General features: G+C 50.5%; 2 protein-coding genes across 2 annotated transcripts; both read right to left on the bottom strand.

The window, feature by feature from the left end:
* Positions 1-3,276: 3,276 nt before the first annotated feature.
* On the bottom strand, positions 3,277-26,564 carry LOC119433220 (protein 5NUC-like). Its single transcript, XM_049659048.1, has 9 exons — positions 26,199-26,564; positions 25,269-25,676; positions 19,699-19,909; positions 17,157-17,345; positions 16,873-17,073; positions 12,289-12,549; positions 11,904-12,065; positions 4,213-4,410; positions 3,277-3,718 (listed from the first exon to the last, which is right to left on the bottom strand). The coding sequence occupies exons 1-9, from the start codon at positions 26,562-26,564 to the stop codon at positions 3,540-3,542; spliced, it is 2,175 nt and encodes a 724-aa protein (XP_049515005.1). The 3' UTR covers positions 3,277-3,539.
* A 30,598-nt stretch (positions 26,565-57,162) lies between these two features.
* LOC119433597 (proteoglycan 4-like) lies at positions 57,163-58,278 on the bottom strand. The gene has a single exon (XM_037700851.1). The coding sequence runs from the start codon at positions 58,276-58,278 to the stop codon at positions 57,163-57,165; it is 1,116 nt and encodes a 371-aa protein (XP_037556779.1).
* Between the last annotated feature and the right edge of the window lie 3,464 nt (positions 58,279-61,742).

Genomic DNA, 61,742 nt, shown 5'->3' with positions numbered 1-61,742 from the left:
TAGTATATATACGGTCTAACTGATTAAGCGTTTTGCGTTAGTGTCCTCCCCTTAAAGTGCGGCGATTCTCGACACTCTATATACAGTGACTCCGCGCCGCGCAGAACGCGGAACGTCTCTCGATGCTGTGTACACTTCCCGGTTTACTCACCGGATCTCATGATGCTCGCGCTCAAGCAAGGCACTGCTGCAACGCTTGCTCCCTGCGGGGCTCAGGATGACAGATCTCGAGCGGCCGCGTCGTCGTGGTCTCTCGTGAAGCGGCCGCGCCTCGATCGCGGCTCGTGAATCAAGGAGGCGTGGCGGTTCACAGGTTGAGAAACGCGCGCGCGCATCTCGCGACGTCGCCGAGGCGTGATTGTGTGCCCTCTTTCGGCGAGACGGAACGGGATGCGGGCGCGTCACCCCAAGAAGAGGAAATCACATTTAGCTGGTCTGCCGCATGTGTCGGCACGGACATTGCGTCAGAGTTTTGTTCGATGGCACACGACCGATTGACTCGCTGCTTTACGCAAACGAGATAGATTGATGTAGATGGATCTATATCTCATATTGCGAGAGAGAGAGAGAGAGGACAGGGAAAAGAATGCGCACGAGTACTTCGGATACTAATATATGCAGTGCAGCCGCATCGACGCACATCATGTGCATTCCTTTCCATCCACCTATGAAATTTTTATGGAATTTTTATGGAATTTTTTAATATGGCCTGTTGCAGACAACATAATTCTAGTCCTTGAGCTGGATGAAGCAGAGAGACGGAAATTACTTGCACGAGAAATCGAAGCACATATTGAACTAATTCACAAAATCTACTAATTATATTTTGAATTAATTACTTCATGGCACATACTGAAATTTACGAATTGTAGCCAGTGAGCTTGCAAGACGTATCCACTTGGAATGAACTTCCAGAATGACGCCAGTTTGGAGATATGCTCCATCAAACTTGCCCTAAAAATGCACTGTTGTTCCACTTACTTTTTTAACAAAACGCTTCCTTTATGCATTGAATCTGAAAGGTAGCTGGAGCGCCTATGTATTTCGTCCCACACTTCGAGAAATAACATCTTGAAGCTGGTGTAATCCTGGAAATTCATTTCAAGTGGCTGCGTCTTACGAACTCACGGGCTACAATTAGTAAATTGAAATATGTGCCATGAAGTAATTAATTCAAAATATACTTAGGGGACTTTTGTTTCGTACTTGAATATGTGTTTGGACTTCTCGTCTTAGTAATGTCCGCCTCTTCGAATAATTCAGCTCAAGAAGAAGATTTATGCTATCTGCCACAGGCGATAGATAAAAATTCCATAGAACCGAAATATGGCCACCCCGTATGTAAATACAGGGGTGTTCTGCATTTAGCCGCAGCTGGCAATCGAACGTGCGACCTCCTGCTCAGCAGCACAATGCCATAGCTAGTACCCAAAAGTTACCACGAACCAAATAACCCCTCAAGATGCCCTGGTCAGCCCTAACTTACATTAGTCGTGACTTACTCGAGCACTTCAGCGTCTCCGGCTGGTCACGATGGAATGCATCATAAGAAAAGAAGTTACGCAAGAATGACAGACAAATAACTCTCGCTATAACTGGCACAAGCCTGTATACATGTATATAAGAAAAAGAAAAGTACAAACACAGCACCTTGTCGAGGTCTCGAAGCCGAGACATCGGCCTTGGCTCACTTAGGCAAGCATGAAAGATCGCGCCTTGCGCTTGCACGCGCACTCTCCGGCACCAGTGTACACGGGGGACTCACGCAATGTCTTTTTGCTGCCTGAGAACTCTTCGTAACTTTGCGCCTCGCGTGACGTTGAGCTTGGAGAAAAAAAAATACAACAACTGTACAAGCTATGCTGATCGTTTGTGTTTCGTCACCATATATTTTAACAATGTGATGACAGTTACTCACTGTGTGCAGCTGGTGTGATGAATGAACGACAAAGCTTAGAAAGAACCATTTTGGAAACTAGGTCCTCCTCTCAATCCTCCATAACTGAAGACTCATCAGGTTAACTCTGATTCCTTTTGAATGCAATGTAACTCTTGTTTACTGATAAGCGATGAACTAATCCCGAGCAGATGTCCAAATCTCATGACGCCACACGAGGAGATAAAGAGAATTGCACAACCATGTTCCATTCTCCGCTTCGCTCTCACTAATGGAATATTCGACTGGTCCTTTCAGAGCACCCTTACAGCGCCCTGGTGGTCATGTAAAACAACAGTGAAACTGTATTGCGCGGAGAAAGAACGAACTTATAGACTTCTCACAGACTTGTTAACAGTATAGTTCCTAATGTTGCGACAAAGCTTAATTGCTTTGTTAAACGATAGTTCGCAGGAATGTTCGCAATAGACCAGTCTAATGTGCTGCAATTCTGACGTTCATGTTATTACACAACTGTTTTATCAATCCCTCTTAACGTAACATTTATCTTTATGTCCCTCTAACTTAAATCAGGGGTATAAAAGGACCTAGACTGGCACCCTAGCGTGCTTCAGAAGTAACGACTGAACCACTGTGTATAGTGATGGAGCTTCGCATGTGAACCTTCCCTAGTGAGCCATATACTTCACCAAATAGGTACCGAGGCATCATTTAAGTTTGTTATTCTCTCTCCTCAGAAGGAGCGATAATAGTGCGAAAGGAGGTCACGCCGTCTTACGCTCGCATTATATCGTGACTCCGAACCTGTGGTCAAGTCATAACACATTTTGTGTTCTTCCAAGACGTGATGCAAAAGAGAAACTTCCGGTCCTGGGCGCCAAAGTAGCGCCTCCTGAACAGCGGTGATGGCTGTGGCTTCGCCAAGCAATTTGGAAACGTTCCTGCGTTTTCGCGTTAAGTATTAACAAATTATAATAATAAAGAGTGAACGCCATGCGTGTAGGCGACAGCTCAGTGGTCAGCGCGTCAGATTGCCAGCTGCCTCTGATTACTTATAGGCCAGATTTTCAAGCCGACTTCTTGTGGAAAGACCTTTTATTCTGTCGTTTGACTAACTGTTAATTCGTGTTGGCCGTTCACGAACTTCCATCCCATGACTTTCTTTCAATTTTGAGTAACTTTCTGCTTGGCTTTCATATGGCCTCTGTTGAGCTATGAAGTCTTTGAATACTGCCCAGAATTGGGGGAATTAACATACATGTTTAGCAAAACGCGGGAGGCGGGCCGACAGGCTACGAGCTTACATAGAAAAGCGACGGCCGTTGAGCATCGTCACTCGAAGGCAAGGAAGCAATACGTGTGAGAATCCATAAGCAGTTTATTTTTTCATTTGATAACTTATTCTCGCATAAATGTAGTCCACAGTGCCATTACATCAGTGGATGATGAACACAAGCCGGCAACAAATACAAGAAATATTTGCTTGAAATGAAAATAGGATTTCTGAAAGCAGCATTTTCACAGTAAGCTTTAAATACAATAGTAACTTACGCTGATGTTTATCTGGGTTTTCTTTACTTGAGCCTAGCCATTTAACTGAAGTTTCAAAAAGCTGACGCTGCATTCTGGGACAAATGCAAGTTTACTGCATTCTACAATCACCCTGTGTGCAAATTTGGTTCTCACGCACTGATTGTGTGTAGTTAAGTACTGCTTTTGCATCGGTTTCATTCCAGGTTATCTTAATGCGGCCTTCGTTTGGTGTCTTCATTGGTGACATTTTGACGATGTACTGTTCCAAGGCTTCGTATTCGATGGGGCCTGTCCAGCAACGAAATGAACAGAAATAGCCATCGTGAACTCAACAACAACAACAACAACAACAACAACAACAACAACAACAACAACAACAACAACAACAACAACAACAACAACAACAACAACAACAACAACAACAACAACAACAACAACAACAACAACAACAACAACAACAACAACAACAACAACAACAACAACAACAACAACAACAACAACAACAACAACAACAACAACAACAACAACAACAGCCGACCGACCGACCGACCAATCAATCAATCAATCAATCAATCAATCAATCCAACAGACAGACAGACAGACAGACAGACAGACAGACAGACAGACAGACAGACAGACAGACAGACAGACAGACAGACAGACAGACAGACAGACAGACAGACAGACAGACAGACAGACAGACAGACAGACAGACAGACAGACAGACAGACAGACCGACCGACCGACATGGATGTTCCTGTCTATTACGAAGCTGCACTTACCAACATCGCTGAGAATTGCAGAATCGCTAAATTTGAAGCCATCGCCACCTTTCGCAACGTAGTCTGCAGCAACAATCTTGTAGGTCGCTTCACAATCGATTGGCTGGTACTTTGGTACACTGCAGTTAGCGCAAATAATGCTGACAGAAGTGACACGTTCACCGCTGTTTTTCCTCAAGTCATACTCAACTCGGAAGCCTGCAGAATAGAGGCAGAATACTTTATATTCATGATCACGAGAAAGAAATCTACAGAAGAATAAAATTGGGTTGGAGTGCATACGGCAGGCATTGCCAAATCCTGACTGGGAGCTTACCACTGTCGTTGAAAAGAAAAGTGTAGAATCATTGCATTCTGCCGGTGCTAACATATGGGGCAGAAACTTGGAGGTTAACAAAGAAGCTCGAGAACAAGTTAAGGACCGCACAAAGAGCGATGGAACGAAAAATCTTAGGACTAACGTTAAGAGACAGAGAGAGAGCGGTGTGGATCAGAGAACAAACGGGGATAGCCGATATTCTAGTTGACATTAAGCGGAAGAAATGGAGCTGGGCATGCCATGTAATGTGTAGGATGGATAACCGGTGGACCATTAAGGTTACAGAATGGATACCAAGAGAAGGGAAGCGCAGTCGAGGTAGGCAGAAAACCAGATGGGATGATGAAGTTAGGAAATTTGCAGGCGCAAGTTGGAATACGCTAGCGCAAGACAGGGGTAACTGGAGATCGCAGGAAGAGGCCTTCGTCCTGCAGTGGACATAAAATATAGGCTGATGATGATGATGATGATGATGATGATGATGATGACTTTATTTTTATTTATTTATTTATTTATTCAATACCGTAGGCCTATTCAGGCCTATACAGAAGAGGGCATACAAGGTACAGAGGGTTCCATGTTAATGGAGAACCAAAAATAAAAAAAAAAGGCATAGAACTGCCACCTGTAGGTAGTGGGTCGAGGGCAAGAGTGGGTCGAGCCCAAGAGAACAAAGAAGACCGCGCGCCCCTTCCCTGCTAGAGCCAGCCCTGACGGTCGCGTCTTCCGAGAGCCAGCTGCTCTACGGTTATTAAACCTTCAGGACTACTTCTCGAGGCTCGTCACAAACTGGTGGAGGTGAGGGGTAAGTGTCCTCACGGATGTTGCAGACCCCTCCAAGGATCCGCGCTACGAATCCAGTGCCTGTCGACACTCCCGTGCATCGGGCCAGCCGCAGGATCAGGGGAGTGTCCCCAGAAGTTGTCGTCGCTGCAGTTCCCACCACATCAACCGGTATGACCAGCGCTTCCCTTCAAACCGCCCCAACCGGTACGGGAAGCACGATGTCGAACCGGTACGGGAAGCACGATGCCGAACCGGTACACACTTGAGCGCCCACGGATTCCGAAGACGTTTCATGGCACAGTGTTCGAAGACGTCGAAGCCTGGATGGTCGAATTCGAGCGCGTGGCCTCCGTGAACACTCAGACACGTCTACTTCTACCTGGAGGATGGCGCGCGTACGTGGTTTCAGAACCGCGAGGAGCAACTGACGCGTGGCGCGAGTTTTGTCGGCAGCTCTTGGAGACCTACACCAGTGCTGATCGCCACGAACGAGCGGAACGAGCGATTCAGGCCCGCGTACAGTTGCCAAACGAAACTGTGACCATGTACGTCGAAGACATGACGCGCCTCTTCCGACGAGCGGATCCAAGGATGACGGAGGAGAAGAAGTTATGTCATCTGATGCACGGGGTCAAGGAGCAACTCTTCGCTGGCCTCGTACGGAGCCCTCCTAAGACGGTCGCGGAGTTCTTGTCCGAGGCCGTGACTGTCGAGCATGCGAGTGACACAGCAGGTAACTCTCCGGGCGGGCAAGTGCCCGACCGCGTTTATTGAACGCTTATATAGCCGAGGATGCAGTGCTGCCATCTAGTAGTACTGGCGTACACTACATCCTCCCTTCTGTTAAATAAGAACCACAAAACAGGAACTCTTGGTCCCGCACAAAACGTTCATAGGTCGAGCCTTCTCGGCCTGCGTATCTTTCTGCCGAACCTAGAGAAGCGTGGCGTTGAAGGAGAACCGCAGGGTGCATCTGCAGATGAGGTGCTTTCCCGAGGCGATGCGGTTTCCTGGTCTTGGGCTGCTTGATCAGCCCCAGGCGTTGTTGTGGACATGGCGGTCTGCTCCGCTGCGGGAGTTCCAGGCGTACTGGTAGTCCCTTCCACAGGGCCTCCCGCCGTTGGTACTAGGTGCATCCGGTTGCGCTGGAGTACACCAGTGCTCCCGGAGTCTCCACCACGTAGGAGCGAGGGCGTTGTGCTGGCCCCATGACGATCGCGGGGGAGTTGACGTCCCGTACCCAGACCTGCTCGCCTGCCTGAAGAGGCCGCAGTTCATGAGCCGCATGCCTTCTGTTGAAGTCAAATGCTTGGCGCCTGCGGTTATCTTGATCACGCCGAGTGAATGGGACCGACGGCGGCCAGGTAGGCTCCAGCTGATGCGACGCCTTCGGTACCCGGGTCTGTAGGCGTCTGCCTATGAGCAGCTGAGCAGGGCTCACTCCGTTTACCCCAGGAGTGTCGCGGTATGCCAGGAGCGCAAGGTATGGATCATCTGCCTTCCGCAGCAGGTCCTTAACCGTCCTCACCATCCGTTCCACCTCCCCGTTGGACTGTGGAAAATGGGGGCTGCTAGTGACGTGGCGAAAACCATAGAAATCGGCGAAGGCGGAGAACTCTCTTGCAGCAAACTGAGGACCATTATCGCTGCGCACCAGTCTTGGGATCCCGTGGCGCGCGAAGACGCTCTTGATGACGTTGATCACCGCAGGTGCTGACGTCGAGCGCAGGCTGATGACCTCCGGGAAGCGTGACCGGTAATCCACCTGAAAAATGTAGTCCTGGCCGTTCAAATGAAACAGATCGACGCCCACCTCTTCCCAGGGCCGAGTTGGAGTGGCTGACGGCAGCATAGGTTCCGAGCGCTGCACCCTGGTTTCGGCGCACGTGGGGCAGTTTGACACCAGTGTCTCAAGTCCTCGGAAGAGGCTGGGATCGAGAAGCAAGTCGACCGAGGGCTGCGGAGTCCCCGAGACTTGGTCGACAAACGTGCAGACGCCCAAGGCCAAGATTGCCGAGAAGCCCAGCAGCGGGACCGTCTTGGTTGCCAGGACGTAGAGTAGCTGCTTGGTGAACTTGCCGTGCCATGACAAGGTAGCAACGTAAGTGCCTAAGACCGGTAGAACGTTGTTGCCAGGGCCTTTCAATTCGCTTTTGGGGTCTTGAAGCTTCGAGGGGACGCCAGGGAACGTACTGGGTACGATAGAAACTTCGGCGCCAGAGTCCACCTTGAAGGAAAGTGGACACCCATCGACGAGTACTTCGACGAACTTCACGTTCGGACGCTCTCCCGCCACTGCATGTAGCTCGATGGAGCTGGCAGAAGGCTTCGGTGTGCGCTTCCTGCTGCCGCGTTTTTTCTTAAGGCACACGTTCTCAAAGTGGCCACTTTTGCGGCAAAAATTGCAGGACGCTCTGCGAGCCGGACAGTCGGCGCGAGGATGCGATGTGCGTCCGCAGAATGGGCACAGCTGCTGCACTGTCCTATCAGGAGACGCTGACGCTGGCTTTTCCTTGTGAACGCGAGCGACGTTGCTGCGAACGCGAGCGGCGTCGATGGCGAGCGTCGATGAATCAGCCGAGTCACGAGCCTTGCGTTCGTTATCGTCGTCTTCGTGCTGGCGAACGTGCGTGAGCGCTTCATGAAACGTCACTCTCGGGTTCCGACAAAGCTGGTCCGAGAGCTTGCGGTCAAGCAAGCCCACGAGGAAACGGTCTCGGACAAGACGCTCTTCGATGTCGGGCGAGGAATAGTTGCAACGCTTGACCATCGTCCGAAGCGCAGTGTAGAATGCGTCGGCCGACTCACCCGGCTGCTGCGTATGGCGGTGAAAGCGAGCAGACTCGTACAGCTCATTCGGCGGGTGGACGAAGTGGTCGTTGAACGCCTTCTTTACGGCGACAACGTCCTTCAGGTCCGCGTCTCCCAGCGTGGTGGACGCGAGAACCACCCTGGCTTGTGGGCCCATGCAGTAGAGCATAGAGCGCACCTGGACCTCCGTCGGAGCGGCGTAAAGTCCAGTGGCGAACGAGTAGTCCTCGTACTGCAGCAGCCATGTGGGCCAGGAGCTGGGGTTGTCAAAGTCAAACGACGGTGGTGGACGCAGCTGGGCCATGCCATGTAGAGACGCAGCGGCCGACGAAGCAGTGAGCGTTCCGGTAGAGCCTGTACCGGTAGCCATGGCGAAGGAAAGTTGACTTCCTCGACGGAGAGTGGCGGGGCCAGAGCGTGTGTGTCGAAGCCGCAAGTACGGGATCAGCCGAGACGCGATGGTCCCGATCCCACTTCTGACACCATGTCGAGCGGGCGAGTGACACAGCAGGTAACTCTCCGGGCGGGAAAGTGCCCGACCGCGTTTATTGAACGCATATATAGCCGAGGATGCAGTGCTGCCATCTAGTAGTACTGGCGTACACAGCAGTGACCATGGAAAAGATGCTTCTGCATCACTCGAACCTATATGAGCGACAAGCGAACAGCATGTCTGTTGCTGACATTTTCACGGCCATAGGAAGCAACGGTGACTCTCTGCGAGAACTCATCCGCTTTGTAGTGCGTGAAGAGTTGCAAAAGGCGGCCGTAACACCGCAACCTACGGTAAGCTTCATAGCAAGCATTATCAAGGACGAACTGCACCAGGCGCACCGTGACACCTTGCCTCCTGCTAACGCTGCGGCAGTACCTCCTGAATACCCCCGTGCGACCTACGTGGAAGTCCTGAAGCGCCCTGCTTCCTCTCCGCCGCTGTTCGTTCGTGCTCCTCCAACGATGTCAGTTCAGTCGGCGCAGCCGATACCGTACTACGACACCGGGTACACGCCGCCGCCCGTTGTTCATGCCGCTCCATTTGCCCACCGTTCGGAGCAAGCGGTTCACTACGTGGACGACAGACGCCCGCCCCCTCGGAACTCGGATGTTTGGCGCACACCCGATCATCGGCCTCTGTGCTTTCACTGCGGTGAAGCTGACCACTTGTACCGCCAGTGCCCTTGGGATTCGCGGCTTTTCCACATACTCGCCGCCGCCCCGATACGGCCAGCGACCCCGGGACATTCAGGAATACCTCTGTCAGCAGCGCTTGCCACCGCCTGCCAGGCGGCAGTCGCTTTCGCCGTCTCCGCGACGATTTTCACCTCCGCCCCAGCGGTATTCTCCCGAGCGGTCGACCAGTGAATAAGACGATCAGAGACATGCTCGCAATATACATCGACGTCCAACACAAGACATGGGATCGGATCTTGTCTTACGTGACTTTCGCGTTTAACACCGCCGTGCAAGAGACGACGCGCTTCACGCCCTTTCGCCTTCTCTACGGTCGCGAAGTCCAGACGATGCTGGACGCTACGCTGCCGTGTCAAGACGCTGACCTATTGAAAACTGACGCCGAGGAATTTGCAGAGCGGGCTGAGAAAACTCGGCAGCTCGCGCGGCTGCATATCGGCCAGCAGCAGCAGGCAGACGCACGACGCTACAACATCCGCCACAGGGACGTGTCCTACAACCCCGGGGACCAAGTTTGGGTGTGGGCCCCCGTTCGCCGTCGTGGCCTGTGTGAAAAGCTACTGAGCCGGTATTCCGGTCCGTATAAAGTGCTCCGCCGCGTCAGTGACGTAAACTACGAAGTTGTTCCGGACACGACATCGCAGACACGGTGTAGGACACAAAGACAACCGAGATCAGACATAGTTCATATTGTGCGCATGAAGCCGTACATGCGCGTCTGTAACTTTTTTTGTTTTCGTTTTTTTCTCTCATTCCCTTCTTTGTTTCTACTTTTCATTTATCTTCGGGAGCTTGTTTCTTCGTTCATTGACTGTGTCGGCGTGACGTTAACTTTTTTTTTGTGTACTTTCGCTTTGCCTGTCTTCTTCTCCTTTATCTTCTACGGCTATATTTTTAGCATCGAGGCGATGCTTTTGTTGGAAAGGGGATATTGCCACCTGTAGGTAGTGGGTCGAAGGCAAGAGTGGGTCGAGCCCAAGAGAACGAAGAAGACCGCGCACCCCTTTCCTGCTCGAGCCAGCCCCGACGGTCGCGTCTTCCAAGAGCCAGCTGCTCATACGGTTATTAAACCTTCAGGACTACTTCTCGAGGCTCGTGAAAATACATTGTAAGCATGGACGACAACACCAAAACAATAAATAAACTATACATTTGAATATTTCAGTGGGCATACCAGTATTTGTAAACATGTGGAGGATAAATAAGAATGCGGCAGTAAAAGGTTATGCAGTGTGTGAAAACGGTAATATGAAGAAATAGAACACAAAGAAGCAACGATCTAAAAAATATTCATAAGATAATCACACCGAGAGAAAAAAAAAAAAACATGCACGTACCTGAGCTCAGTAATGATTGTAGCTGTTGCATTTCACAGTAGGACTCATCTCGGCATTCAACAAAAGAAGTAAAGTGCACTAAAATGATCATTGCCCTCGAAAGTGCTAAGCAGGGACTGCAATAGTTAGTACTGCATATTACACAAGTCAGTCAAGGGACTCTTGGAGTTTTTGCGTTCGAGTGGCCTATTATAGAGTCTAGTTCTAACTGACGTTCCCCACCTCCTCTACGTTTTTTTTTCTTTCTTTCGTGCCTCTGCGTTATTTCTCCGCTATTCTTTCCGTCTATCATTTCCCCTTACCGTTCCCTCAATTCAGGGTAGCAAACCATAAGCTCTTCCGGTTAACCTCCATGCCTTTCCCACTCTATTTATCTCTTTCTCTCAAATCACACGTAAGACCCGCAATGTTCTATGGAATACAGTGTAGATAATTTTTTTGACAACATTGCTAGGTCGCATCACAAGACACTGCAGCTTTTACCGAAACTTCTGTAAGTGCTGATGATGATGGCATGTTCCGAATTTTGTCTTATTTTTGTTCTAATAGTTCCTAGACAGCTTCCTTATTATCTTTAAATATCGCGTTAGATTACCTCTGGAGTTGGTGAATCAAAGGTCGAAATTTGAAAAGGAAATGCAACCTTTTCCTATAGAAAAACAGCTTTGATACACCCATATGGCTCACTAATAAGCTCATCCGTATGTCTTTAGAATTAGCAACAAATTGAGGCGCATATATCTGCCTAGAAGTAAATTGGGGTGAGGCGCTAAAATTAGCCGCAGTTTCTTGAGAAATTTTACTGGGGCAGCTTACTGGTTTTTGAGATCGCTAAAATGTCACTGAAGAATTCGCTGACTGCAAAAAAACTCGACGTTATCGTTAAAGTTACCAAAAACTAGCAAAAATCAGCGACTTTCTTGCTAAGTTAGCAACACTGATGCACTATAAACTGCAGTGAACATTCCTATAGCTGCGCGTAAACATTTCACGAATAATTTTCATGTATTCCTATGCAAATTTTATTCCGGCTCGGGGCTACCCAACAGGCCTACGAAGCGGCGAAGAGGCAAGACCTCGACGTCTCATTGTAGGAGGCCTAGGCCCAGCCAACTAAACTGCTGGTTCACAATAAAGTTCACTCTCTCTCTCTTTCCCGGTCGGTACGACTTTGCTTTATCCAGGAATAAACTCGAAATATATGTAGAACACAAGCGTATCGAGTCATATCGTTGCACGAAGCTTACCTGACACTTGGAGAAAGCGGCCTTTTTGCTTATCCCTCACTGTGTTGTACTTTGCGACGGAGTTCTCAAACATGTTCCATATATCAGTTCCGGTCAGTCTAATCGTTAGCAGCGAATTCCCGTATGGTAGCGTATTTACCACGTCACCCCAAGTGACGTTATCTATTTGGCAGAGTAAAAAAAGAAATACAGAAAATAGGCTTAGCCTATTAGCTATCCCTACAAATGTAGCTGTAGTCTTGCACTATACGGCTGGTTGCGTGCCAACAACAATAACCGTATTGGCTAGCAGAAATGACGTTGTTTCGACAATTTTGCGCATTTCATCATTTCTGTGGTGTCATTATTTCTATTACAAAGGTAACGGACACTGCCTTGTACTTACAGAAGCTCGGGAGCGCCGTTCTTATGCTGCCAGCGTTAACGACTGCGCCGTTCAGGTCTGACCAAATGGGAGGCTGTGCTGTATCCTCCTTGAGGTAGTATTCATAGTAAGCGTCCGCAATCAGGTTGCCGAGGTTGCACTCTTGCATTCTGCATATATCATGCTTGTGCTCCATGAGGACCCTAGTGCTGCCCAACACTTCCGTCATTCGCTCGGTGAAGTTTTTCGTGAAAGGTTCTAAAATATCAGTAATGCACTTATCTGGAAGAAAATAAATCGAGTTATGACGTGGAAGTACATCCTCCAACCCGTAGTCGAAGTTATCACTTGAAGGCGGCAGCTCTGCTTCCCAACTACTTTCATGTTTACCCGGGTACTTAGCTGTCTATCAGCAATCCTGAACCTAACACTTTTTTTGTTCTGTTTTATTACGGTAAAAACATAGGCGGAGCTCCAATGAAATATTATGGGACGGAGGCGTTAGAAGGAAAAACAAAACTCGTGGTTCACTGCACCCTCTTTAAACTTAATGGTATGGAAAAACGTTTAAACCATGCCTACGACGATACGTCTTCTCAGAACACTCCTATCAGAAAATTGTGACTGTGTTCTCGCTAATGTCGCTTAATTTATTATAACCCAATGCAATCTTCTTATAGCCACAATCCTTCTTGTTCCATGGACAATCTCCTGCCGTAGAGGTCCGGTTTTTCCTCGGAGCGACGGCTATATCCCAAGACGACCGACGTGTGCCACCAACTTGCTGGATCGTTTACTCTATATGCCTATTTGACGTTGAGTCTCAGCGACTGTTTTGCGGCTATCCGTCATGTTTCTGTGAAAGTGCTACGATCCCTAACAGATAAGTATGTATGAGTGCTATTCACATCGAATCTTGCTTAATTGATCAGAACACATCACGTCAATTTCAGCTAACGCCTGCCAATCGTTGGGATACCTGCAACGCAACTTAAGAAATGGACCATTCACACCAAACCTCTTCCTCGGAACATGACGCCAGGCAAGGACGATGAGAGGCGCACCGCGCGGGCTAAAGCCATGGCCCGGAAGCTGGAAGAGAACCCAAGGGTCCTCTACGCGGACGCCTCGCTCCGAAAACACAGTGACCGAGCAGTGGTGGTGCTTACGTCAAAAGACAGGCTGATCGTCAGCGCGTCCCTGAAGACAACAGACCCCGCAGTTGCCGAAGAAGCGGCCGTGGCGCTCGCACTCGCACAGCCGAGCGTGGACACCATGGTCACCGACTCAAAGACAGCCTACGGAAGCTTCCACAGGGGGGTAATCTCCTCCGAGGCCCGAGCCATTCTATCCAAGTGCAAGCCTCCGGGAAGAGCCATAGAGCTCATGTGGGTCCCGGCTCACTCGCAGGTAGCAGGCAACACCATCGCCGACTACTATGCCCGAGAAATGTCAATCCGGGCAGAGCACGAGCCGGAAGAGCTACCGCACCCGGTTACCAGCTTTCGGGACATTACCCGGTTGTACCGAGAGGAAAGGTGCAAACTGCCAGAACCGCACCCCAAACTCACCAGGCAACAAGAGACCGTCCTTCGTCGAGCGCAGGCGGGATCGCTTGCGCATCCCGTACTGATGAACCGCATGTACCCCGTGGAACATGATACGCTCTGTCCTTTTTGCAAAAGGGAAAAGGGCACCCTGCTGCACATCTTGGCCGAGTGTACAGAACTCAAGACCCCCCCTCCTCCCCTTCCCGCCAACACCCCCAATCCCCAACCCCTTGAGCGATGGGAGACCTTGTTATCCAGCCCCGCCCTACCGATTCAGCTCGCACTGACGGACAGGGGCCAGGAGCTGCTGGGAACATATGGGTTCCGTAACTAGGGAACCACCCCGTCTGGTGCCTGTGGGCACCACCAATATATTTTGGGCCCAATAAAAGTTTATTCATCATCATCATCATCATCATCCCTTCAAATATTCGCGAGCTAGCTTATCTAACTCTCGTTCGTTCCCAGCTGGAGTACGCGTCATTTGGTCACCTCACCAGAAATACTTGTTGAATTGCTAGAACGGATTCAAAACAGGGAAAGCCACTTCATTTTAAACGAGTATAACTACCAGTCCAGTGCAACACAAATTAAAACTTGAAATTTCATTACAATCCCTGAACAGTCGCCGAGACATTGCCCTGTTAACACCCTTTCACTAATTCATTCATTCCACTCGAGCACCGGCATGCTTGCAACGACCCTACTCCACGTCACACAGACTTCATAATCATTTCAGCTATGCCCGCATTTACGGTTCTACACAGGCATTCCGATACTCTGCTCTTCCTCGTGCCGTCAGGTTTTGGAATTTTCTCCCAGATAGCATCGCTTGCATGTCCAACTATGATTCATTCCGTGACGCCTTGACCAACTATATGTCTAATAAAATGTGAGGTTTTACGGTTGTGGCACCACACATTCTTGCATTTACACTATGTTTTGCACCTTATTGTAGCGTTGGCACCATTATGTCGCTGTGTTTACCGTTATCTTGCTATGTCGCGTTAGTACCTCGGTTGTGGGTCCGGTTGTGTTAGGTAAATTGCTACTGTTTTATGTATGTCATGTATTCTATGTATTTTCTGTGTATTTTCTAAGTACTGCCCCCTTACTCAATGCATAAATTGAGGCCTGTAAGGTATTTTTATTTAATAAAAAATGTTTACATCAAACATCCCCAGTGAACAAATTAAGTCCTCTGAATACCACTATCGCAGGCGTGATACTGTTCCCATCATGTGGTTTAAACCGCGGTAAAACCCCTCATGTGTTGCTACCTTTCCCATACGTCGTCAGGACGGCCCCTTTTTCTTTGAGAAGACACTACGCAAAAAAAAAAAGGTCGGTGGCAGCGTCTACGACAAGTACGATGAAAACATTACGCCTAAACCACGACGGTGCATCGTGCAGGAAGACAGGCGCGAGCCCCGGACTCGGTGACACGCAGCATTAGTTAATACGGGCGTCGTTTCTATAGCATTCATGGGTAAGTTCTACGAGCGAAAATGTGGTTTGTCGAGGATAAAAATACCTATAGGCTCCATGTCTATCTGGCGAACTTCGAGAGAAGATCGGTCTTCGCGTAAGAATCTTCTCTTAATTGGTAGTGCACAATTCGCCGAGTGTCCCTAACGGTTTAGGGGGTGTCAGGGAATCGCTGAAGTATTTACGATTTTCTTTTTTCCACCTATTTTACCCCCACCACCGACGGATGTGAATGCGCGCGGGTTTATATACGTACGTGCACAATGTATCATCCTCCTTAGACTACATTAGCAAATTGCAGAAAACACTTGCTATTTTGTTATAGTCTTGATGACTTGACGTTACTTCACAAATTCTTCGCTTATTGTTCAGAGTCATAACATTCGCATTACGGCATGGCAAAAAAAAAAAAAATCACGCGCATTCCACTGTTGTGAAGGTGGATTACCAGCGAAGCAGTTTAGCACACGACATAGAGGTGAAACAGAATTTAGATAAAAATTGGAGCAAATTTTCTTTCTCTAGAGCTGCAACGGCGGTCTAGAGAACCTACATGCAAGTAGAGCTAACATGTAGGTGCCCTAACTCGCGTGGAAGACTACCGCCACCTAGGGGAGCCGGAGGAAACTAGACTTGTGCGAAGGGACTACCACGCCAGGACAGCGGAAGGAAACTAGGCAATGCAAGCGCTTGGAACGACGACAAAGGGAGGGAGGTATGAGCGTACACATGGCCGACGCGGGTCGCACAGCGGCAAGTCTTTGAGAAACCCTTATTATCTACCTGACAGTCTACTGATTTCAAAAATGGTGCGTATTGATAACTAATTTACTCAAAATGCATATCCAAGTGACGAGACGTATAAGCTTTTGCATGGAATGAAGCGATTTGGCATCAAATTCGGGAGCTGAGTTTTTGCACACGCAGATCTGTTCATGTACTCGAAAAATGCGTAGAACGCTAGCCATAGACAAGTTCGCTGTAAAATGCTTTCATCGTATACCTTAAGTGCGCATAGTGTTTACTATGCACATGCGCTTTCTGTGATTAGATAATTGAGTGCATGACGAAGCTCTCGTTGCTTGTGGCGCGCGCCTATGTCAAATGTGATACAAGGTGCGTGCTAGCCGTGAACTATCTTGTCACGCAATTAGGGATGGTTTAGCAGTTATTAATTCCTCTGGACGCCAGCCGCACCTACCAACAACAGCTTGGGTCGACCCTGCGTTCACCTGCGGGTCCTGCTCACATTAGCTCCTAATTATAATGTTTGGTGGGTAAACAATTCCTGTTAAATTTTGCTGGGTCTTGAATTCTAGTAACCTCCATTTTCTGCTCAATGTAATACGTTGGGCTGGATGGCAATTTTTTTTTCCGTTGAATTCTGGATTTCATTGCCACTACGATATTACTCACATAATGGAATAATACAAGGCGCGCTACTATTCGTACCGGCATTTGGTTCTTTCGCTTGTATTGATGCCAACACATAACTGTGCCAGGCTGAACATCATTAAATTTGAAGCTGGGTGCAATCAGTGTCGGTCCGCATGTATCATAATCTCACCTTCATCGACTGAAACGTTCAGTAGGATAGGGTTTCCTCCCCAGCTTACAATGTGACCAGCGCTGTCGAACGTCACGTCCAATCTACCGAGGAATTTCCCGAAGCAGAAGTCCTGCACCACGAGGGCTCTGCTGCCGTCTGTTCGGTTCACAACGTATGGATACGGACCTTCGGGCTTATTCTCCTTCGGATGATCATTTCCTGCGTGCGGTACGAAAAAAATAATTGTAGAAAATAATCAAAACGCCAAAGCACTTTACTACATTGCTAACTGGTATTCTTACCCGTGTAAAGAAACGTGTTTGTGTGCCCACCAACCAGTATATCTATAGCGCTAATGTTCTGAGCAATATCGATTTCGCGGGGAAAACCACTATGAGTGATGGCGATGATTATGCTGACGTTTTCCTTGACGAGTTTATCAGCTTCTTCTTGAAGGCTTGTTATTTCATCATAAAATTGAATGGTTGGTCCTGAAAACAACAGCAAAAATAAATTTTAACGAGAATAATAACAGCCACTCGCCATGCTGAATATAGTATAGGCTACAAGTGTATCGTGCAAATGTTGGACGCCGCCAAAAGCCTTTTTTGATGCCTTCATTGCAACCTAGTTATCTTGAGGCAAACGGTTTTCGTGTTAAAAATAACAGTCTCCACGTCTCCTACGTGATGGCTCCTATACCGGTGCTCGTAGACATATCAGTGCAGGGTTGTTGCTATGCGAAAAAACACAGCTTAAAGCACCTCTGCAGACATACATGCAGGTTCACATACATGTAATAAGATAGTCTGTTTAGAGCGTGCTCCACACACACACACACACACACACACACACACACACACACACACACACACACGCACGCACGCACGCACGCACGCACGCACGCACGCACGCACGCACGCACGCACGCACGCACGCACGCACGCACGCACGCACGCACGCACGCACGCACGCACGCACGCACGCACGCACGCACGCACGCACGCACGCACGCACGCACGCACGCACGCACGCACGCACGCACGCACGCACGCACGCACGCACGCACGCACGCACGCACGCACGCACGCACGCACGCACGCACACACACACACACACACACACACACACACACACACACACACACACACACACACACACACACACACACACACACACACACACACACACACACACACACACACACACACACACCACACACACACACACACACACACCACACACACACACACACACACACCCACACACACACACACACACACACACACACACACACACACACACACCACACACACACACACACACCACACACACACACACACACACCACACACACACACACACACACACACACACACACACACACACACACACACACACACACACACACACACACACACACACACACACACACACACACACACACACACACACACACACACACACACACACACACACACACACACACACACACACACACACACACACACACACACACACACACACACACACACACACACACACACACACACACACACACACACACACACACACACACACACACACACACACACACACACACACACACACACACACACACACACACACACACACACACACACACACACACACACACACCACACACAACACACACACACACACACACACACACATATATATATATGTTGTGGTCACTCCATAAGGACAGAGTGGGTAACATTGATGAATTCTACAGCAATAATGAGAGGGTAGCAGTCGTAATAAAGCTGAATAGGAGGTATAGAATGAAGGCAGTACAAGCTTATGCTCGAACCTCCAGTCACGATGATGAAGAAATAGAACAGCTTATTAAGGTGTTGAATTAGCAATGAGAAAGGTGCAAACTCAGTACAGTGTAATCATGGGCGACTTAAATGCAAGAGTGGGGAAAAAGCAGGCTGGTGAGCAAGCAATTGTCGAAGGTCGAAGTAAAGAGCGTCTAATTGGCCCCTAGAATTTACCACACTTGAAGCATGGGTCATAAGTGTGACGGAGTTCGTTTATGTGGAGTGCACTGATACAAAGCCACGGTGTTCATCTATTAAAATGTTCCTAGCACTAACATAAAGCAGGGAATTCAATACAGATTCAAACACTTCTGGTGCAGCGCAGAAAATTGATATAGGCTGGTAGTAAGTACCTGCGTTTCTGGCACCGGAATTGTGGAGGGGCACTACATCTGCTGGATTCCCAGTGCTTTAAAGCTTACTAGACTTTAAGGACGTCTTGCCTAAGACGTATGCTTCCATACGTCTTAAGCAGCGTGGGAGGAATATGATCAGCGCCACAAGAAAGGGATTCTTTGAGGCGTTTCATACACTTGAAATAAATAATAATGAGATAACATACCTATGAGAAGCTGCAAATGAGACATAAAAACTGAGTGGTGTGATTCTTATGGATTCTTAGCCCATCACTGTTTCTGTAGCAAGGAACATTAGCAACATTACTCAGGTTACTGCCTGAATGCAGCAAAACTGACTTATAAGTTTAGTTATTATTCTGTCATCGCTGTCCTGCTTCACTCTTTTTCTGCGCGTTCTAAGACGAGTATATAGCCTAAGTAAGCAGCAAAAATATAATGCGCTAAGCCGTTAAAAATTAGTATAATTCCGCATGGTTCCTGTACTAACCCACTGGTTATCTCGGTTATGTTACGGACGGGTCTATAAGGTGTCTCTTTTTTGCATCATATCTTGCGTTGAAGGTTCAGTAATCAATGACATCTCCATTCAATCAGCCTCTATACTGACGGTCATTATTTCAATATGTGTAGATTACTAACCTCTTGAACCAGGGATAACTGCACCAAGTATTCCAATTTTGGTGCCTTGAATTTCCTTTATTGCAGACTTCACGAGGTCGTACTGCGCAAGTAGAGGCTCTTTCGAAAAATTTGTATTTGATCCAACCATCGTTACGCCTGATTCGTTCATTTTCTTAAGGAAAGCAGCAAGATTTCCTGGTCCATCATCGAATTCGTGATTTCCCAGACACTGAAATGATTGAACAGTGAGTCACTTGCAGGTACATTTAGCATAACCAAAGAGGTTGTAATACTTATAATTTGTCGCTTTTAATCTGGCCCGGCTGCTCGATCAGAAGTTTTGATCAAGCGTCCGTGACTAAGAAAGAAAAAAAAAAGAAAGACGGACGAGTGGCGATTTAGCGGTAAATGCGAGAGAAATGCGGGTGCATTAGGTCGCACCTCTTAGAGGTCACGAATTCATGATTTATGCACTAGTGCATAAATTATGAATTATTGACCTCTAAGAGGTGCGACCTAATGCTCACGCATTTCTATAGTGGTGGCGCTGGCTCACACTCCAAACGTGAGTTATGATACACATGAATACCCCAGAAAGTGGATGGGAAAACGACGCTGTGGTAGCTCAATTGGCAAGAGCATTGCTCGCGTAATGCAAATACATGGGTTCGTATCCCGCCTGAGGCCAGTGGTTTTGCATCCACTTTCATTTCCATTTAGTTTCCATTTCTTTAATTCAGTTAAGAACTAGGGATGATTTCCCATATGCTGTCCTTGGTGTCTGTTTGTTGGAATCCTATGATATGACTAATAAAAAATTCATGAGCCATTCCACTTTGTGAAGGTGAATGACCAGCGAAGCTGTTTAGCGCACGACACAGAGGTAACACAGAACTTTGAACAAAGGAACGAACATTTATTATCCTGTTCGGTGGTCATCCTGACGATAAGCACATACACACATTCGCGTATCACCTCTGTTATTAAATCTGTCCGTCACGTCATTGGCTCTTTCACTCTCACTTTTTAGGGGAGAGCTTTAGGGGAGAATTTTTCCGCGCGTACGCCTTAAAATCCCGGATCCTAGCCATAGACAGCTTCACTGTAAAATCAGGCCCCTCGGTTTCTTTTTGTCTAGTTCATTATATAGTGCGGGTCTCGACTGCGGCAGCTTTGATGCCTTCAGGTAGCGTGCATGGGCTTATTGACCAGTTGCCGTCACCGAAGAAGTTCACGTAGACGTGACGCCTGCGGCAGAAATGATGTTCCGGCAGGAAGGATCTCGGAATTCAACTAAACAATAACCTTTCGTGTCCTGCGCACATTGAACACATCACTAACAATGCAAACAGATTCTTTGGCTACACATACCGGAATTTCTCTAAAGCTCCACCCCATTTAAAATTACTGCTCTAAAAAACCCTAAATAGACCCAAGCGTGATGGTGGTACCACATGTTTATTGAAAATCATGGTGGGGTCTCAGGGTGGGGCGACACTTTCGGCCCAAGTGACGATTTTCAGTTCTTCCCTGAGATCGGCGGCAGTCCTAAGTGAGGTCTCCCAGGTAAGTTTGGAGGGGGCTGGCAAGAACGTATGTGAGGGAGGAAAACCCCTACATCCCCAAAGAATGTGGTCTTGTGTTGCCAATTCATTCATGTTACAATTTTGACATATGGGGTTAAATTCCCCATTTGTGATAATCGCCAATCTGTGTGGACTCGAGAAAAGAGTCTGTCTGAAGCTGGCGAAGGACTGTGGCCAGCGCTCTGGTAAGGTCCCGATGAGGCGCGGGTAAGTGCGCCTCCTTTCTTTATACAAGTTTGTTATTTCATTATATGTGGTCACCACCTCAGTGAGAGAATCGAGTCGGAGCGGCACGCCTCCCGGCTTGTTAGTCCTCGGGCGATGCGGTGCGCCTCCTCGTTCCCAGGATTTCCGGAGTGGGCGGGGACCCATACTAGATTAATAAGTCTGTCCGCTTGATAAAAAGTGTGGTAATAATTGTTTAGGATTTGCTGCGTAGTTTTGTTAACAGTGCCTTTAGTGTAATTTAAAATCGCGCTTTTGGAATCGCTAACGATTGTATGAACGAGGTCGTTCGTGATGGCTAGAGCGATAGCTGTCTCCTCCGCCTCAAGGGCGGAGAAGGCCTCCACCGTGGCCGCGTTTAAAATGCGGCCGCTCCCGGTCACTACGCTCACAACGTATTTTCGGTTACCCTGCGCCGCCGCATCCACATAGGCAACAGAGTGGTCGTCCTTTGTACTTATCCCACAACTGCTTTGCCCTGGCTGTACGACGGTTGTCGTGCCTTCCTCTGAGCATGTTTTAGGAATAGGTTTAATGATTAGCTGCCGCCTTGTGATTTGTGGCAAGGGGGTTCGTCCCACAGAGGCGATTGTGGGATTCAGGCCCAGCTTGTCTAGTATGTACCTTCCGGCCTGTGTACCGGACAGGCGGAAAATCTGGGCCGTTTTGTGCGCCTCGATTAGTTCTTCTATAGTGTTGTGTATTCCTAATCTCAATAGTTTGTCCGAATTAGTATATTTGGGTAGCCCCAACGCTGTTTTGTATGCTAGACGGATTAAGGCGTTAATTTTGTCCTTATCCGCTCGCCTTAGGTGGCAGTAAGGGAGGGAATACACTATGCGACTGATCAGAAAGGCCTGAATCAGCTGACATAGGTCCTCCTCCCTCATGCCTGTGTGTCTTGTTGCGATTCTTTTTATCAATGCGCACATTTGTCGGATCGTCGATTGCAGCCCGGCTACAGCCTGTGCGTTGCGGGTGTTGTGTTGTATGCGCATTCCCAGCACCCGAATGGTCAGCACAGGCGGGACCGGCCAGACTCCATTCGAACCGCTATTGTGGAGGCCTGCTGTTGGCTGTCTGTTTTGTCTGTTCTCTTTCTGATAATTAGTAGTTCGGATTTCTTGGCAGAGCATGTTAGCCCGTTTAGTTTAACGTAATTTTGGACCGTGTCTGCAGCCGTTTGCAGTGCATCTGTGATTTCGCCATCTGAGCCAGTGTTTGTCCAGATTGTTATGTCGTCTGCATATATTGAATGGCTAACGTGGGGTATTGCATCTAAGAGGGGTGGCAAGTTTCTCATGGTAACGTTAAAAAGGAAAGGTGAGAGAACTGCTCCTTGCGGGGTTCCTCGTGTTCCTAAGGTGAAGCGTTCGCTCTTAAGGTCGCCCAGATGAATTTCTGCAGTTCTTTCCCTGAGGAAGTTTGCGATATATGCGAAACTGCGTTTCCCCACGTTCATCTGGTTCAGGTTAGTGAGGATTGAACGATGCGTAACACCGTCAAAGGCCTTGCTTACGTCTAGCGCTAGTATGGTCCTTGTGGCTCTGATAGGGCCTGGCTGCAGGATGTCGTGCTGTAATTGCCACATGGTGTCCTGTGTGGAAAGATTGGGCCTAAATCCCACCATCGTGTGAGGGAATAACCCCTCCGTCTCAGCGTATTCCTTTAGCCTCGTGAGTATAACATGCTCCATGATTTTTCCTAAGCAAGAGGTCAAGGAAATTGGTCTTAAGTTTCCTAACTCGAGCTTTTTGCCCGGTTTCGGTATAAAAATGACTTTTGCGTGCTTCCAGCTGGGAGGGATGGTGCCAGCTTTCCAATGAATGTTGAATAACTTCGTAATTTCTATGATTGAACGGTCATCTAGGTTTCTGAGCATCTTATTTGTGACCCCGTCTTTACCGGCTGCAGCTGTGGACTTTATGCTATTAAGAACAGCTCGGACTTCAGCCTCCTCAATGTCATTATCGAGGGCTTCATTTTCTTGCCCTGTGTAGGTATTTGAGACTGGGAAGTCTTTGTCGACGTTGAAGTAGCGATCTTTCAACTCTTTAATGAGAGTGTCGTCATCTCCGGGGAAGGAATGAATAATTCTTTGCATGTTTTTCCGCGATGCAGACTTGGTTTGATTAGGGTCGATTAAGTGCCTAAGCAGGAACCATGTGTTTTTATTGCCCAACTGTCCGTTCATTCGATCGCAAAGCTGATGCCAGTGTTCCTGACTAAGGAACTGGCAGTGCTGTTCAATTTCCCTTTCTAATTTTACGAGCTTTTTGCGAAGGATTTTGTTATGTTTTTGTGAAGACAATCGCTTTTGTATGCTCTTCTGTGCTTCCCATAAGTGAATTAGTCTCGAGTCCGGAGTGGGGCCGTCATCTTCCATTTCCGTCTCTATGGTTGCATTACTGGCGTCTTGAAGTATGGTATCGACCCATTCTTCGAGCTCTTCGAGGTTAGAGATGGGTGCGGGAGTTCGTTTATCGCGAACTTGACGAAAAGCGTCCCACCTGGTATGCAGGATAGTAAGTTTACGTTTCCTGTAGCCCTTTATAAAGGCCGTGATAGTTAGAGTGTAGTGATCACTTCCCACGTTCATTTCAGTATTCTCCCATGTGGTTTTTGCAATGTTTTTGACGAAGGCTAGGTCGGGGGACGTGTTTCGACTCACACTATTGCCAATGCGTGTGGGGCGCTCCGGGTCGTTTAGAAGGGTGAAACCGTAGCCTTGTGCTGTTTCCCAAATCTTGTTGCCTTTATTTTCCCCCTTTGGGTAGCCCCAGGCTGAGTGCCGGGCGTTAAAATCGCCCAGCACTACGAGTGGTGCTTTATGGGCGTGCTTATAGGCATTGATCATCAATTTGGATGCGGATGGACTTTTGTCTTTTGGGGGACTATACAAATTTAGAACGAAAAGAGATTGATCTGCTCTTTTATTAGGTAGAATTTCAATGAATGTGTACGCTACCTCGTCACATTCCAAGTCTATTTGAATTGCTGTCAGATTTCTATGCACCATGAGCGCTGTGGTCGGAGAGCGGCCGCATCGAAGAACTTCCGTGTAGGTTGCATAGCCTGTTAATTTGGCTGCAATGCCAATTTCTTGGAGTGCCAAAACGTCGGGTTTTTCTTGTGAATCTTGAATTGTTAATTCTAGGGCTCGACGTTTTTGTTTGAACCCTCTGCAGTTCCATTGCCATAAAATTATAGGTGCTCCAGCCATCACGAACGCCTGTGAGGATCTAGCCGCGCCGCGCCGACGCTGTGCGATCTGATTGGTCCCCCTGCCGGGTGTCGAGCATCTGACTTTGACATCGAAGCTTCAGATGAGTCATTGTCTCCCGACAGATGCAAGGGATTTGCGGGCGGCTTACGTGCCATGTCAAGGCCTGTATGGGTAGCAAGTGCCTGCACTGTCGTGCTCAGGATAAGAATGTTTTCCGTTTGTTGCTTAATTTGCTCGGTTAAATTGCTCATGTTATTTAGAATGTGCTCAAATGCGGTTTCTAGTTGAGCTACACGCGCATCCATCCCTTCCGATTTACCTTTCTTATCACCTGTTGATTCTGTTGGGCCAGCTGCTTTCCGCTTTTCGCCTTTAGTTACGTCAGTTTCCATATTTTCTGCCTCACTCGGAGCGCAAACCACTGGTCTGTTCGCACTGAGATTCTGCGAGGTACTAATTGGGGTTGGTTTGTTTTCGAGTTGTCGAATTTTATCATTAGCGGCAGCCAATTGTTGTTTTAGAAATTTTATCTGCTCTGCCAGCTCCCTCACCTGTTGGTCCTGTTGCTGTTGTGGCTTGCTTTGCTGGGGCCTTGTGGGGGTGCCCTCTTCTCGGGCAGCTTGGCTGATCTTGTAGCCGGAACGTTCTTCCCTTGTCTGCGTCGTTGTCCGTCCGTTTCGTGACTGCTGCTCGGGCGGTGTCTCCAATGAGGTGGTCACTTGCGGTGTTGTTTTGTCGCGGAGGTTAGGTTTACCGCTTCCCCAGGCTACGTGCTTGGCAGGTTCGTCTTGCTGCTGGGAGGTGTTTCCTCCGGAGGTGGACTGGTCAATATCTCTGCTGTGCAGAGGAGGGAATGACTCGGAGGGGTCTCGAAAGACGCCTTGGGTTCGCCCTCTTGAGTGGGAACGCCTGGTCTCTCCGGTGGTCTGGGTGTCGCTTTGTGACGTCGTTTTCTTGTTCTGTTTTGGTTGTATGAAGCGCCTTTTGCAGTTTCGACTACCCGTTGGGTGTGTCCCATGACAAACGACGCAGAGTGGGATGCACGTCGGTTTCTCTCCTTCCGGTGGAGGTGAGTGCTCTTCCCCGCACCTTCGGCATCTGGGGATTTCTGGTCGGGGTTGTGGACACACGTCGGAGCGATGTCCTAATTTCCGACAATTGAAGCAAGCTTCCGGCCTCTCCCTGAAGGGGTACACGTTTAGAGTGAAACACAGATAACGTATCAAGGACGGTAAGTCTCGGCCGGCGAAGGTGATCACAAAGTGTTTTGAATTACCGAGTCTTCTTGCATTCACAATAGGTAATTGCGGGTTCTTGTTTGCTATTTCATCGTGAATGGCTTGGTCCGTTTCGTTAGTATAGGCTCTGTAGACCAGTCCCTGCTCTTCACAGCGTAAAGATTCAAGAGTCCGGTAAGCGTCCGCCCGCGTTCTATCGGGTGTACTAATGGTGATGGTGTTTTTGATCGGGTGCACTCTCACCTGGTCGGCTTGCTCGGCTTGCGCCTGGTTGATTTTGGATGTCGCGTAGATCGCCTCCAAGAGTGCGATAAGTCCAATGTTGGTCAGATTCACGGCACACTTGGGTCGCAACACAATTTTATAGTCCTCCTCGGGCAGTCGAGGCATGGGCTTCCGTCGTGGTAGCTGCGGCGGACGCGACTTATTCTTGGAGGCAGCCGAAGCACCGGCGAGGCCTAGTTCCTCGGTCAGCTTGGTGGGGTCGGTTTTCTTGCGACCGAAGCGCTTTTGGAGGTCTAGCGGGTCGGCCGGACACTTCGGGTGCTGCCACGTACCATCACGTAGCTCCGCGGGGTCGATTTCTTCGCCTTCGACGGTGTAACTCATCACTGCTTGCTCGGAGACACTGGCTGCGTCGAGCGGGCGAGCAACGGCGTCTCCGTTGTCCCCAGACAAGGCAAAGTATCTGTTTTTCAGGTTTTGTTTTTGCTCCTTCCTGGCCTCCTGCTATAATTTGCAGCGTCCTTGGCACTACAAGCTTCCGAAGACATCATAAATCCAACCAGCCTTCTGTGCCATTTCCCCTGCAGCTTTTCCACAACTGCTGACGTCATAGATGACAAAGAATACGTGGTGTTTTTATTACCCACAAACATGACACACTTCCCTCACACTATGCCACGCAAGTGCATGTTTTGAAACGATTTCCACTCTTACAAACGCCTAATTGTGAGACTCAATGTAGCTTTAAATGCGAAGCATTCCCTGGCGAACATTTCCTATTTGTCAGTACGATCTATCTATCTATCTATCTATCTATCTATCTATCTATCTATCTATCTATCTATCTATCTATCTATCTATCTATCTAGCCGCCTACGTCTTGAAGCTCCCATGGTCGTTTCATTAACTTGATATTTACCAAAATTGGCATAGTATGAAAAGAGTGAATGTGAACATAAATGATAGGTCATGAGATGAATATCATGACATGTCATGTAGGTCATGAAACAGCTGCCTAAATTTCGGTGCTCTCATGGTCGTTTCATTACCTTGGTAGGTACCAAAACTCGCATAGTATGACAACGGTGTTTGGCGAACATAAATGATAGGTCATGATATGAATTTCATGACATGCGTGTCATGCAGGTCATGAAACAGCCGCCTAAAATGACAGTGACCCAGCAAAAAACCATTTAACACTCAAAAACCACTGAAATGAGTTCTGATGTGGGTACGAAGTGAAGAAAACACTAAAGGATGATAGAAGTCATAGTCATGAGCATGACTCTGCAAAAATGACGATGACTGAGCAAAATGGATCGAGAAAGCTGGATCAGGAATTTTCCAGTATGGTCTACAATTTTTTATGCACACATTTGCTATGACTATATTATTTTATCAGTTGAATAATTAAAATAACCAGTGTATTCAGGCGAACTACAAAACAATTGTCTGACTTAATCCAAGCAACGGCAAACAGCATTACGTTGGTGTTGTCAAGCAACGTGGTACTCTTATAGTTTTTTTTTATTTCGCAGAAGTTACGTCAGACAAATAATATACGGGGTATTCATTTTTAAGTTTTACGTAATTTTTAGAAATCGCCTGTAGCATGTAGCGATAATTCTTATCATTGAGCTGGATTATTCGATGAGGCGGACATTAGTAGCACGATAAATCGAAACACATATTCAACTAATTAACAAAAAAATAGGGGCAGCTTCACATTAGTGGTGCGAAGACTGCGCAAACAGCGAAGCTGATGACCCCTGCAAGCTTTATCTCAGTTCGGGCAAGTTTGTGCGAGGTTATGCTTCGAGACTCGGCTACGTTTTACGCAAGATCATCCCGGAATCATCGACAGTCCAAGAAGCAACGAACACTCGGTCATTAAAGTATCGGGACGTTTCTGGACGTTCAAACGCTTTTGCTCGATTGCGCGTGCTCGTAACTCCGGATCCTCTGCGAATCACCGACGTTTCGCCGCCGCTTCGGCGGTGCGATACTCGGGTTACTCCGCACGACGCGGTGACGTCATTAGTCGACAAAGTTAAGGCGATGTGGCACGCGCGATGACGTCAAGGCTCACGCATCTGTGGCGAGGCGCGGCGTGGTCGGCACCGCTGAGGCGAATCGTTGCTAGGAGACGCATGGTGACGTCATCGCCAGGCGGAAGTTTTGCGCCGTACACTCGACGGACCATCCTCGATCTTAAACACCTTCGCTGGTTTACAGAGGTATGTACCATTGCTCTTGGACCCTTTCTGCGCTACCTCCAGGATTGGCCCACATTTTCTATTCGCTCTGCATGGACAAACGGTAGGCTTAAACAGCTCCGCTGTTAAAATTCAGAAATTAACTTCATTGTTAATTACTTTAACACGCAAACTGCAATTTGCGAATTGTAGCTGGTGAGCTTGTCAGGTGCATCAACTTGGAATCAATTTCCAGAATGAGACCAGTTTGGAGATATGGGCCATCAAACTCGCTGTGAAATTTGCACTTTCGTTCCACTTACTTTTATTGCGATAGCAATTATATGGACACTCAAAAGCAGATTTCTGCCGTCGTCGTCGCCGTCGTCGTCGCCGTCGCCATGAGGCTCCGTATGACGTCTGTGGAGATGAAATCGTCCCGAACGCTGTATGTGCGAGTGAAAGGGCGCGAGGGACGCGCGCTTTCACGGGGAGTGAACGCACGGCGAAGAAAAAACGCGCGGTCTGCGCCGTGCTCCCTTAAGGACTGCAGAAGTAGGCGTCTCTTTCCTCCTTTACAATCACCATATATGTAGAACAAACGCGCCTTCTTCCGACGCGCGAAAGGCCGTGGCGGGGAGGGGGGCGGGAGGGGGAAGGAAGGGAGGCGACGTTTAGCTGCGGCATCAAGTGCCTATTTATATCAGAGGCTCCGGCAACAGTAACCAACGCCGTACGCATTTTGTGCGAACGCGGGCAAAACGCCGACGGCGTCGACAACAGTTCTGCGCGTTTCTGGTGCTGCTGCATGTCCAAGTTTATACAGCTGATAAAGCTACTATCCTCACTCCGTATAGCTCTCTACTAATTTGCTATCGCAATTGGTGCTTCGCCTTTCGAGTGAAACTGCGACAAATTTTTTTACCAAAATGCTGTTTTATGCATTGAAGCACAAAAGTAACTGGAAGGCCCACGTATTTCGTCCCACACTTAGGGAAATTTTATCTCGAACTGGTGTCATCCTAGAAATTCATTTCAAGTGGATGCGTCTTGCAAACTCACCTGCTACAATTGGTAAATTGCAATTTGTGTCGTAAAGTAAACAACTAAGTTCATTAGTCATTATTGTTAATTATTTGAATATGTGTTTAGATTTCTCGGGCTACTAATATCCGCCTCTTCGAATAACCCAGCTCAATAATAAGAATTATGCTAGCTGCCCCAGGCGATAAAAAAATCGGTAAAATATAAAACTGAACATCTTGTATGTTCCCGTTTTGTGTAGGGAATTATATTTTCTTACGAAGAAAAATAGGTGCAGTTACTGGAACTTGCTAGCTTGTACTTTTCGCTTATATATAACCTTCGTATATATATATATATATATATATATATATATATATATATATAGAAAATTCTACTCCACGAGATACCACCCGACCCAGCAGCAGACGGCATACAGCAGCAGTAGCACCTTCCGCATTACACGTCCGGTGCTTTACCCCTGACGATACCGGAGCACCATCCACCCACCCCCTTTAGAGTGTTAGCCCAACCGCAAGAGTCACGTAGCACGTGAGTTCACAGGCTACGTCTCGCCTGCGGTTAAAATAGCTGTTTTACCTCAGCTGCCTTGGTCGTGAGGGGCACTGGCTACCATTTCGCAGACTAAACTTGTACATCTGTAGGAGCACCTAGGAAAGTGGGCGGCAGAATCGACCACAGCAGTCACCTAATTGAATTTTCACAACCTTTAAAAGGAAACAGGGAACGTGGAAAATATCCAGCGCTGCTGGCTCTACAAGAGCAGAACTTGACGTCATAATGTCTGCCTGACCTTGATATGCATGCTCACAACCACACCCACACTAAAGGGGTCATCCTGAGGCACTCGCAAGCATCTTATTAAACATCAACTTCTCTAGCATGAACAAAAATGATCGTGCTGTAGTATAGGAACTTCAACAGACATAAATAAATACGCGCTATACTTGCAACATGAAATTTTATTACAGAGAATTCCTAGTCACTGTGCCATTACAGTCCACATAGAGGTAGACAGTTTCGAAGGCCTGTAAACTGAAAATGAGGCTCATATAATACACCCATCCCATAGCCTTGCACGAAGCAGCATCCGTCAACTTTTAATCTGATTGTTGCCAGATGGCTTTCAAACTGTGGTCGAAACTCCGTCTGATTTCAGACTGCCTCAAAAATTACAAAAGCGATAAGCAAAAACAGATGACAGCTCAGCGTATACAGAGCCTTCATGTTAAGCTGCTTAACCAAACCAAATATTTTGTTTAGGCATGAAAAAAAGTTGTCGCAGTTTCACCTGAAAGGCGAAGCATCAATTGCGATAGCAAATTTGTAGAGAGCTATACAGAGTAATGATAGTAGCTTTACCAGCTGTATAAACTTGGACATGCACTGATAAAACTACTATCCTTACTCTGTATAGCTCTAATATTTGCTATCGCAATTGGTGCTTCGCCTTTCGGGTGAAACTGCGACAACTTTTTTTTAATATAAAATAGTAGAAGATGAAAGTGCGGTGTGCTCTTGCTGAAATGACGACAGGAATCTGTTTTATTCGGCTCGCACGCAAAGAAATTTAAAGTTGAAAATGCGAAGCACTGCTTTTTTTACTCACCGGCGCACACACCCAGGGGCTGCAACGTTAATCCGCTTTCGTGGGCAGTCTTCAAGCAGACTGTGCTCGGTTCCAGCGATGAATTTTCGTGCTGGCCAGCACTTTTTTTTTCAAGCAACACGTCATTACGCGGCCAGAAGTGGCAGATCACTAACGGCGGAAGCCGTGCATGCAGCCGTTATGCTAGTGAAACGCCGCAGCTGATAAAGTTCACCGTCTTTAAACATGTTCACTTGGTGGCCGCTATCGAATGTTGGACGCATTAACTGGCTGAGACATTATTGATATCAAATTAAAACGAACCTGGGCGATGCTGGTCAAAGGAAACGACCACCCCGTTCGCAAATAGAACCACCGTACAATTTCAATCGATAAACGGCACAGACTGCAATCGATACCAGTGGACTGCTGCTGATCACACGTCATCGAGGCCTGATAACCTTTATTCAAGTAACAAAGCACGGACTTTAATAACAGAAGTCAAATAAAAAAGAATAAAAAAAGAATATACATCTTAGTTTGTGAAAAATGACACCTTAACTATGTTTGTCGATTATTATATGTACATTAATGGATCAAATATTGAGCCGCGTTGAGCGCCCCTAGCAGAAAAAATACGAAGTATGCGACCAAATTACAGTAGCTCCACTTGCGCGCTTATGCTGGAACGCACCGCGGTTTATTTTTCGCCCTCTGTGGCCATTTGGTGAACTCGAGTTTCCGGGGCCTTGTAACGCTTCCTCTTTAGGCGGCCGCTCCTGGGCTGAGCGTCGGCGTGCTTCGGCGTCGCACTACCTCGTAACCAAGCGAACGAGCACAGCGAAAGATGAAAGCGAACACAGAGCGAAGCAGGAGATGAAAGAAAGCGTGAGGCGGAAAGCAGAGAAGGAGGGGAGGGGAGACGGCTTGCGCTTGCGCTGAGTCTCCGGCGGCTGCGTCTCCGCCGCCGCGTGGACGATCTTATCTGCGCTTCCGAGGGGGAGGGGGAGGGGCAAGTTGGCATGAGGTGGGGAGGGTTACGCGCGTCCGCCCCTTCGGCTGTGGAGGTCAGTCCGCGGAATCCGCGTGTGTGACGGGGATCACTGCTCCTGCAAGGGGCGATGGCAAGCATGGAACCGGTTTCGACCGCTGAGCTGAGCGGTCGTGCCTCACATCGGCTCAGTTTTTCCCAACTCCCTACGGTGAAATTTCGACTGGAAATGACCTGAAGACGGCTGTAAACGGTCAGTGAAGGTGTTCTGCACCCGTACGCACCATTTCTCGAGACTTTCCGATCATTATTTGCGTCAGAGCAGCCTTTTTCTCTCCGAGACGGGCGACGCCACGCGAAGCCTACTTGGGGCCTAACGCGCCTCACCTCGCCGCCGCGGGCGCCGGTGAGTCCTCAGCCTGCCGGCGTCTCCAAGACCCCGCCCGACGTCATGGAATCGTCCGACAAGACGGTGTACCGTGTTGAGGGTGACGATATTTCCCCGCAAGAATTTGCCAACGACCCGCGTTGGAAACGTGCCATCAACGCACGCAAGGTGGCATACCCAACTCTTCGAACCGAGACGCCGGAGCCGCTCCTGGCCACCCAACTTCGACAACCCAAGGATCTTGCCGAACCGCCGTCAATCCAAGCAGGCAAGCCTCACTTTCTGAAACCTAAACGACATGCTCCACTTCCTAAACTTCCAACCACGGACCTAAAGGTGATATTTCGTCCGAGAGGAGGTCTCGACATCCGCCAATGCAATGGGGGCATGCTGCTCCCCCTGATCTGCGGCGCTGCCCAAATCAACTATCAGGAAGCTCGGCTTCATGATCGGCTCCGATTGAACCCACATAACAACTCTTTCACCATGAGCACACCATGTGAAGATCGGGCCAAGCGCTACGTGAGTACACAAGTGCTCCAAATCCAAGACCAACAGTACCCAGTGCGCGCGTATATTGCAGCACCGGATGATGCCTTGAGGGGCATTCTTTACAACGCGATTTACAATCAGTCGCAAGAAGACATCTTTCAAGACCTCACTACCATGAATCGCAGTCCGAACTTCACCATCACGGACGCTCGTCCACTCGGTAACACGAAGTCGATCCTGATCACATTCGTGAACGCTCGTGTGCTACCCAAACAGCTCACCTTCTATGGAGCAGTGTACATGTGCCACCCCTTCAAAGTGAAGATGGAAGCGTGCTTCAACTGCTGGAAGCCCGGGCACCGTGCGGACGTTTGCCCCCTTCCACTCTCTCACAAATGTCACAGGTGCGGAGAAGCACATCAAATCATCGACCAACCCGTGTGTGAACCAAAATGTATCCTCTGCAACGGGCTCCACTTCACGGGCTCAAAAAACTGTAAAGTGCGCTTCGAGAGGGCAGGCAACCCCAAGCCAAGCCGGCTAACGGGACACCAACAGCCCCCCTCGATCACCAGCGTCCCCCCCGAGGCATTGAACTCGCACGACTCCCGCAGCAAGTTTCGATCCAGCTCAAAGACAAACAGCGGCTCCCCATCCAGATCCAGATCAAGATCCACAACCCAAAAAGGCAGAAGAAGAAGCCGTTCATCTTCATTTCCTCCACTCCCCGGCCGCAAGGACCAGCCCGCCGAAAAACAGGTGAGCTGGAAACCGCGATCTCCCTCACTAGCTAAAGAGAACGCTGAGCTCAGAGCACAACTACTACAACAAAGCCAGGAAATAGCTGAACTTAAACAACAACTCCAACTTCTCCTAAAACGAGATCTATCTATCAAACCCGCGGAAAGCGCCGCAGTCCAAACACAAATGGAGATTCAGGTCTGTAAAGCTCCTATCCCCCCCCAGTCAGCGTCCTCAACAAGCGCAGCATCCCCAGTCACAAACCCCCCGCAAAAAAGGAAAGCACAGTCAGAATCAGAGGCCGCACTTCCAATGGAGACTGATTCCCTAACCGCCATCACCGCCGCTATCCAAAGTATGCAGGCAAACCTAATTGCGATGCAGAAAGACAACACGGCATGGATGACGAACATTTCCAACCGTTTGACAGCGCTCGAGCAGCGTCAGGGCACGCAAGAGGCCACGATGTCTCAAATGCAGACCCAACTAAATGGGCTCCTATGCACCAAACCGCCAGGCTCGGCTAGGGCTGAACAACCCCCCCTAGTACAACATGGCTGCACGCCGTAACGTAATCCAAGTGTGGCAGTGGAACTGCAGGAGCTTCCGAACTAAACGGAACAACCTTCAGCTTCACTTGCAAACACTACCAGACAGTCAACTCCCCACAGTCATCGCGTTACAGGAAACACAATGCAAAGTGAAACTACGGAACTACACCACGCATGAGCCAACATCACATCAAACGCCTCGAACGGCGATACTCGTACACAGAAACTACACGGCCATAGAACACCCCTTGGGCGTGGATGAGCTGGATGGACACGTGGTAGAACTCCTACCGAGAACCCGGCAGGGGCGGAGTTTGTTCATCCTTAACGTCTACAGTCCACCCAAAAATCCTGCAGGCCCGCTGATCGCGGGACTTCGAAAAACTCTAGATATCAGCGGCAGGCAACCCCTAGTTGTGGTGGGAGACTTTAATGCCAACCACACAAGCTGGGGGTATAAGAAGAACTGTAGGAAAGGCACTACACTGTGGACTTTCATTCAGAATGAAGGCCTCTCACTTATCAACGACCTTGATCACCCCACACGCATAGGTAACAGTATCCAGCTGAACACTAGCCCAGATCTAACCCTTACGAAGAACATCAACCACAGCAAGTGGTCCAACACCCACACATCGCTGGGTAGTGACCATTTTATTATCAGCTCGGAAATTCCTACTCAAAACCTAGCACAACGATCCAAACGTACGGCTGAAATTGTGGACTGGGACAAATTCCGTGATATCAGAACTTCAGCTCCTGAATCAATAGCAGACTTGGACTCATGGCTACATACCTTAACCCAGGACGTGCAAAAAGCTACATCACAGATACCCACCCCGCCCGACACGGACGTTGTGGACAGCCGCATATTACACCTATGGGAGGCGCATGCTAGTATACAGAAACGATGGCTCGCTAACAAACACAACAGATCCCTCAGGCAGAAGATCGCAGCACTAATTAAACAAATAGAAGCTCACGCAGGGCATCTAGCTCAACAGCAATGGGACCAGCTATGTGACCGAATGAGTGGAAATCTACGGCTCAGGGATACTTGGACCTTCCTTCGTTGCCTGCTCGATCCAGACCACACAAAAACAACTCAAAGAAAGAACATCCACAGGATCCTGCATAAGCTCCCCATGCACGACCAAGAACTCCTCAACAACTTAAGGACGCAATACCTCACCACCACAGACAGGACACCGCCACCCGACTACACAGGCCTGCCCAACCCCGCATTAGATGAGGACATCTCACCATGGGAAGTCAGGGCGGCCATGCACAAACTCCGAACAACATCTGCGCCCGGCGCAGACAAAATAACTAACAAACTGCTTAGAAACTTGGATGACCGTTCCATCCAGGCAGTCACGTCCCTCTTCAACGAATGCTGGTCTAAAGGGGAACTCCCAACACAATGGACGCATGCAAAAGTCACGTTCATTCCAAAACCCGGCAAACCATTAGACCTAAAAAATCTCCGACCAATTTCCCTGACCTCCTGCTTGGGGAAACTGTTTGAACACGTGATCCTTCACAGACTACAAGAACACATGCAAGAACATGATCTGTTCCCACACACCATGATTGGCTTCCGCAGCCACCTCGCCACACAGGATGTAATGCTGCAACTTTCAGAGGAAACCCTCCACCCCCGTCATGCCAAACGCATGAGGGCTATTCTTGCACTCGACCTCACCAAAGCCTTTGATAACGTGCAACATTCGGCAATCCTGGATGCTCTATCCAACCTGAACGTTGGGAGCCACACACATGCCTACATCTCGGCATTTCTCAGTCACCGTACAGCAGAGCTCTCTCTTGGACAACTCTCCTCAGACTCATTTCCACTAGGCAGCAGGGGAACACCGCAAGGTTCGGTCCTCTCTCCCTTACTGTTTAATATTACTCTAATACCCATGGCGAAGGCGCTGGCACAGGCACCGAACTTATCCTACTCAATCTATGCCGATGACATTACTCTATGGACAACCATAGGTAATGCAGGGGAAATGGAGGAGACACTCCAGGCAGGAGCCAATATAGTGGCAGAACAAGCTGAAGCGGTTGGCCTAGCTTGCTCTCCAACCAAATCTGAACTCCTAGTTCTACATCCCCCCAAATGTCGCACAGACATGAGACCCCCACCGAAAATTGAAATCCTCCTTGACAACCACCTCATCCCAGAAGTAGACCAGGTGCGGATTCTGGGACTCGTAATCCAAAACAACGGTAAGAACACGTCCACTATAAAGAAACTCACCAACACGGTACATCAAACCATGCGCTTGATCAGACGCATCGCCAATCGACACAGAGGCATGCGAGAACATGACCTCCGCAGGCTGATCCAGGCGTTCGTGATCAGTCGGGTGGTGTACTCCCTTCCCTACCTCTACCTCACGAAGACCGAGAAAGAAAAGATCAACGTCTTAATCAGGCAAGCATACAAGACAGCACTCAACCTACCACGACATACGTCCAATGCACGCTTACTCCTCATGGGAGTGCACAATACACTGGACGAACTCGTGGAAGCTCACAAGACGGCACAGGTTGAACGCCTCTCTTCCACCGGCACAGGCCGGTACATTCTCACAACCTTGGGGCTCAACCCCACGACATCAGTACGCCATACGTATCCCAGCCCCAGAGAAGTGCAGGATCTTCTCACGATTCATCCGCTCCCTAAAAATGTCCACCCGGTCCATCACCAAGCTCGGAGAGAATCCCGAGCAAAAGCCCTACACAAGCACCATCTACACAACACTGGGGCGGTATATGTAGATGCCGCCCAATACACTCAACACAGAGCCTTCGCGCTAAGCGTCGTCTCTAACATGCTAACTCCAATAGCAGCAGGAACAACGCAAGCTCACGCCTCACTGGAGGCAGAAGAAGCTGCCATCGCCCTCGCTATCTCCTCCACAACTGCCACATTAATATTTAGTGATTCGAAAACAGCGATTCGGAACTTCTCAAAAGGCAGGCTACATGAGCCAGCCCTCCGAATTCTCAATTCTTCGAGACCCCCTCCTAGACCAATTGAACTCCTCTGGGTACCGGCGCACGCGGGCAACCCTGGGAACGAAGCGGCCCATCACTCTGCTCGAGCGTACGTCAACCGGGCAGGGCCAGCTACAGACCCAGATAGCACGCGAGACCGCCTGGTCACATACAATGAAATTACCCTACACTATCGGGAGCAGCGCCTCCAATATCCACCTCCTCATAAGTCGCTGACCAAATTCGAACAAGTGACCTGGAGGCAGCTCCAATCTCGCACATTCATATCCCCAAATCACTTAGCTCTCATACACCCAGGCCTCTATTCACCGGAATGCATCCTATGCGGTGCCCCCAGAGCAGACTTTCATCATATTCTATACATTTGCTCTGAGCTCCAACCACCATCCGATTGGCAATTAACAGACCTAGAGAGATGGGAGATCGCGGTGTCCAGCTCCGACCCGGCTGCTAAAAAGCAGCTGGTGGGCTGGGCTTTGAGAGTCGCCGAGGGTCACAAGCTCACGGCCACCCTACGAGACCTAGAGCCGACCCACTCGTAGGTTGTATATAAGGCTCAAATATTAAATGTTTTCCACCACCACCACCATAGCACTCACCGCAGCGGACCCCGCATCTCGGATCATCATTATCGACTCGCGGAGTGCGTGCCAAAATCTCATCTGGGGTTGCATCACTGAACGCGCAGCCCAAATTCTTAAACGATGCTACTATCTAGATCGCCCCAACCCGCGTGCAATCATCTGGACCCCTGGCCATACAGGGCAAGGTGGAAACGAGGCTGCCGTTGCCTCAGCCCGCGCACTTAATTACCGGGATCCGCCTCACCCTACATCGCCTGATGTTCCAGCACCAAATCCGGCTACATCCTTCAAAGAAATCACGGCCCTGTACAAATCGCACAGTCTCAGATTCCCACCACCGGCATCGGGCCTAAACAAGGCGGATGAGCGCTGGCTCCTCCGTCTCTACACCAACACGGTATTGTGCTCGGGCATACTCAGACACTTTAACGCGGCATTCTCCGGGGCCTGCCCACACTGTGACCATCCTTTCGTGGACCCCTTCCACATGGTATGGGCTTGACCATCAAACCCGGCGGTCCCACCATACCCCTTCCCATTCCCCCCTACCCGAGAGAGCTGGGAGGCTGCCCTGCTCGGCTGCTCGACCCTGGAGGATCAACGCGCTCTAGTGGCCCGAGCGCGTGCTGCAGCAGAAGCCAAAGGGGTTCTGGACTAGGGACCCCTCCTAGATTTTGTACGAGGACGGCCCTTAAGGCCGTCCCCAATTCTCTCCTGTCATCACTCAATAAAGTTTTTCACCACCACCACCCATCGCCGAGCGCAGCATTTGAAGGAAGACTGACGTTTGGCGTGCCCCCGATCACCGCCCACTCTATTACCACTGCGGAGAAGCGGGCCACGTCTACCGCCGGTGCCCAGACCACGAAATGGAACTACGAGGAGGTTGGCTTAAAGGTGCATTGCTCACAGCTTGGCAACAGCCTTGTGAGATCGCGGACTACGTCGCAGCCACTAAGTGGAGACCCTGACGTCCTTCCCGTTCACCTTCACCAAGACGCTACCTATTACCGCAGCGCTGGCTATACATACGCCCGTGGCTAGTCTGCAAGCCCGTGTCCGGAAAACTAAAAGCAGCGACCGATGGAGGTATGGTTGCTGCTCGTCGAAACGAAGATCCTCCGCCGACGACGTAGACGCCGAAAAGACCATCTCGACGACCTAGGGACGACGCGACGCCGTCCGAACGAGGCCTCGAAGCCAAGAAAACGCCGGCTAAGCAAGACTTAACGACCCGACGTAACATCACTTCGCGTCCTAACCGCAATGCAAGACCAAAAACCACCGCCCTCGACGTGCTTCTCGATGGCCACGCAGTCACCGCTTTAGTGAATACAGGAGCCGACTACTCCCTCATGAGAAGGCCCTCAAATCCGCACAGCTGGAGGACAACTGATGACACCGACTGGAACCTGCACGGCATGAATTACCAATTTATGACCGGACTTACCGTGCGACTTAATTCTCGGCATGGGCTTCCCGAACCAACAAGGCGGGATCGTCGACCTGAAGTTCAATTCGATAATGATATCCGAAGACCAAGCGATACCACCAGAGATTTCTCTGAGTGACCACGCCGGGAGAGTGCTCGAAGATGAAGTCAGCTTGCCGCTTCACTCCAGGATCATTATTTCTGTCGGCACCAAAACCCCAACAGACGTAGAAGGCGCCATCGAGGGTGACCAACATCTACTGCTAGACCGCGAAATTTGCGTAGCAAGGAGAAGGATTCACTCGACTGTATTAAGGAAAAGCAAAAGTAATGCTCACAAACTTCAGCCAGGAGTTGAGGCGCATCAACAAGGGCACGACGATCGCCTACATCGAGGAAACTGTGGAAACCAGCCATGCGTTTGTCCTCTCGGATTCTGCCGCATCTACCTCGACGACGCACGTAGACGGCACCCCCGGACTGACTCACCCGGGGGAAATCGGTAGTTGCCTTTTCCTATCCTCCCCTCGAATCTTCATATTTCTCTCTCACTTTGCATATTTCCGATCTTCACTTCTATTTACTTCCGAACTTCCCGGCGCAATGGTTAACCTTGTGTGGTGCAATCAACGTTGGCTGTACATATTTGGTTATATCGGCAACGTACAATTGGCGTTTGCATCGGTTGTTTCCTATACGTCCTGCGGCGCCCCCTTGTAGGGCTCCGTGGTACGCGGTTGGCATTTCTGCCGAAATCTAGATACACCTATGGATAGTGCTCTCCCCAAACTTCCTGATCACCCTCAGAAAAAAGGGCGCACCGAAGATGTCTTTCAATTTTTTGACAACCGAATGCAAAACTGCCGACGTTTTCACGTCATCCACTCTGATAAAGCTGAAAAGACGGTAAGAATGATCTCACCCTTCCTCGTCTCGAAATCTCTGACAGAAGTTTTTGGTTCAGGTTACAACGCATCGAAAATGGTAAGCGGTGATCTGCTGCTGGAGCTCCGGGATCAGAAACATGATAAACTGCCCAATCTAGTGTCCTTTGGGGATGTTCCTGTAACAGCAACCCCGTACCGTACCATGAATACCAACAGCGGCGTCGTCTCCGGTTTTGATTTGTTGGAGCTATCTGAAGCTGAACTCCTGTAGGGCTGGAGTGATGCAGAACGTTAGGAGTGTCAAACTAATTACGATGAGGCAGAACGGAAAGGAAATTCAGACGAAACACATAATACTTATTTGTACTCAAGTGTTCTACCCGAGTCCATCGAGGCAGCGTAACTCAAGATTCGAGTTAAGCCATATGTGCCAAATACTCTCAGATGCTTCAAGTGCCAAAAGTTCGGTAACAGTTCATGGTACTGTCGAGGCCGGCCGACTTGAGCGAAGTGTAGCGACAATGAACATTACTCTTAAACATGCGAGAACACTCCACACTGTGTCAACTGTGATGGGGAGCATGCCGCATACTCGCGGCCCTGCCCGTCTTGGAAGAGAGAAAAAGTGATCGTCACGATCAAAATCACATATAACATTCAAGGAGGCACGCATGCGGGTGTCCTACCTGCATATAGTCAGTTTTGCCGAAGTAGCGCGTCAGGGTGCAGCGCCACAACGGCGGCTGTCCGGCCCACACACAGTGAGCCGGCGGTGACGCCACGCTTCCTCGGCGGCTAGCGCTGCTCCGCCGTCCTAGAAGAATCGACATCCGGGCTGGTGGCCTCGAGGGTCTCGTCTCTGGAGACGAGGCCTTCACGTCAAACACTGCGCTCGCAAGAGCGCGTGTCCAGCGCCTCGCAAGAGCCGATAGACATAACCAGCCAGACAGTGCCGCCAGCGCCTAAGGAGCAGCGAGATTCAAGCCAAACGCTTCATAAAAGAAAAATCGCGCATCACTGGGCACGAGAAAGGCTCCGTGAGCTAGCTCGTCTCTTTTAAACACAAGGCACAAAAACACTTTCTCGATGAATGCACAAATAATACAGCTAGTAGAACGTCAGAGGATTCCTCCACAACCTGGATGCCGTTGAAGAAATCGCACACTGGTACTGTGTGTGAAGAGACACACCTTAAATCTACACAATGCAACTTTCTGCGGCAATACGCCATTTTCCAGAAAGAGCTAGAAGACGCTGTCACGTCGTTCGGTGACAGGTCTGCAGCTTGTCAACATTTCAGACGGCCCTTGAGGCAGTGTCAATTCAGACAATTCTTTTAATAAATCGATTACTGTATGTTCTATATACATACCCCCAAACTATCACCTCTCAAAAACCGATTTTTACAATCTCGTTGATCAGCTTCCGGAACCCGACATACTTGTGGGCGATTTTAACTCACAACACCAACTGGGCCACCACCGTCCTACAGATGTTGACCATGCATATGTGCGAAACGAGCCATCCTAAGGTCCCTAGCACAGACGTAAAAATCCTGTGAATCATCTTTGGATGTCCATAAGATCGTCCCATGCAACCGAATTGACGTTCCTAGAAACGTCCCATGAACGTCCCTATTGGATACTTGGACGTCGAAGAGATGTTTACATGTGAATATTTCTTATTGCAGCATCCAGAGTACGTCCTAAGGACGTTTTTGTTTGGATGTAGGACGCGTCTTGGACATCTTGTGTTACAAATCATCGACAGGACGTTGGTAGGACATTTGTTTGTGGATTTATGATATCCACGGGACGCCCATCTTGATCCTCAATTAACATAATAGTGACACGTGCACTTGTTTGTCGTTCACCGGTGACCGCTTTTCACCGGCGAACGCATGTTAAACGTTATCGCTCGGCCGATGACGCGCCTGCATGTATCGGAAGTTTCGCGAACGTTATCGATGCTTCTATCCGTTGTTTGTTGTCACCGACGCTTCTGTAATCTGATTGTAAGAGCGACGCGAATGGTATAGTACTTTCTGGCAGACACGCGGGCACCAGGGATTACTCTGGAACCGTCAATGACTCATGTATAAAAGCCGACGCGTTTCGTCGCTGATCAGATTTCGACGATCGCCGACTGTCATCGCCGCTTTCGTTCTGCTTCGAGCGCAACTTGCTTTTGTGGGCACTGGTTCGCCCAATAAAAAGTCCGTTTCGTCATTCACAGTTTTGCGACTGTTTTCTTCACCGTCACTACTACGTGACAAAACGGACATTCCTCAGAATGTGCCCTAGCCGTACAGCAGGGCTGCATTTACCCACATACCACTAACAAATTAAGCTATGTATAGCTTGCATGTTCTGACTGATACTTTATACTATATCTGCTGATTTAATGGATTTTTATCAAGTTCTATGTGAAGCATTAGTTTACCGTAGCAGAGAATTATATGCACAGTGCTTGGCTGCAATGTGCACGTAATTCCCTGCTACGGTAAACTCATACATTACACAGAACTTGATAAAAATGCTATAAATCAAAACACAGTACAAACTATAAAGCGACACGCACACAGCAGCGCTGTGTGCGTGTCGCTCTCTCGTGTCTGTGTTTTTTTTTGCGCTGTGTTTTCGGCAAAACTATAATCAGTCAGGACATGCAAGCTAGACTTTTTTGCGCGAAGAAGAACTTAGCTACAGAACTAAGTTCTGCAGTCTGCTGAAACATTTGACAATATCGGTAGAAGTACAACATTATTTCAATAAAACGGCTGCAGGAAGATCGCAAGTTCACCTTTCAAATGCACTCAGTAGTTTTCAGTATAGCACATCAATGCAAACAAATAGGACTCAATAATATGACCACGCAAGCTCGGTCATACACACAAACACAAATTCAAACTAAAAATTCACGGATATCACACGACCTCAAAGGAAGTTACCATAGACGGAATGTATGGCTGTCCTTCCATAGTTGCAGATACACAAACGAACTTCTGAAAACATCGCAGGTGTCTCGGCGACTACACAATTTTTACTAAGGCTTGTTGCAGGCTGGCTTCAGCGGTCGCAGACAAAAAATGCACTGGAGTTCAAAGGTACTAACAAATTTAGTACAGCATTTCTGTAGACTTGCTTTTAATAGTCGTAGATACACAAATTAACGCAGAGTTCACAAGTACATAGGCTCCTAAGAAAGTTACCACTGGCTGGGCTGGGCCCAGCCAGTGTTGCAGATGCATGCAGTTGCAGATCCAGTGTTGCAGGTCCATAGTTCAAGATGCAGAACAGAAGATATCAAGGGTACGTTGGCGGCTACACAAATTACTAGTCATGCTGCAGGCTCATTTCAGCGGTCGCAGACACGAAAATGCACTGTTCGGACCACATGTACTAATTAAGAAAGTTAGCGGGGTTCTTCTGTGGGCTTGCTTCAGTTGACCAGGATGATTGAAGGCACGCAGCAGGGCTGTAAAGTTTGCAAGAAACACGTGTTAGAAAACTGTGCAAAAATTACTATTCAATATGTGCATGTTAACAACCTGCACTTCTAACAGCAATCTGCTCGTTCTGATAACAACTTTGCTTTCTCTTGGCTTTACACAAATTAGCTGAGCTAACAGTCAAGAAAAAAAGTTGTGATACGTTCAACTGCGTGCAAGAATAAAAGGAATTCTCCGAATGGCTATACGTCTGCATGGCTTTGTCAAACGAGCTGACGAACAGTAAAAAATATCGCAGTTTCGCCTGAAACGGGAAGCAGTGATAGCGATAGCAAATTACCAGAGAGCTATAATAAGTGCGTTTTATCGCCAGTGCAAATTAAAATAAACCTTCGATTACTTATCAAATTAACAACCTTGGTGTCGGGCGCAAGGGACAAAATGAACTCACTCGATGGAAGTAGAACTCGCTGTCGGAACGGTGGCGTGATGAAGTGAGGCAGCAGCGACAAGCGATCGCTTCTTGCTGCTACAGCTACAACATGTTTCCAGATCTTGCAGAGCTAAGTTTATGCGACCTTCGACACTAAAGCTGCGCGGGAACAGCGCTCACGAAGCCACAACCCACGGCGGCGCACGTACTCTGTGTAAGCCGCATTAGCGCAATTTCACCTGGAGTGTCCCTATAATTGCTATCGCAATACCAAACACACACGCGAACGTCGACTTCACAAAGAATATAATGAAAATATGAGGATGCAACAGTCTCGTAGTTCGAAAGAGACAGTGTCGTATGGACTTGATCTTGTACAGCATGTCGCGCACACATGTCAGAACATACGCTGGCCCAAATGATATCAAATGCGAGAGGAAAGAAAAATGAAGCAGCGCGGTTGGTCAACGGACATGTGTGATAGGTGCTTCCGCGTACTGAGATATAAATCACTACAAAGGCTCCGTTATTCGAGCCTTACTCTTCCTCTTGCAATCGCGTTTACGCAAGGAAACCGCAAACGGCAGACGAAGCTTAAGCAGCTCGGTTAATCACCGAGGGCACATGACAGAAATTTACCTAACGGTCAATTAACAGAGCCAAACGTGCGACAACGTGCGAACGAGCAATGGTCTATTAAGTAGCGTAACCGTTTCGATCGTTAGAAACAGCTGAGACGTAAGCTTGACCTCACCATCATACTTGCATACATGCGACGTGCAAATAAGCAGCAGTTTCAAACAAGTTGCCCAAAAGTTTCGTTACGGCATTGTTTGCAACGAGCAATATACCCGCCTCGAAGAAACCCGTGGGAATTCAGCTGCGCGGCTGACCAACCATCACGTGCAGCAAGTGCTCTGATCGTGATAGAAATGTCAACAAAAGTTTACTTATTCCAACCTTAGGTTGTTTACGATTGCTCTGGCAATCGCGATTAGGCAAAGAAAATCCTAATGGCAGACGAAGCTTAAGTGACGCGGTTAAGGGGGCAATACACTCCGACGAGGTGGCAATACGCACCGACGTAACGCGCACGCGTCATGGCGACGTTACGTTGGCGACCCAACGCGATGACCATGATGATGATGATTTATTGGCATCCCCTTTGAAACGGTGCGGCGACAAATAGTCACCTAGCCTGCTTGATTTAATCAGGTATACTATACATGTTCTTTATCTAGCATTTTTGTATACCTCTCATTATTATTTTTCTTTTTTAAAAATTTACCTTGTGCCGCTGCCTATGATTTTAAGAGATCAGGTCGTATTCATGTTTTCCCTGCTTTTTTTCCACCAGTACTCCAATCGTCTCTTGCTGATCTCTTCGGCTGATCTGTTTATGTTTCCTTCCACTTTGAAACCAAGCGCTTCTGGGAGTTGCACGTTACCTACGGTTCTCGCTGGGTGGATCCCGTCGCATTCCATCAGGATGTGCTGAGTGGTTTTTGGATCTTTACTGCAGCATGCACATGTCTCATCTAGTTCCAAATATTTGTTCCGATATGTTTTCGTCCTTAGGCAACCGGCTCGAGCCTCAAATAGCAGGGCACTGCCCTTTGTGTTATCGTACAGATTTTCCCTTCTAATTTCTTTCTTCGCATTTTGTAAATCTCCATCGTCCTTTTTGTTTCCATTCTTTGCATCCAATTCACGGTCTCTATTTCTCTCACTTTCTTTCTGATGACTCCTGGTTGTCTATTTGCAGTTTCGATTATCCTGTACTTGGTTGCCAACTTCCTTGACCTCTTCCTCCATTCTGTGTCTACGCTTTTCATGTAGAGATACTTGTGCACTTTAGCCGCCCATTTATTTTCATCCATGTTCTTGAGCCTTTCTTCAAAACTAATTTTGCTCTGTGCTTCTCTGACTTCAAAAGAGGCCCAACCCATGTCACCCTGCACTGCCTCATTTGGGGTATTACCGTGGGGTCCCAAAGCCAACCGGCCTACTGATCTTTGGTTAACTTCCAAAGCCGCCAATATATCCGATTTTAAGCATATAATGGCATTTGCGAATGTTAGCGCTGGCACCATTACTCCTTTCCAGATTCCACGCACCACCTCATACTTAATGTGGCCCCACAGTGCTCTGTGTTTCATTATTGCTGCATTCCGCTTCCCCTTTATTTTCAGATTATCTTGGTGGTTGTTTGAGTAATTCTTTCCTTCGTTTATGTGTACGCCGAGGTACTTATATTGCTTCACTATGGGCATTACTTGCTGTTGAATTGACACCACGAAGTTACTCGTGTGTTCATTAAAGATCATAATTCCTGATTTCTCTGTGCTAAACTTAAGGCCTAGATTTGTCGCTGCATTCCCACAGATATTCGCAAGTATCTGTAAATCTTTTTTATTGTCCGCTAGTAGCACAATGTCGTCTGCGTACATCAGTCCGGGGACCTTCTGTTGCACCATTTGTCCATTACGCATGTAGGATAAATCACCCTCTACAGTCCGGCGGCACCTGGCGCCGACGCGACCAGCGGCATCTAGCGCGCTCGGACGTCGTCCGGCGCCGAAGGCAACCGACTGCATTTCCCGCCGACCACGCCAAGCAAGTTGGCGCCTTGCGCCCTCTCTCGTCGAGGTAGAGACTTGCAACTCGGCGAGCTCAGCCAGAACAAGATTTCGCAAGAAAGCGTGCCCGAACTGTGCGGCTCCGAAATCGAAAGGTTTCTGGACGCCGTCTACGACACAAAAAAGAATGGACTACCGGATGCGGAGCGAAAAAACAACGCGTGGGAGCAGATACGTGTGTGCAGATACGACAGGTGCGTCAATGCTACACACGCGTCTGTATACGTCTACGGACATGCTATGCACTCAGCGCCTGTTTGTTTGTCTTGTTTTCCCTGTGTCAGTCGAAGAGTGCCTCAAACAATGGAAGCGGCTGAGGGATCGGTATGCTCATGAATTGAAAGCTATTGAGGCGACGAAAAGGAGTGGCAGCGGCTACGTGTCTCGGCGGGCCTGGGAATTCACGGAGTCCATGGCCTTTTACAAACACTGCGGCTGTCCGAGGAAGTTATCCATTTTTGAAGTTGTGTGATTACATTCTTACCTGCTTAGTATTGCGTTCACTTAGATGACTATGTTTTGATGACTGGGTTTGTTGTTTTCTTGTATAAAGATTTCCGCACACGACAATAATGTCGTGTACGGAAACATGAGGCAAGCTGTTTTTGTGTGATCATGCGGATGGAACGCGTCGGCTTGCACGCGCGACGGCGTCCCAAGCGCGTTCGTGACGCATTCACTTCAAATTATTATACTCGCAGACAACTTTCTGTGGCAATGAAGGCAAAGGTAAAGCGCGCACAAGCGAGAGCTCTTTTGAATAGAGTCCCGCTTTTTTTTTTTTTACAGCGTAAGCTCTTATGGGCTCATTCCAATAGCCGTTTCGGGTCGCGATGATGCCAGTGAAGCAGACGGAGTTTGCTGGGCCCTTTGCGCGATCGTGATTCGTTTTGCATTTTCCGAGTGCACATCATTAACATTTTTTGTGTGTGTTCACTTAAGATATACAAGTTTGTTGTACTTGCCTCCCTCCGCGCCCACTTATTTCTTCCTCCAAAGAATGATAAGGGCACTATACAACTGTCTCTTTAAACCTTGCACGAAATATCAAATGAACAATGAATACTTCGACAAAATTTCCGGTCTCATTGGAGTTATCCGCTTGTGGACGGCGTCAATGATTTGCACGCGACTTCTCAAACCCGCTTTTTTTTTTTACAGCGTAAGCTCTTATGGGCTCATTCCAATAGCCGTTTCGGGTCGCGAGGATGCCGCCGCCGCCGCCCCGTATACCCCTTCCCAGCAGTGAAGAAAAACATGGTCTATTGTCTCAAGATGCTTACAATGAGGCAGTGGGAACGCCAAGGTAGAAAGAAACGCCTTTCCTCTAGAAAAGACTTAACAGTTAAAGTTCCTGTGTGTAACATGAAAAAAAAAGCTTTTGGTTCCCGACGACACCTGCATTTTTTAACTCTCTTGAAAACATTTCCACCTGGGCCTACAGAGTATACGGCCCTGTACAAGGGCACGGGAAACACCATGTCACAAACATCCTTGTACAATTTTTTTAACACGAAAGTGTTTTATGCCGGGGTCCACCAAGACTTCACTGACGTATTTCCGTCACGGAAATACGTCATAGAACATAATACAAAGAAAGAAACCAGAAGAAAAAGTTCCACAAACATGCAAAATTTGGAAATCGCACCCACGACCTCTCGGTCCGCGACGATAGATCGCCGAGCGTTTAACCCATTGCGCCACAAACGCATTTGCAGAGAGCTACACAGACGCGCCTTATATATCTAACACTCCTCCGTGTACCCGCGCTCTTGCTCGGGGAGAAGTACTGCATTATGACACTAACGCGCACCGACAGTGAAGGCTTCGGTGGTCTCAGCACTACGACGCCTCGATGCCAGCATTCGAAGGGACGCTGGCATCAAGAAGCACTACCAACGCCACCTAGGTGGCGTTCACCGTACTCAGCACAGCGGAGCGTGGCCTCCGCAATTAGCTCTGAAAATGTTTCTGAAGTTGATCGCGGAGGCTGCAATTACGACGCGCTGTACGCGCTGATTTGACTCGGTGACGATTCAGTTACGTGCTTTGTCTTGCGCGTTGTATTAGTGTGTCAGTTACGTGCTTCGTCTTTCGCGTTGTGCTAGCGTGTGCAGCGTAGTGCAGCTTCCATATGCACGACGGTTGCTCATGGTCATCGACGTTGGTAGTCGTGATGGAGGAGACGTGCCACCAGGCGTCAGCGTGGGTGCATCAACGCCTAAGGGCGCTTTAGCCACAAAACACCAATAGACATTATATATCAATGTGCAATAAACATTACACTACTTCTGTGAAGACACGTTTCACTTTCGTGTTCTATACCGATTCCTATATAAGAGGGATCAACCACATTTTTTTTCCTTTTAACGCTACTCAAGTACTCCATGGAAAAACGTGTGTTTAGAAATTTGAGACTTACGACAATTTCTCTGAAGAAACCACGAACGCCACCTGATACATATTGCGTCGTCACCACAAAATTAGACAATGCTCTCCCGAGTCTTTGTTGACACACCGTACGCAGGAATGGGTCTCTAACATCTCGGAAAAATAAAACCCTGTTTACAATCTGTTGCACAAACAGATGCCCAGTCCTAAACCACCGGCCTTCACCTGCCGAAACAAGTTCGAGCCACGCAAGCGCTTGCTATCCGAGAGCGGGAAAATGTACTATAAACGCGCCCTATGCAGGCGCGCAGGCGCAGACGACGAGATGCGATTCATACGCGGAACGCAAACAACGTGGTCCCAAGCATCCGCCTATGGTGGCTCCATCTAGTTAAGGCACCGGCAAACGCAACCTTTCAGACACTGTAAATTTTGCTGCCGCCTTAACTAGATGGCGCTAACATACCGACGGACGCTCGGGATCCCGTTGATTGCGATAGATTGGGCGCGTTGCAATGGGAGCGAATGTGACAGCCGTAGTTGCATTGTCGGCCGCTTGGCTCGGCCGAACGGCGCTAGCCATCGGCGATGGAACGCGTCGGCTTGCATGCGCGACGGTGTCCCAAGCGCGTTCGTGACGCATTCACTTCAAATTACTATACTCGCGGACAACTTTCTGTGGCAATGAAGCGAAAACTACTTAGGCAAAGCGCGCACAAGCGAGAGCGCTTCTGAATAGAGTCCCGCGTTTTAATCCACGTTGGTTTAGGCTGGACAAGAGAAAACATAAACAGCTTATTAGCAACAGGTAAATAAGACAGAACACACCACTGAGCATAAAAGTTTACTTATTTTGCAGCTTTTCCCTTCCGCGTCTGGGCAAAACGCGAAACAGTAGCACGTGAAAGCTGCGTCGATTCAGCGTCCGTTCCGGGCAACCAAAAGCACTGTCAAACGCTGCCGGACTACTCAGCGCGGTAACACATGTGCAGGATACACGCGCCCGTAGCTTTCCCTTCATTGCCACAGAAAGTTGTCCGCAAGTATAGGTAGCACCACGGCCACGGGATAAAAAAATCTCGCAGTTTCACCTGAAAGGCGAAGCATCAATTGCGATAGCAAAATTGTAGAGAGCTATACGGAGTAATGATATTAGCTTTATCAGCTGTATAAACTTGGACATGCAGCAGCACCGGCAACACGCAGAACTGTTGTCGACGCCGTCCGCGTTTTGCCCGCATTCGCTCAAAATGCGCGCGGCGTTGGTAACTGTTGCCGGAGCCTCTGATATAAATAGGCACTTGGTGCCGCAGCTAAACGTCGCCTCCCTTCTCTCCCCCTCCCCCACGGCCTCTCGCACGTCGGAAGAAGGCGCGCTATTTCCTTCTTTCTCCCCCCATTCCCCTCCCCTCAGATGCTGAGCCATGCTCCCTATAAGGGCTTCAGAAATATGCATCTTTTCCCACCCCGAACCTCTACTACTACTACATATATGGTGATTGTAAAGGAGGAAAGAGACGCCCACTTGTGCAGCCCTTAAGCGAGCACGGCGCAGAACGCGCGTTTGTTCTCCGCCGTGCGTTCACTCCCCGTGAAAGCGCGCGCCCCTCACGCCCTTTCACTCGCACATACAGCGTTCGGCGCGCGGCGACGATTTCATCTCCATTGACGTCATACGGAACCTCACGGCGACGGCAGAAATCTGCTTTTGAGTGTCCATATAATTGCTATCGCAATAAAAAGTTGTCGCAGTTTCACCTGAAAGGCGAAGCATCAATTGCGATAGCAAATTTGTAGAGAGCTATACGGAGTAATGATATTAGCTTTATCAGCTGTATAAACTTGGACATGCAGCCGCACCGGCAACACGCAGAACTGTTGTCGACGCCGTCCGCGTTTTGCCCGCGTTCGCTCAAAATGCGTGCGGCGTTGGTGACTGTTGCCGGAGCCTCTGATATAAATAGGCACTTGGTGCCGCAGCTAAACGTCGCCTCCCTTCCCTCCCCCTAGCCCCCCTCCCCCACGGCCTCTCGCGCGTCGGAAGAAGGCGCGTTTGCTCTACATATCATCATCATCATCAGCCTATATTTATGTCCACTGCAGGACGAAGGCCTCTACATATATGGTGATTGTAAAGGAGGAAAGAGACGCCTACTTCTGCAGAACTTAAGCGAGCACGGCGCAGAACGCGCGTTTGTTCTCCGCCGTGCGTTCACTCCCCGTGAAAGCGCGCGCCCCTCGTGCCCTTTCACTCGCACATGCAGCGTTCGGCACGCGGTGACGATTTCATCTCCATTGACGTCATACGGAACCTCACGGCGACGGCGACGGCAGAAATCTGCTTTTGAGTGTCCATATAATTGCTATCGCAAGAAAAGAAAAATGCGGCCTGGTGCGTCGCGTCGCCGTCAATGGGTGAGCGCGTCTCGGCTAAGTTGACATTTGCGGCCGCTGTTTTATTGCGATAGCAATTATATGGATACTCAAAAGCAGATTTCTGCCGTCGGCGTCGCCGTCGCCGTCGCCGTGAGGTTCCGTATGACGTCAATGGAGATGAAATCGTAGTAGTAGTAGAGGTTCGGGGTGGGGCCCTTCTGCAGCCCTTATAGGGAGCACGGCTCAGCATCTGAGGGGAGGGGAATGGGGGGAAGAAAGAAGGAAATAGTGGGAGAAGGGTGGAAGGGAGAGGGCAGTCGTCCTCGTCTCGGGCAGGGTGTCCCTACAGCCGTTCAGCCAGCATAGTGTCCGCAAGGTAGCCGAGGACCACCTTGAACACTTGGCTGGGATTGCGGGCTGGATGCAGCAGGTCCGTGCTGGTACCAGAAGGTAGGCCCATGCGGCGGAGTTGAGCCACCATGGTGTTGCGGTGTTGGTCGAGTGCGGGGCAGGAACATAGGAGGTGCTCCAGTGTTTCGTCTGCCCCGCACATAGAGCAGGCTGGGGAGTCTGCTCATCCCAGGCGGAAGCTTCGGGCGGCTGTCCAGCAGCAGCCAATCCGAAGGCGTAATAGGAGGGATCTCTCCCTTCTGGTCAGTCCCCTGTCAGGCAGCCGTGTTGGAGGGCTCTGCCTTGCCACGCGTGCGTCGGGATGGCAGCTCAGCAGCAGTCGTTGCAAGGTGCTCCTGGAGTAGTCCGATGACACGACCGCCTGGCTGGGTGCCGTGTCCGTGCCTCCTTGGCCAAGGCATCTGCCTCTTCATTGCCCGGGATCCCCACGTGAGCAGGTACCCAGTGCAAAGAGACATCAGTACCACTGGCACGGAGCGCGTGAAGCTTCGTCACCAGGAGGGCTGCACTGAAGCCAGCCCTCTCCGGGAGGCACACAGCCTGGAGAGCAGCTCGCGAGTCGCTGGCCACTGCGACCGGTACCCCAGGAGGCTCGGCTGCCAGCAGGTCTGCGGCCAGGTGGAGGCCCGCCATCTCAGCAGCCGTGGAGCTGGCCGAGAAGGGAAGTCGACAGGTCGATGCCCTGCCGAGCGCGGGGGCCACACAGGCTGCAGTGGCTGAGCCGCTGTCGGGGAGGACGGAACCATCCGTGAAGACGAGCAATCTCCCCGCCAGCTCTTCCTCCAGCTTGGAGGTAGCCACCTGAAGGAGTACGCAGCTGGATGATCACCGCTTGCTGTGTCCTTCAAGCGAGGTGGTGATGACCAGGGGCCTCTCGTGTGGTGGCGGGAATCGTGGTGCTGGGGGTACCTGGCCGACCACTGCCAGGTAAGTGTCGACGAGGCTCCCCATCCTGGAGGAGGGACGGCTCGCCAGGCGGGTGAGCAGGCGTTCTCCGTCAGGGGCGTGGGCCAGCCTGTCTATGTGCAGCAGGCCACGTTGCTGCAGCAGGAGGGACAGAGGCCACGCCCCCGCCTCTGCGAGCGTTGCTGCTATTTGAGAGGTCCGGGGCAGCCCCAGCACGCTCCTGATGAAGCCTCTGTGTAGCTGCTCCAGACGTCTCAGCCGGGTTGCTGACAGCGTGACGAGTGGCAAGGCGTAGAGCAGCCTGGAGGTGGCGGCTGCAGAATGCAGACGCAGCGCCCAGGATGTCGAGCATCCTCGCCCCCTCAAGAAAATGCGGCTCACGGCTTTCTGGACTCTCTGGACCTGGGCCACGGCAGCCTTTACAGCGGGAGTCCAGGTCAGCAGGTGGTCGATCTGCAGTCCCAGGTACATGACTGTCTTCTTCCAAGGTATCTTTGTCACAAAAGAGCGCGTAATCAAAGCGCGCGCCGAGTGCCGCGCAAGCCAGCGAAAGAACACGCCGGTCCCGCGGCAACTTCAACAGAGGGGGAGAGCGCATACGCCTCAAGCAACCACGCTAACAACGGCGCCGAAACGTCTGGAACGAGGTTCGACGAAGCGACGTTAACCGGAGAGAGAGAGAGAACACACGCGCGCGCCGAGACTCCTTCTCACCCGGCGAGCCGAGAGAGATAACAACAGCGTGAGCGTGCGTGAACAGCATGAGTCATCATCACCCCCCCCCTCGAGAATGTTCCGAAAGCAGCGGTCGAAGGTACGAGAAAAGAGTAGAAGCTTCCCAAGCTTTGGCCGTGCTACGGAATCACAACTCCGATCGAATGTTCGAGAAGGACCGTCGACGGCTATATAAACGCCGTGCGAGCATTGTCAGTTAGGAATCCAGGAGTCCAGTGAGGAATTCAGGAGTTGAGTCCGCACAGTGAAGTGATGTAAAGTGAAGACCGAGCGTCTGCGGAAGAAGGGGATTCCCCGGCAAGCTAGTCGACGAATTCATCGAGCGTCTGCATTTCCGGAAGAAGTTCCTTCTTCGAGATTTGCCCCCAAGTTACGCCGAGATCGTCCGACTCCAAGACCAACCAGCACGGTGAATACGATTGGACACTTAGTGTTCCTATTTATTTTGTACTTTACGTGTTGGACTCTTGTGCTTGTCGTTATTTTCTTGTGTTTGTTAATACCCATCTGATTTGCATTGTGTTGTGTCTAGCCTAAGTGTGAAAGTGTGTGTGTAACTGCCTTGTGTGAAGAATATATTTTGTTGTGTCTTGACAACTCTGGGCTCTGACTCGGTCTTTGGACAGCAACCGGCGTTCGCTGGCGCACCAGAGGGCCCACTCTTAATCGTCCTTGCTTTCGTGGGATTATTTTCGGAAGCTGATAAGTCGGCTTTGGAATTTAGTCCGGCGTCTGCGCCTCGTTCACCGGGGTCTGTGACAATCTTGGTGCCTCCTACGCTGAGACAGGCAGTGCTCCGTCGGGTGGCCGAACGAGGATGCACCAGGAGAGCCTTGGTCTTGGCAGACGATACCGTGAGGCCCACGGAAGCTAGGTGGCCCACCGAGGCGTCCACGGCCTCCTGGAGGCAGGTCCGGACTGCAGGAAGGCTGCGTCGTGGTCCGCTGGTCCACAGGGCGATGTCGTCTGCGTACACTGAGCAGTGCACTGGTAAGCACCGGCCCTTCGGGATGGATGAGGGCAGGCGTGCTAGGGCCACGTTGGAAAAGAAGGGGCTCAGCACCGATCCCTGAGGCACGCCTGCCGTGACCGGTCGCGGGGAGCTCTGTGCGGTGCCCACGCGCACTCAGAACGAGCGACCGGTCAGGAAGGCACGCGCGAATTGCTCCATGCGTCCCGACACTCCCAGTGCATCGAGGGCGTGTATCACCACCTGATGGGGCAGGCCGTCGAAGGCACTCTGCACATCCAGGAGGACCAGCAGGGCTGCCTCTCCTTCACTCCTGGCCTGCTCCAGTGTCGATACGACGTCGCCGATGGAGTCAGCTGTGCAGCAGCGACTCCGGAAGCCAGTCTGCTGCTCCGGAAAGAACTCCAGCACCCTGGCTATCCACTGCAGGCGCACCAGGACCATGGTCTCCATGACTTTGCAGACCGCAGATGTAAGGGAGACAGGCCTGTAGGACGATGGAGCTGTGGCTGGCTTTCGTGCCTTCAGTATGGGCACGACTATGGCAGTGAGCCATGACTCGGGGAGCTGGCCGTTGTTCCAGAGAGCGTTGAGACAGTCCAGGAGCCGGGCCTTCTCAGCGTCCGCCAGGTTGCGGAGCATCTGGAAGGTTATCCCGTTTGCTCCCGGGGCGCTTCGCCGCCTGGAACGGTCGAGGGCCTTGGTCAGCTCATAGAGCTGGAAAGGCTCATCGCATAGGGCCGCCACGCACTCCATCGTCCAGTCCGGGTGGTGGGTGGTGTGCATTGCTGCAGCTCTCACCATGCTGGCTGGATCAGGGGTTGGTACTGGTGGCCGGGTGGCAAAGTGGCTGGCCAGGAGGTCAGCCAGAGCCGTCTCCGTCAGCCCCATAGATACAGCAACGGCCAGGATGGGTTGCCGGATGCTTGGGCCCTGCTGGAGTGCTCGTAGCAGACGCCACGCCGTTGAACTGCTTGTGGCGGAGGAGATGGAGCTGCAGACACCCGCCCAGCTCTGCCGACGGCGCTGGTTGGCGTGACGTCTGCATACAGCATACAGCCTCCGGTAGGTGGTCCAGTCTCCCTGGTCAGCCGTGCGAATAGCCCGGCGTTCTGCCCTCCTCCTTGCGGCCCAGAGGTTCAGCTGCCGGAGGTCAGGGACAGGACTTCCTGGCTGCACTCGTGACACTACGGTGGCGGCCGTGGCACTGTTCTTTATGTGGCTGAAGAAATCGCCATCCGCAGGATCGCCGGCGCAGTGTCTCCTGAAGTGGGCCCAGTTCACCGTGAAGCAGACCCTGCTCCGGGGGGCCCGACCCCCGTCATGGCAGAGGATGACAGGGAAGTGGTCGGACCCACATGTGTCAGGGCAGACTGTCCAGGTGTACGCACAGCGTTCAGTCGCAAGACTGAGGTCTATGGCCGTGCGCACACCTCGGCGAACGTAGGTTGCCTCTCCGCTGTTGAGGATCAGGAGGCCTGCGCGAAGGCTGATGTCCGCGATGGCACGGCCACGGGTGCAGCAGCGTCGTCCTCCCCAGGCTGTGTGGTGGGCATTGACGTCTCCACATAGGAGGGAATCTTTCCCCAGGCGGCTTGCCAGCTGCAGCAGGCTGGTGGCATCCCAGGCGAGGCGGGGGCGGATGTATATGCTGGCCACGGTCGTGTCGCACGAGCCTATGCGAACAGTGACCGCGCAGCGCTCCATCGCGCCCCCGGCCAGGTCGTCCACAGGAACTGCAGCATGGGGGATGCTCGTGCGCACGAACACGGCGCATCGGGCCGCTCCCTGGTCGTGGCCGACCGTCCGGCAGGGTGCCTCAGTGCATGTGTCGAGAGTGCAGGAAGTGGTGCTCAGGTGTTCCACGTAGCCTGGTAAGCGTAGGGTTCCTGACGTCACGTACACCTCCTGCAGTGCGAGCACGTCGTACTCCTCCTGGAGGAGATGTAAGCACAGCTCCGCCTGCCGCCGCCGCAGTGAATTCGCGTTCCACTGCAGCACCCGTGGACGTCGACTGCTTCCTCGGTCTCTAGCCATGATTGTCCTTGTTTCCCTGCAGTCCCCCTGCCTGGAGGCAGAGGGATTTCAGCGGGCTGCCCGCTGGGAGGAGCTCGCCCACCACTCGGAGGGTGAGCTGCAGGGAGGCAATGATGGCGTCCCTGGGGTCAGCAGCAGGAGTCGCCGGGGGCCGGGTCGCCTTGGCTGCTGGTTGGGCAGCGGGAGTGGTTGGCTGCCCGCCGGGGGCCGCGGAAGACTGGGGTGCCTGGGGGGGCTGGTCTCCGGTGGCCAGCAGCAACTTGGGCGTAAGTGCTGACTGGTTTAGCCCCAGGGTTGCCCTCTCGCACCATTGTCCGGACTGCATGTCTGGACAGTGGCACTGAGGAGGTAGCCAGGATGGTGGCCACCTTGCGTTCCTCCTGCCATCTGGGGCAGGCAGGAGTACAGGCAGGGTGGTTTCCTCCGCAGTTGGTGCAGCGAGCTTGGCTGCTGCAGGGTTCTGTAGCCGGGTGCGTGCGGCTGCAGTTCCTGCAGCTGTTGGGCCATCTGCACGTGGCTGCTACGTGGCCAAGGCGTCCGCACTGCTTGCACTGGAGTGGGCGAGAGCGGGCTGGCCGCACGGTGAAGCGAAGCCGGAAGATGCTGACACTTTCAGGAGGAAGAGGGCCGGCGAACCGGAGAACCACTGTGCTCTCCTGACGAGTGGCAGCCAGGACGGGGATGCTACTCTGGATTCCCTCCAGTAGCTAGGCATCGCTGTGGCTTCCATCAACTCCGTAGACAAACCCTGTGCTCCTCGTGCGGTACGCGGGCAGGCTGCAGCGACAGGGCAGGCTGCAGCGTCGGAACAGGACCGTACCTGCCACGGCGGGATCTGCAGGCAGGGCCACGGTGGCTTTGTTGCGGCGGCGGGCAGCGCGGGACATCACCAGACGGAAGTCGTCAGGAACCTCTGGGGTGCTGCCTGCAGGTTCACTGGCTCCCGCCAGGTTGGTCGAGGCTTCAGGGGTCCGCTGTCTGGGGCCAGCCTGCTGTGGGGGGGTTGCTGGAGTCGCCGCTGGGGCGCCCTGTGACGAGCTGGAACGGGCCTGGGGGGCGCCAGCCAGTTGGGATTGCTTGCCCTTGGCCGTTTTCTTCAGCTGCTTTTTAGTAGCCACATTAGTGGCTGGCCGCTGGTTCCTTTTCAGGAAGTCAGCGGCGGTCTGTGGCGGCGCCTTTCGGCGCGGCTCAGGCTGGTGTGAGTCTGCCGTCTTCTGAGAAGCAGCAACTCCAGGGGTGGTGGTGGCTGGCTTGCCAGGAGCAGCAAATGGAGAGGTCTTTTCTGCAGCGGCGGTTGTGTCTGCACGCCCCTCTGTACTGGTAGCCGCGGCCGGGACTGGTTCGGTAGCAGCAGGGGTGGAAGGAGGTGTCAGAGGCTTCCGCTTTGAGTCAGAGTGGGCGCCGGGGCCCCTTGACTGCTTGGGAAGTTCCTCCTCATCCTCGCTGTCTCGGCCGCGCTTCCGGGTGGTTGTCTCATCCATTTCCTCCCCATCGGAGGTCACGGGGAGCTCTACCATGGTTGGCTCCACGGTATCCGAGGGCTGCAGTGCCGCGGGAGATTGTGTAGCCGCAGGGAGATCGTCTCCGACCTCTCCAGAAGGAGCCGGAGCGTCGGCGGCAGTGTCGGTCGTGCCGGATTGGCACTGGGTGGCCGCGGCATGCTTTGCGATCCACTGGTCGACGATTTCCGCAGCCCTTGCCTGGGCGTCGTAGCGTAGCTGAAGCTCCAGGCCCAAGGACTGCGGTATAGGCGCCGTCGCACTAGCCGAGCGTCGGTGCCCCTTGCGGGGAACTCGGGCGGAGGGGGCCACGAAGTTCTCCATCGCGCGTGGGTACTTGCGGGCACAGGGACGGGCTATCGCTCGCCGCACAGACACTGCATAAGCACGCGCACGTGGGGGAGGCTGGCGCTCACGTGGAGCTCAAAAAAAAAAAAAAAACAAAGAAACGTGGGCAGCACAGGATGGAAGCGCGGTGTGCACCCGCGAAGCGCAAACACCTGGCGCACGTAGCGCCCGCACAGTGAGGGACACGTGGCACGCGTGAACGGGGAAAAAAAAAGAAAAACACTCGGGCGCATGCGGGTCCAGCAGGCTGGGATTCGCCACACAAGCAGAGAAGGCCAAGCACAAGCTTGGAGATGGGGGGCCGTGGTCCTTGGTCCCGTGCAAGCCATGCACGGCACGTCGGGGACGTCGGGAAGCACGCGGTTCGTGCCGCACTCGCCGGAGCGAAGCGCACACACGTCCGCGCAGGTGGAGAAGTTGGACTCGACTGACGAGGCGAGGTCGTCGGAGCGGAGAGCTGCGTGACCTCTCACTTCGGCAGTCAGGGCGAACTCCGATGAAATCGTCGCCGCGCGCCGAACGCTGTATGTGCGAGTGAAAGGGCGCGAGGGGCGCGCGCTTTCACGGGGAGTGAACGCACGGCGGAGAACAAACGCGCGTTCTGCGCCGTGCTCCCTTAAGGGCTGCAGAAGTAGGCGTCTCTTTCCTCCTTTACAATCACCATATGTAGAGCAAACGCGCCTTCTTCCGACGCGCGAGAGGCCGTGGGGGAGGGGGAGGGAAGGAAGGCGACGTTTAACCATAGAGAAAGAAACTTTTTTTTTCTTTCTCTATTGTTTAACTGCGGCACCAAGTGCCTATTTATATAAGAGGCTCCGGCAACAGTCACCAACGCCGCGCGCATTTTGAGCGAACGTGGGCAAAACGCCGACGGCGGCGACAGCAGTTCTGCGTGTTGCCGGTGCTGCTGCATGTCCAAGTTTATACAGCTGATAAAGCTACTATCATTACTCCGTATAGCTCTCTACAAATTAGCTATCGCAATTGATGCTTCGCCTTTTAGGTGAAACTGCGAGAAGTTTTTTTTTTGGTGAGGACGCCACTGCTACGGCACGCAAGGCAGACGCCGGTTCGTGCTACAGTGTGGTTGCCTCAGGATTTAAGCGTGTTGATGTGCTTTTTCGTGCGCATTATCGTGTGCTTTTTTTGTGTGATCGTGTGTTTAAGCAGCTTGCCTCATGTTTCTTGTGCTTGAGTACGGTTCTCTGGTTTGAGCGTGTGTGGCAGACGGTTTTTTCTAGCGGCGTGATGCCGCGAAGCTGTTGTGTGCCGTTGTGCAACTCGAACGCGAGAAGAGACGCTACTGTGAAGTACCACAAATTCCCCGGCGATCTACAGCGTCGGGAAGCGTGGCTGAAGAATATTTCTCGCCAAGGGCCGTCAGGGAAAGGAAGCAAGTGAGAGCCAAGCGACAGGTCGCTGGTATGTTCATTATATTTTACTGAGAATGACTATAAAAAGAACACGAACATTGGGCTTGTGCTTCCGACTGCGGTCCCGACTGTGTTTGCCGGTTATCCACCGTACATGAAAAAAAAGAAAGAACGCGCAGCCAAGGAAACTTTTTTTTTTCCAGCCCCTATAAAAACGGGCTGAAGATTCTTCCGACTACCTACCTGCCTAGTGGCCGTGCCACTACCAGCGCAGAGAGAATATTGAAACGTGCCAGCGGAGTTCGGTTGAAGAGAAGAACGAAGCTGGGCTGGATCGGGTGCTGCGCCGTGGGGTCTTTTCGCTGAGCGATACCTTCGCATTCATCATCTTGTAAATTAACGCGATCCATAGTTGTGTAGTCGTCTTGAAGAAACACGTAAACTCACTCCCGATTACTCGTAATAGAGCACTTCTTTTCATTTCATGTGAGTCGAGCGGGCAGCCTTCATGGAAAGCATTTGGTGGGTTGCGACACCACGGACCCGAGCACATGGGGGTCGGACCCTCCCACGCTTAACCGTGCGTGGCTTAGCCGTGTCCGGGGAAAAGGGGATCCTGGGGGTTGAGTCAATGCTGAGTGCTTGGACCTTTATGGCCCCTCGGCAGAGGCAACACACTCCTTTGGCCTCTGCTTCACGTAGACGGCACCCCCGGACTGACCCACCCGGGGGAAATCGGTGGTCGCCTTTTCCTGTCCCTCTCCTAAATCTTTTACTTTCCTATCAACTTACCTTTCTGTCCTGTCATCTCCTTTCTTCCTAATTTTTTCTGTTTCTCCCAGGCGGCTTGGGTTAACCTGGTGCGGTATATCCAACCTTGAGTATAACGCATTGGGTTATAGCAGCGATGCACGGCTGGCGTGTGCAAGTCATTGCTTTGTTAAACTTGTAGCGTCCCCTTGTTGGGCTCCGTGGTGGGTGGCTGCCATTGCTGCCGAAGGAACTACATCTAGTATGCATAGAGCATCATTCCCTCTGTTACCCGATCGTACCGCTGCAAAGCGCGTACGCACCGAAGTCACCTTGAACTTTTTCACTCCGCGCAAAGAATCCTTTCCACGATATCACGTTATCCACAGTGACAAACCTGATAAGCCAGTAAGAGTTATATCACCTTTCCTTGTATCTAAATCCCTGACGGACACCTATTGGACCAGGCTTTAAAGCTAGCAAGATGGCAAGCGGCGACCTCCTCCTTGAGGTTCGTGACAAGCTGCAACATGAAAAACTCGCAAATCTCTCAACCTTTGCAGACATCCCAATCACAGTGACCCCACATCGTTCCCTCAACACAGTCCGAGGCGTGATCTCAGATTCTGACCTGTTAGAACTTACTGAAGCAGAACTGTTAGAAGGTTGGCAAGACCAAAATGTCATTGAGGTAAAAAGAATACAAATCAGGCGAGACAACAAAGAATTCCCCACAAAACATCTGATCATTACATTTGGCTCTAGTGTGCTACCAGAAACCCTCGAGACAGGCTATACAAAAATCCGTGTAAGACCTTACATTCCTAACCCTCGTCGATGTTTTAAGTGTCAGAAGTACGGCCACGGCTCGCAAAGCTGCCGAGGTCATCTCACGTGTGCAAAATGTGGTGACAAAGACCACACTTCCGAAAACTGTTCCGGAACACCCCACTGTGTGAACTGCGAAGGTGAGCACCCTGCATACTCCCGATCCTGTGAAACATGGAAAAAAGAAAAAGAAGTAATTACATTGAAAATCAAAGAAAACATATCGTTCCAGGAAGCGCGAAAACGTGTTTCTGTTTTTCATACCGCAAGGTATGCTGGTGCGGTGCGCAAGGGGGCAGCGTCGCAGCAGATTCCGGCATCGGCCCGTTCCACAAACAGTGTGGCTGCGGCTGTGCCACCAGCCCCCGTGGCGAAAGCAGCTGGCTCTGCTTCGCCGTCCGCGAACGAGGGCCCGTCAACCTCCGGGTTGGTGGCCCCAAAGGTCTCGTCCGACGTGTCGAGGCCTTCACGTCCAACACAGCGCTCTCA

The sequence above is a fragment of the Dermacentor silvarum genome, chromosome 11 (genome assembly GCF_013339745.2).
Source record: "Dermacentor silvarum isolate Dsil-2018 chromosome 11, BIME_Dsil_1.4, whole genome shotgun sequence".
Classification (NCBI taxonomy): domain Eukaryota; kingdom Metazoa; phylum Arthropoda; class Arachnida; order Ixodida; family Ixodidae; genus Dermacentor; species Dermacentor silvarum.
The sequence above is the reverse complement of the archived record's forward strand: the minus strand, read 5'-3'. Positions and strand labels throughout refer to the sequence as shown.

What these genes read in the sequence shown, in the direction of transcription:
- LOC119433220 (XM_049659048.1), bottom strand. Translation starts at nt 26,564, where the DNA reads ATGAGTTACACCGTCGAAGGCGAAGAAATCGACCCCGCGGAGCTACGT. An exon ending in AAGCCGAGCAAGCCGACCAG is followed by an intron (nt 25,677 to 26,198) that starts GTGAGAGTGCAC and finishes CAACCAAAACAG; the next exon opens with AACAAGAAAACGACGTCACA. An exon ending in CCGCTTTCTCCAAGTGTCAG is followed by an intron (nt 4,411 to 11,903) that starts GTAAGCTTCGTG and finishes TCTATTCTGCAG; the next exon opens with GCTTCCGAGTTGAGTATGAC.
- LOC119433597 (XM_037700851.1), bottom strand. Translation starts at nt 58,278, where the DNA reads ATGGAGAACTTCGTGGCCCCCTCCGCCCGAGTTCCCCGCAAGGGGCAC.